Source organism: Tasmannia lanceolata, unplaced genomic scaffold (assembly GCF_043159265.1).
Source record: "Tasmannia lanceolata isolate RefF3 unplaced genomic scaffold, GAP_Taslan_0.1 ptg000002l, whole genome shotgun sequence".
NCBI classification, from domain to species: Eukaryota; Viridiplantae; Streptophyta; class Magnoliopsida; order Canellales; family Winteraceae; genus Tasmannia; species Tasmannia lanceolata.
This window is the reverse complement of record NW_027518679.1, coordinates 21,486,634-21,544,434: the sequence shown is the minus strand read 5'-3', so window position 1 is coordinate 21,544,434 and position 57,801 is coordinate 21,486,634. Positions and strand designations below refer to the sequence as shown.

At 39.6% G+C, this 57,801-nt stretch overlaps 2 protein-coding genes across 3 annotated transcripts; one reads left to right on the top strand and one right to left on the bottom strand.

The window, feature by feature from the left end:
* The first annotated feature begins 429 nt into the window (after positions 1 to 429).
* On the top strand, positions 430 to 2,725 carry LOC143887675 (xylan glycosyltransferase MUCI21-like). 2 transcript variants are annotated; one of them, XM_077391910.1, is made up of 3 exons: positions 430 to 927; positions 1,009 to 1,803; positions 1,930 to 2,725. In XM_077391910.1, the coding sequence occupies exons 1-3, from the start codon at positions 723 to 725 to the stop codon at positions 2,571 to 2,573; spliced, it is 1,644 nt and encodes a 547-aa protein (XP_077248025.1). In that variant the 5' UTR covers positions 430 to 722; the 3' UTR covers positions 2,574 to 2,725. The 2 variants fall into 2 exon arrangements, with proteins under 2 accessions (XP_077248025.1, XP_077247955.1); XM_077391840.1 differs by having other exon boundaries at positions 1,009 to 2,725.
* Positions 2,726 to 9,536: 6,811 nt separating this feature from the next.
* On the bottom strand, positions 9,537 to 56,217 carry LOC143887600 (protein transport protein SEC31 homolog B-like). The gene is made up of 22 exons (XM_077391735.1): positions 55,672 to 56,217; positions 46,796 to 46,850; positions 46,541 to 46,663; positions 40,652 to 40,745; positions 40,474 to 40,510; positions 40,280 to 40,385; positions 40,121 to 40,178; positions 39,663 to 39,760; positions 39,413 to 39,532; positions 31,823 to 31,883; positions 30,771 to 30,877; positions 30,562 to 30,695; positions 29,523 to 30,087; positions 29,072 to 29,164; positions 27,149 to 27,334; positions 26,630 to 26,840; positions 18,482 to 18,600; positions 18,186 to 18,356; positions 17,254 to 17,346; positions 16,858 to 17,143; positions 11,977 to 12,215; positions 9,537 to 10,074 (listed from the first exon to the last, which is right to left on the bottom strand). Exons 1-22 carry the CDS (start codon positions 55,986 to 55,988, stop codon positions 9,979 to 9,981), a joined length of 3,369 nt encoding a protein of 1,122 aa, XP_077247850.1. The 5' UTR covers positions 55,989 to 56,217; the 3' UTR covers positions 9,537 to 9,978.
* Between the last annotated feature and the right edge of the window lie 1,584 nt (positions 56,218 to 57,801).

Sequence of the window (57,801 nt, the reverse complement as noted above, 5' to 3'; positions counted from 1 at the left end):
AGGGATATTTTCATGGAGGTCGCTCTAAATAAAGATTAAATAGGGTTGGTTCAAGTTATTTTTTCGCACATGTAAAAGGGAACGATAAATACGCCCATTTTCATCACATGGCAATTAAATCCGTTGAATCCTTCTGACGTAAAGTACATCAGCCCCCTCTACAGTCTCTTTGATACACTGTTGTTGTGTGTCCCAAGTGATGAAAAGGGGCGCATTTATCATTTCACGTGTAAAAATGTAGATAATTTTATTTTCTCTTTTAGAAATATTTTTCACATCCAAACATTTTCAGAAAATTGATGCATTCTAAGATGAAGGGCCTCTTAAGTGGGACCCAATTTAATGTGGACCCATTGTCAATCTTATTCTGTTCAGATTGGTCTGTGATATTGAATGAGTAAGAAGAGTTATAACTTGTCCAAGACGACTCATAAACAAAAGCCTCCCTTCCTTCAAACCAAACCAAATCCCTCTCTTCCTCAATTCTTTCCTTCCACACGCAAACGCCTTTGACCACTTTCCAGCTACCCCACCCTCTCTCCTTTTTTCTCCCTATCTCTAAAAGAATACACAGAAGCAACAGAAATAACCAGAGAACATACCTTGTCCATTGTATATCCTTCTCCTCTAGGCTTTAACAAAGGCCAAAACCCAATATCAACCCCTTGGATTATCTTCAAGTTATTGGGTATTTTTAGGAACAAATAAGAAAGAAAGAGAAGATGGTAGTTCATCACCACCGTAATCATCAGCTCAAAAAGGAGGAAACAGAAGAAGAAGTAGAAGAATCAAAACCCCTTATTATCGATTTAGGAAATGCATCCTACAAAAAAACAAGGCCTAATCTCATATGTCTTCTCTTCATTTTTGCCTTGATTTCCTTCAGCCTTGTCTTTGCCCCTCGCCTCTATGCTGCTGTCTCTTTCTGTAAGTCTTCTTCTCAAACCCCTCTTCTTTTCTTGCTTTTTCTTTTTCTTATTAATTTGGTCCCTTTCATTTTCACAACAGATTCATTTGGAACAGAGGACTTTAATGTTGTGGGTTCATTTGCGGGCAAAGAACTAAACCCTCCTCCTTGTTCTTCAATCGATGCTGGAAAAATTTGTTGTGATAGAACAGGTTACCGTTCGGATATTTGTTTCATGAAAGGAGACATAAGGACTCGCTCAACTAATTCTTCTATTTTCCTCTATAGAAAATCCAATACAACATTTGAAGAAGAAGAAGAAGAAACCGAGATAGAAAAGATTAAACCCTACACGAGAAAATGGGAAACAAGTATAATGAACACCATTGATGAGCTCCAACTCATTGTCAAAAGACTCAAAACCAAAGACAAAGAACCCCAAAACCCTTGCCAAATCCAACACTCTGTCCCTGCCCTGTTTTTCTCTACAGGGGGTTATACTGGAAACGTTTACCATGAGTTCAATGATGGCATTATCCCTCTCTATATATCATCTAAGCATTTCAACAAACAGGTGGTGTTCGTTATTCTCGAATACCATCAATGGTGGATCACAAAATATGGTGACATCCTTTCCCATCTCTCTGATTACCCTCCGATCGATTTTAACACAGACCCAACAACCCATTGTTTTTCCGAAGCCATTGTCGGTCTCCGAATTCACGACGAACTCACCATAGATTCGTCCCAAATGCCCAAAAACCATTCAATTTTAGATTTCCGCCACCTGCTCGACGAAGCATATGAGCCCCGAATCAGATCATTAATCCAAGAAGAAGAAGCTATTATTGGAAACACCACGTTCTGCAATGTAGAAACAGCGGAACCGATCGAAGGTACCGATAAACGGTCTGCTAATATTACTTTCTTACTTCCAGAAAATGTTAACTCTAGTGATCCTACAACCTTGACTATGGAAGGCACCAATAAAAGGTCTTCTAATATTAACTTCTTACTTTCAGAGAATGTTAACTCTAGTAATCCTACAGCCTCGACTGCAACTGTTGCATCTGTTCCAACCTGTAGGAAGAGCTCCCCTTCAGTCAATAAACAACCGAAGCTTGTTATAATAGCTCGGAATGGGTCAAGAGAGATAACAAACCAAGGAGAAGTGGTGAAACTCGCGGAGTCAATTGGGTTTCAGGTGGAGGTTTTACAACCGACGCCAATGATGGAATTGGCCAAAATATATCGAGCTCTCAACTCGTGTGATGTTATGGTGGGTGTCCATGGTGCAGCCATGACTCATTTCTTGTTCATGAGGCCGGGCTCGGTGTTCATGCAGATAGTTCCTTTGGGCACTGATTGGGCGGCGGAGACATACTATGGGGAACCTGCAATGAAGCTTGGTTTGAATTACATTTCTTATAATATTTTGGACAGGGAGAGTTCTTTGTATGAGGAGTATGATAAGAAAGATGAAGTTCTTCGCGATCCGAAGAGTGTTAATAAAAAGGGATGGCAGATGACGAAGAGAGTTTATCTTGATGGGCAGAATGTGAAGCTGGATATCGGTCGGTTTGGAAAGCGATTGCTTCGTGCTTATCGTTACTCCATGTTTGATTTGAATTCAAGTTTTAGGAGGAGATGGAAGCAGCAGAGCTGAGAGATAGCTTGCGGTTTCAGTTGGGTTCTTCTTTTGGAAGGGATTAGATTGTAGTTTAAAGGGGTGAAAGAGGAGATGGGACTGTAATCTTCTTTGAATTCTACTGTACATGGGCAAAAAAAAAAAAAGGGCTTCTTTTACTTCATTCAATTCATTTATTGACCAAGATAACAGAGGGATTCCCTCTTATTTATAGTCTGTGCTTCATTAATGTCGGAGCCGCACCCTGTAGAAACCTTCTCCATTTGCATGGAAGCATCAAATAACACCAACTCTAATAGCTTAAGCTTTTGATTTTAAAAATCCACATGTATGGTCAACCCAAATGAGGATCCCATGTCTGGGGGAGTGTTGAAGTATAAATGGTTAAATAATACAACTCTAATAACTCGAGCTTTCGGAGTAATTGGTTAAAAACCCATCTCCTCTCCTCCTCAAACCCATTCATTTTCAAATCAAAGGGACACCTGAGAGCAAAGCCACCTCGAAACCGAACCAGGAAATGCAAGAACAATCCAAAACTATGATAGAACCAAAGTTCTATCAATGGAGAAGACAAGAAAATTGAAGAGAAATAGAAAAAAAGAGGAAACAGAATAAAATAACCAACACGAATATTAATCACTGCTTGTTTCAAACCATACAACAATTGCCAAGCAATTTGGCGGAAAGCCATTTCGCGGCTTAATTTTGCAGGAGAGGAAAGCCACATCTGATTAATTAAATGAATAAGACAAAATCTAGTAAAAAGTGATCATGTGAGGCTGTTCTATCCTGCAAAAGTAAGCCATGAAAAATGGCTCTATGTAAAATTGCCTAACAAATCCCATCTAAAATATATAAGAGAGAACTAAATATTAAATATTACAGGAGAAAACTAAAAGGGAAAATAAAAGGAAAGGGAAAACTGTGTTCTTAATTTACCAGATGTTGACGAAAAGTATTTATTTTGGGCTTAGCTTTATCATTCACCTGCCTTTAATCAATGAATTCTAGAAAATTCTCTTGCACAGTTTGATACAAAACATGGAAAATTGAATGCATATAGGACCTGAAAGGGAGTTCAAGTGGATATGAAATGGGTCCCATGTGCTCCACTACCTTGTAAGGGCCATAAAAATAGGGAGTTAACTTCATCAATGAACGGACACTTATTGAAGGTTGCTTGTAGGGTTGGAGACATAAGAAAAATCTAATCACCAGCTTGAAAATTTTCGCTTTGTCCTTTGCTTATATCCCCATTACATAAATTTTATTTTCTTTATGGGAGAGTGATACGTAGTAATGTACCACCACTTTGCACAAAGAACTCAATGAACCTACTCCTTTGCTTAGTTGCTTCTGAAAGAAACACAAATAATTCTTCAATCATAGATTAACCACTTCAGTTTGTCCTTCAATCTAGGTACGGCAGGCAATCTTTTTTTCTTTTTTTTTGAAAATTGACATTTATTATTCCAATAAGTGCCAAATACGAGACAAGTTGTCCCCTAGTAGGCTACAACAGTATTGCCCCTACATACATTAGAAGTAGCTTACATATCCGTTATATGCTACTCATCCCATTCCCCATTACATTACCCAATAGCCTACTTATATCGAATCAAACAAAAAGTACCATATTTGTAGGCCCCAACAAGTCATGATACGTGTTCGCCATGCCACACAGACCACCTCAATGCAGCTGGCGATTTCGATTTTTAAGAATCCCACTCGAAGACCTAGAGCTATTGTGCTCCCTTAACCGTGCACGATAGCCATCTTCACCACCCGATGTCTTGTGACCTCGATCTCGCACCACCGCCAAGCTCCGGCGATCCCCATTAAATCAGGCACCAAATCTGTTTCTTCCACCCTCCTCTCCATTGATATATCCAGCAACACACGTCATCCCACGACCTCCTCATTCGGCATCCCACGGGCCTCTCTCACGGCCTCCGCTGCCTCCCATGGCCTCCCCGGCCTTCCACGGCCTCCACATTCAGCAACCCACAGACCTCCCCCAGCCTCTACGGCCTCAACATCCTTCCAGCTCCAGCCTCTCGACGGCCCCCACGACCTCTAGATTCGTCCTCGGACCCAAAGCCAAAGGTTCTGAGTCATAGCATTGGATCAAACAGGCCCTCCGGCCAGATCCGGCCTCCAGCCAGATCTGGCCTCCTCCCAACGGCATCCATCCAGCCTCCCAAAGGCCTCCTGCTAGGTATGGCAGGCAATAATCATGTTGAATCAGTTTCCTTGCAGCTAGAAAAGCACTTTCCAAATTTGTTATTGAAGAGGGTGTCCCTCTCACTAACAATCGATTTTGGCACACCAGGGAACTTGAAGATGTGGTTAATAAAGAACTGAGCAACAATAGCTACCTTATATGGATAAGATGAGGGATATAACTGTGCATACTTCATAACTCGGTAAACTAAACCTGGGAAAGGAATCGGAGCTTGGCAAGACAATCTATTGCCCCAAAATAGAATTCTTTCCCTTTGAAGGTGGGAGACCATCCACGAAGTCCATTGAGATGTTCTTCCAAATCTGATTTGGGATGGGTAATGCCTGAAGTAGACCTAGGCTAGCTATTGTTTCATCCTTATTCTATTGGCACACTCGACATTCTTCTACAAAATTCTATTCTTTTTTCGTCCCCTACCAATAAAAGGCATGAAAAATTCGTTTATAAGTTCAAAAAAAATCCAGAATGATCAACAAATGGAGACGAATGCAACTCCTGTAGAAGCAATGGCTTTTAGCAGGAATTTGTTGCTAAAACAATTAAGCCTTTGTAGCTTGTTGGGGATAAAATCAGACAGCCAACTGCATGTCAACAAGTGGCAACGCGGGACAAGACAGAGACACTCAACCAGTCACCATGCCGAGTACCACTAGCTACTCCCCCCAACGGGGTAGCGAGCCGGGCGGGTAGCCCTCCATAACATCACTATCTACTGACTCACTCCCATTAACCGGTGAGATCATGTAATGTCCCATCAAGCTGCTCCTGGTGACAAGCATTACAGTATTCAGGTACTCTCCAGCAGATCCAGGTGCTTTCCAGCCCTTGTTGTACGAGATCACAGCATCTCCCTGCCGCCATAGGGAACAACGCCTCTCATCCGTCAGCATCACATCACATTACGGGCTTGTCATTCCACCTTACAGTACCATGCCAGTGCCGACGCCTACACCAGCGATTATCACGGTGGGTTCTGAATAAGACCATATGTATTGGGATACTCTAACCACTCTTTCCAAATAACTTCCACATTGAGGCACAGTTGTTGCGGCCAATTATGCCTATCTTGGAATAGGAGATAAGGAATCGGCTACCATGTTCTCCTCTTTTTTGTAAACAATCACATAATTGAATTCGAGCAACTTGGATAACTACTTCTATTGCTCCATAGAATCGATTACCTAGTCGAAAATGTATTTCAAGCTCTTGTGGATAGACCTGATTTGGAAGTGGCGACCAATGAGGCAGGGATCTTCCATGGCCCTCTTAATCTCAAATGTAGGCAATAGCTAATTAAAATCCAATTAGCAAAGGAAACATTTGCTTCTCAACATATTGTCTTGGATAGACCTTTTTTATCCTTGGATTTTAATTAGCAACATTTGCCTCTCCGCCTATTGCCTTGTGGACTACGAGTGGATTTCTAAAAGATTAGAAAGTGATATTCATCGGTATGTTTCTATTTTTTTTTTTTTTTGAATGGCAGCAGATTTCATTAAGAAAAGAAAAAGGACCGAGATGGTCAATACAAAGAAGAAAAGATACAATGGCGGAGGAAGGACACGAAAGGAAAACACAGATCCCACAGGACAGCAAAGGGGAGAAAGATAAAAGTGTCATGGAGATTTTGACTAATCCACCCTTCCTAATGTAATTTATAATAATATTTACGTATTGACTAAGATGATGATGGAATTAAATTTTTCTCAACTCCACAAAAATTAAGATGGGCCGGTCTCTTGTTTGGACCCATGGTTTAAAATTTCGGTTTCGGTAACCGTTTCGGACCCCACCAAAAACCAAAATTTCGGGCAAAAATTTGGTAATTTCGGACCGAAATTTTGAGACACTTTTTTTTAATTAAAAAAGGCATTTAATCGAAATTTCGGACCGAAATTCAGTAAATGGCGAAAAATGAAATTTCGGTTTCGGTCCCCACCAAAATCCGAAATTTCAGATTTCGGTCGCAATTTAAAACCATGTTTGGACCCCCAAAATCCTTTTTTGATAAATAATATATATCTAATATGAGGAATATGTTCGTGCGCTCAAGCTCTAATAAGGAATGGTGCGCTTGAGTGCACCAATCACATGGGTCCCACAATTTCTGTGAGGATCCAAACCATTCATTTGCAAGGGCCTATCATAGATAGGGTGTGTACCAAAAATCAGCTCCATTGAATCATCCTAACCCCTCCAAAAGTGGAGGGCAAAAATGGGCAGATTTGTGGTCTGTCCATTTTGACCTCCACAAATGGATGGGTTAGGATGATCCTATGGAGCTGATTTTTTGTACACACCCTATCTATGTAAGGCCCTTTCTAGTGAATGCTTTGGATCATCCTAACAATGTGGGCCTCAATGGTTTTTGAGCTCAAGCTCACGAATATGTTCCAATGCTCAAGCTCACAATCCTTTTCCTCATCTAATATACATAATAAGTTGAAAAAATTGATTAAATACATTCATCAAAACCACTACATAGAGATTTATGTAGTCAAATATTTCTTTTATTAAGGTGATGGATTTCATGTCAAGCATCAATATTTCTAATGAACCAAGTGTGCCCATTTTATAGCCCTTCACTGGGCATCACTGATTTGCAATATCAAAGTTACAAAAATGCCCCACGAGATAATATGACTTCTCATGTCAAGGAAATTACTACACAGATGTACTACAATTGAAGTGATCATGTTCAATGTGTAAACTTGCTTTACCACACTCTCCTACTTGGGGTATCCGCTAGGGTGAAGGAGATAGGTCTCCCTACGAGGCTTTCCATATGATAATTGTATCATAATGAAATGACATCTTATTTCTAGTTGTAAATTTTGTAGGTCTACAAAGAACCATATCTTTTGCCTTTGTTTTTGGGAATCCTTCCCATGATATTCCAATAATGTTGATTATGAAACTCGACTGTTCACACTAATGTAACACAAGAAAAAATACCCACAGTAGTTATGTTAGTGCTGTTGGCGATTTGCTAAGGTGGCTTCGAAAGAGCTGGGATGCACCTGGACACGGTAGCAATGGTTAGACGACCTACCCGGAGTTAGTGCTCCGGGAAGGCCTGGCTTCGAAAGAGCTGGGATGCACCTGGACACGGTAGCAATGGTTAGACGACCTACCCGGAGTTAGTGCTCCGGGAAGGCCTTCTGATGCTTAAGTCAGTGACCAGCCAAATGAGGAAAGAGGTCATATGAATATAAATTTTGGGATCTAAATCCTTACGTTGGAGCCTTAGAAGGCTATTTATAGTTAGGAGGCCAAGAGGGCATTAGACATGAGATTACCATAATGCCCTTGGACAGGTGTCAACCTGTGAGTAGGCAAGACATTGTCTAAAACCTTCTTTAGTGGGTTGTGATTACATAATTATCCTTTCCCGCGTGCCTGTGATTATCTTTTGCCTTTGCTTTTGTGAATCCTTTCCCATGATATTCCGACAATGTTGCCTATGAAACTCAACTGTTCACATTCATGTAACACAAGATAAAATACCTACTGAAGTTATGTTAGTTTCATAAGCAAATTCATAGAAATAACTTTGTGTTCATAATATAAGATAAAGTAGATAATTCCAATTGATGATGGCCTTTAAAGGCATGCATGCTAACAAAGGTAACAATGACTAAGAACCAAATATCTTCTCTACTAATAAGAAAGATTAATTTTCCTAATAGAGTTTGATCATGATGAAAAATCTTGGTTGTGGTTAGTAGTTTAAATTTTCTATCATCATATAGCATTGTGAAAGTACTACCTACCATTGGGCAGCTATAAAAATGGGGTAAAGGTTGTATATTTGGAAAGCAACATAAAAATCCTTTTCAGGCTTAAAAATCATAGAGCCTCATTTGGTGGTAAATGTGTGTCGAAGGATATTGTGAATTTGTGAGAAAAATTAAACTAGATGTAGGCACACTAATCTATTAGCTATGCTTATTAGGAAACTAAAGTAGAAAATATAAAGAATAGGATAATTATAGATCTTGAAAGAAGTTTGTTGAAGGCTAAATCTTCCCAAAAGCCTTATGAGTAGTATTTGCCAAAAGAAAAGAAAAGTTCTGTTGAAAAAGAGAGAAGATCATCTTCGTGGGGAAGAACACAAAGTCAAGGAGGTATAAACCCTGAGATTTAATATGATTTGTGCCTGTGGTCCAGCATTTTTTCAGAAAGTACAGTGGGGCCCACTTTTAGGATGACCCAAACCGTTCATCTGATGGGACACAGCCAAAATAGATTGTACCACATAAGCCATTTCCATAGGATCAGATCATCCTCCAATCTGAAGAAGTTTCTATAACGAGCAGTCCCGTCTCTTCGCAGATCGGAGGGCGGAGATGATTTATGTTGTGGCACATCAAATGAACGGTATGGATCATTCTGAGTGGACCCCACTGTACTTTCTCAAATAAATAAAACCTCCATACTCAATCCCATCACCAGGGAGCTAGAATGAATAGAGGGGATTTGATAGGCCATTTAGCGGGCTCACTTTCGCAGGAAAAAAACGGGCAATTTCTGTCAATCCTGCTCCACCACAGAGGAATCAGAAAAGAAATCTGAATAAGACAAAATCTGCTAAAAAGTATGCCTATGTGGCTGTTCACTCCTGAAAAAGTGAGAGGCAAAATGGCTTTCCACAGCAAATCTGTGGGGTATCCGAAGAGGCCCTTAGCTGCTTCTTCTTAAACTGTACAAATTCTTAAAATTGTTCATCAGGAGGCATTAAAAAAATTGATTAAGAAAAAAGAGTCAACAATACAATCAAGCAGGATTTACAAATCAACTGTAAATGTTGAATATATAATTAAAATTACAAACCAAACATGTAACTACCAAGCAGAAAATTTGAACTCTATTTTCTCTCCAACACTACAAATATTAAATCAAAATAATCAGCTGGCGGCCTTCCTCAATGCCCACAAGCCCTGTTCCTGTCTTTGCAGGGAAGTAGAATGTCTTCAATGTTGCTTAAGACTGAAGGTTTTTATTAGGGTCTTAACAAGAAATAAAAGACTGAAAAGGGAAAGATGAAAAACCCAGCAATTGCTTTGTAGAATGGCGGAAAGATGCATACATGAAAACAAACAAAAGCTCGGTGCTCGAAGATGCCATTCGTAGGAAGATAGAATGCAAATCGATCGGCTCAGAAAAACATCTACTTTAATTTAATCTCACACTCTGCCTCGTCTTAATCATTCGTTTGAGCGCTGCAAGCCAGAAGTTACATTCGTCCCAATCACTTGTTGTCAAAAGAACCTGTAGGAAGGAAACGAGAAATCATTTGTTAACAAGATCCATATATCCATCTCATGTAAGCAGCGTTTAAAAATGCGGATGCGGATGCAGATGCGGCGCGGAACACAGCCAAAGAAAAATCCTTATTGACTCGGTGTGGACGCGGCCAAGAATGCGGTTCACACGGCTAAGTACTCGGTTGATGTAGTCATAACTCGAGAGAGTCAAAGGAGTTTGAATTGACTCTGTACGGAAAACACGGAACGCAGCCAAGGGAAAAGGGAGTCGACTCGGGGGAGTCCACGATGACGCGGGGGAGTTTTAAAACTATGCATGTAAGTGGTAAACAGTCATGCATTTGTGTAGATATGGCAATCAGAATCAACATTGTTTGTGAACTGACAAATTCGTTTATCTTTTGTATGTTTCTCCTGTTTTCTCTTTCCCTTTGTTCTCTATTATTCTCACTAAGAAATAGCACGCGCTAAGGATGAACACATGAAAGTTAAGTGGTAAGCCGACATACATTTGTGTAGATATGCCATTTAGAATCAACATTGTTTGTGGACCGAAAGTTGACAAATCCATTCATCTTTTGCATGTTTTTCCTTTTTCTTTTTCCGTTTTTTTCTATTATGCTCACTAAGAAATAGCAGGCGCTACAGATGAAAACTGTTGGTGAGCTTAAGCGCACCAAACTTATGGTGCGCTTAAACTCCCCAATCACATGGGTCCCACATTTTGGCAGGTGATCCAAACCATTCATTTGCAAGGCCTTATCATAGATAGGGGGTGTACCAAAAATCAGCTCCATAGGATCATCCTAACCCCTCCATTTGTGGAGGACAAAAATGGGGCAGATTTGTGTCTGTCCATATTTGTCCTCCACAAATGGAGGGGTTAGGATGATCCTATGGAGCTGATTTTTGGTACACCCCCCCCATCTATGCAAGGGACTTTCAAATGAATGCTTTGGATCATCCTAACAAAGTGGGCCCCCATGTGATTGGGCGCTTAAGCTCACCATAAGTTTGGTGAGCTTAAGCGCACCAACAGTTTCCTCATATATATATATATATATATATATATATATATATATGTGTGTGTGTGTGTGTGTGTGTGTGCGCTTTTGTGACTTGACTTTTATGAACTAAGAATAGAGAGCTTGAATTTCTCACTGCTTGCTGTTAAGATATGATCCTAATTATCAACCATTGACTCTAATATAACACACTTTATGACCAAGAACATTGATTTCAGATATCTCCATGAGATGACCTACATGGTGTTGGTTTCGTGCCAGACCCCATTTGTATGATTAACCCATACAAAATATCGAAATAAATAAATAAATAAATAATCAAAACTTTAGCCTCTTATGGGAAGTCCCCGAAGTTAGTTCTAGTATCATCCAATCATGGTGTGGCCAGCTGCAAAAGGTTAGTGAGGGTTGAAGGGCAAAGACTAGAATTGTTAGGTTGCCAGTTTTCTTTTTATATAGCTAATTATTTTTCCCTGTAACTATTTGTTATTTATGGCATTTAATAGCTATATACAAATTTACATTTATAAGATATTTATAAGGGATTTGCTAGCGTCCATCGCAGAAGGCATTTCGCAGATGGCCTGTTGCATGTGAGAGCAGCCAGCTCGTGAATGAAGACAAAATCTGTTGAAAAGTGAGCCTGTGTAGCTGCTCTCACATGCAACAGGCCATCCGTGAAATGCCTTCTGCGATGGACGCTAGCAAATCCCACATAATATATGTATGTATACATAACATATAATTATAAATACAAACACACACAGCGAACACGCGCACGCACACTTTATAAGGTTTTAAATAACCTAGGGTTGTGGGCATGGCAACATATGTTTTCCCGTTATGCTTTATAGATTAGAAGTAAAAACTGAGTCACATACCTGGATGTGCAAGGCAGCACCAAAGTCCCCAGAGTTGACAGCCTGGCAGAGCTGACCAAGCTTAGAGGCGGCATTGGAAGATATGTCCCCGCTGTTAAGTTTTGCAAATAGAGCACCAATTTTCCTCGAATTGTCCTCCATCTCACGCTTCTTAGCTGAATTTGCACGTGAGCCTCCAAGTGCTTCTGATGTCTCGTTGAAGAGTCTGGTCAACGTTGTTATGACAGGTCTCAACTCAGCTGTAATTATACAAAAGAAGCGAGGAATTAGTGGCTGAATTAGTAGGAGTAAAACAAATGTTAACAGCATAATCGATTTAGTAGTGGGAAAATTGAAGGTTTGCGAAAAATCAGCAGTGGAGGCAAAACCAATTAATAGTAGCAAACCAATTTAGCAGGTTCCAAAAAAAAATTTATTGGAAAAAAGTTGAATGACAATGGAAAGAAACATGCTTAGTATAAATTATTTTTTTGAAAAATGACAGTTTATTTCTTTCAAACATCTTTACAAGGGTTGGGACCAGAAGTCCCAAGAACAGAACAAAAGATACCCCATGCTATGATCTTGCACACCCAAAAAAACTTCCTCTAAACCTTCGCATTTGTGCTTATGTCCCCAAAAAGACCTAAACTTCAAACAATGCCCCGAAAGCTATAGGAACCACCCTCCTTTCAGAAAACTCGAGCAGCAACTCACCTTTAAACGGCTCACCTATGCCGAACACTTCTCCAACTCCTCCATGATGTGCTGGATTTGGAAGTCTGGCATATCAATGAGAAGTTCCTCCGGAACCCGATCCAAGAATCCAGGGTTTTTTCTGCTAGCGATCCTTTCTTCCACCAGCCGGATGTCTACCACCTTGTTAGCTTCCCAGCTATGCCTCCTCGTAGCCCTTTCTTCGCTCAGAATCAATTTCAAGGATGTTTATACAACGACAAGTGGGTATCTTTGACCGTGCCTGTCCCACAGAGGCTATACAAGGTGAAGGGGTAGTCCTGAGTCTCTTGCTTAAATAATTTCCACTGCTTCCGGAGAAGATCTCCCGACATCTCTTTGTGGGTTGGGTCATTGATGGAAGCCCTCTCTTCATCGTAGGTCATCATCCTCATCCTCTTGAGAATATTTTCTAGAACCAGAATTTCCATAAATAACCATCTATTCCGACCTCCAAAGCAAGAAGACAACTCGTGCGTATTACCTTGGTTATCCATTCCTGCTTGGTTGAGGATGAGAACAGATCGCCCAGTATACCAAATAAATCCAAAGAGCTCTCCTTTGTGCTTCTTACTTCTCTTTAAGAAACTATACTAGTGATGCCCTATAATTCCAATCCCAAGACCTTACAACTTCCCGCTATTAGATAAAAGAGATGAGTAAAGAGAGATGCGCTCAAAACGCGGAGACGAGTCGCAAAGGGTAGCGTAATCCTAACAGAACACTTTTCTTAACACAAAAAGATGAATAAATAAGGATTATGACCAACTCCCCAACACCCAAAAAATAATAGAATATTTGGCCTCTATAGCCTCACGCCTACTGAAAGTACTAAAAGGTGGGGCCCCCATTCCCAAATAACCAATACCTTCTAGTGATTAGGGAAAGCTACCAGTGACTAATCCATAAGCAAGACCTACTCTGAGCGAATGGGAAATTAATTTGAGAGGTTTTGGAAACCGGCTACTGCTTTTCTCCCTTACCCCTACTAAAGTAGCTCCCGAAGATTTCTTCAAAATGCTTGTAAGGACCTTGTCTTTTAATCTTGCCATCTTGGCCTTCAGTTTTAAACCAAGATGGCTCTCGCCAGAAAAAGTGTTCCTTACTCTTGAATAATAGCCAGCTTTTTTACCCATCTTGTTGGACTGATCCAGCCACGCAACTTTCCGCCTAGGGGCAGGAGGGTCATTTGCTCAGGCCCCACCAGAGACAGGCGAGTTTGACCAAAGCTCTTGTTTCCAGATCCCATCACACCTTTCTCTAGACCTTTCTTAGGTCCATCCTTGGGCAGCGCGCCAATGAGATTTGATTGGTTAGGTTTGAAATTTGAATTCAGCAAGGGGTCCGAGGGTTCACCGGAAAGCCAACCCTAAGCCTTCGGAGGGCCTTCAACCGGTGGCGTTGTCGAGTTGCCCAAGCCAGCATGACCCAAAGAGGTTTCAATCAAAGAAGGCGGCCGCCCACCCGAGGAGCTAGAGGGCTCAAAAATGGTTGAACCTTCACCTATTTTTTTCGGAACTTCAATCCCGATGGTATAGACAAGATCTAGGATCCTAATTTTAACAAAGGAGCATGAAAAATTCCACCGGGGAGCTAAGATTTTGGCCGAGACAAAGCTCATACAATGCCGGTGACTGCCTTCCATCTTTGTTTCCAGGACCTTACCAAAAAGACTCCTTATAGCCTCCACTGTTGATATGGCCCAAGCATGTAATGGGATACCATAGAAATTGACCCATAAAGCTTTCTCACCTTGAAGAAACTCCCTATTCCACGGTGTGTGAGAGAGAGAGAGAGAGAGAGATACCAATTGATTCCCCAGTGCCTCAGGTCCCTTAGTAAGGATCTGTGAGGCCTACATTTCTGATTCAAACATAAAAAGGAGCTCGTCCTCCGCCAAGATATAGGGGCATTGTAAAGACGGGATATCCCAGAACTTTTGTGCCCAAGGACAAAGGTCCTCTAATGATCCATTGGGGTCTTTCTTTTTCCCTATCAGACAGGCTTTTAGGATATCCATTCGAACTTCCACGTCCCTACCCGAGATGGACAAGATCGAGTTCCCTCCAACCTTATGTGAGAAAATTTTACCAGTGTCAGGCCACCTTTTGCCCTCACCACAAACAACCTCCAGACGAAGTATTGGGCTAGAACGGGTTACTCGAAGGGTTTCTAATCCGTCGACACCAACGGCATTTATCCCGCCACTTGAAGTTGAGGTACTTACAGGCGGGCAAAACCAGTCACCAAAGCTATTACCTGCCCCTAGCTTACCTCTCCCTTTGAGATAACCCCCCCCCCCCCAAAAAAAAAAAAAAAAAAACCCCAACACACACACAAATAGCAAAGCAGAAGGAGAGATCGATTTCACTTTAGCTTGCTTGCAGATTCTGCATCTTTTCCGCCAGCTGAAATTATAATAGTGGCAATAGAGACACTGCCACCTCTGGCCATCTGCTCACCTTATTCTGCATCCTAACAAAACAGAAGATCCAAACGAGTTTTACTTGGTATATATTATAGATGTTATATCTGATCAGAGTCATGTTCACTCATGCATTTGATGAAACTTATATGCAGGTATGAGCTTCCTCTAGTGCTGTGTTTGAACTTGCTACACTTGTTTTAACACATGCATATATGGATGTGGGCCCATGAATGAATGCCAGGGCATACCAATGCATCTATGCATGTAAAAGGCAGGATATACATCCAATCAGATAAGTCGTGTTCACTCATTTGCGGATTTTGTTGGTCAAAGTCATCTAAGGGCACTATTTCTGCTTGAACTTCACAGCCATGTACTAAACATGCACGTCTGTGCATGTGGTGTGGATCAACATGCATATCGATAAGCATGCATATACTAAGCATTGTGGAGATATATGTAAATGGAAAGCTAAAAAGCCTGAATTTAATCAAGTACTATGTTGCATCAGTACGAGTATGAGTGTCAGAATCCAACATGGATATCAAGTATTGGATTCAGCAAACTACAAAAGGAAAGATTCTACAAATTTGCTAAAATATTTTAATCAATTCTCAAGTTTTATTTTTTTGCATAATAACATCGTTATAAAAAGTAATATATTACATATTTTAATAGGTTTCTTAAGTACATTTAATATTTTATTTCCATATGAAAAATTTACTATTAGTACGGATAAAACTCAAAACATGCGGTAATTGAAAAGTTGTGGTAGCAGTATTTAGGGAAAAAAACAGATAAAAAGATCTAGAAGTGTTGCAAAGAATCACTTCCATTCAGAAGAATCTAACATGGATCGAGTACATAAAACACAATTTAAAAAACTGTTGATAAAATATTGTATTGTCATGTAGACACTTCAATATGAAAGTCGTAACTTGCACAAAAATACACGGCTCATGACCATAGTTAATAAAACTTCATTTTAAACGACATTCGTTTTGTAGATTTTCCATTTAATACTTCGTTTAAAACTTTTTTTATGGCAAAAAACTGTCTTTTTAAGAAAAAGTTAAAACGTATTAAACACATGTTGTAACCAACTTTCCGATTTAACCCCTTGCTATATGTTGTAAATGACAAATTTAAACGAATTAAATAAACATCTTTTTTCGTGTTTCAATTCATTTGACCATTTTTTTACTACGTTTTTTCACTGACAATCTAGCCATCAATCACATATTCGATGATGCAAGAACTTTTTCCTCTTTGATTCCCTAAAAGAAACATTTCCAATATTTCCTGTTCTTCATAATGGAAAATCTAACTCCTCTGTTGGCACTGCTCATATTTATTCTACCTAGTACTTTGTCACAAATCTCTTGGGTCTGGCGTGGGATTTGGAATCGAAGAGATGTTGGAAGGTGGCCCAAAACGAGCTAACACGAGTTTTCGAACGACGCTTTTTCCCGTTTTTGAATCCTTATCTCCTCTCCTTTTAGTCGAGTGGCGTTTCGCTCCTTCACCTTACGGTCAAGTGGGAAAAAGCTTCTTTTGTTTCCCAGCATACTAATCAATTTGTTCATTCACTACTTAAACTCCTGTGTCTGGTACTATGTAGTAAATAGTTTTGCAAGATTAATTCTACCAAGGCCAAGCATTTCTGATAAGTAACATTGTGACTTTTAGTTCCTTAAGTAAAATACAGGGAAATAATCATAAAGGAAATTCAAATTTACCAGGTACATTGGAAGTATCAACCGTCTGCACCGTGGGTGGTGGAGCTGGAGGTGTGGTGACCGAAGGTATCTGTGATGGCTGAGTGGGACTTGGTGGTTGCAAAGGAACCATGCTAGGTCTATGAACAAAACCAGGAGTAGTTGTGGGCATAAAACCTATTGGTGTGGGGGTGGGTGCCACAACTGGAGGCAACTTATGGCCAGGAATTAGACCCACTTGCGATGGAGCACCACCAAGTGAACCCGATCCTGATGGTCCACCTTGATATGCTGGGTTAGGAATTCCCTGCATCACAAACAGGAGGAAAATGTTGAGTCCACCAATCGGATAATTATGTAACAGACCAAATATGAAAGAATTGAGAGTTCAATAATAAAGATAGAAGAACTACACACCGGGTACAGCTGAGACCCCAAAGTAGGTGGTGTTGCAGGAATGAAGGACGTCACAGGGGGCTGTGTAGCGATAGGAGGTGAAGCAAAATTTGTCTGGAATTACATTATTACCTAAAAAGTTAATGTTTCATTTCTAGCAAAGAAGAGAACTAACAGTTGTCATGTATTAAAGAAATACTGACTTCCCAAATAGCAGTGCCATTAATTTTTAAATCGAAACCAATCACCATTTAGGTATCTCAGTCACCTGAGATATCTTCGAATAAATATAGTAAACCGTTCCATTAATGAGGGTCATCTGTGATTTCTGTGACACCTATGCCATTAATTCTAAAATCATTGACCAAACATCATTATCTTAGCCCCCCAGAATGGTGTTTGGTCAAAGAATGGTTCTCTTTCACAAATGAGTAAACAGTTCTCTTTAGCAAATCATGTGAATCAAACACATTCTGCAAACACAGTTAGTAAACAGTTTCCTTAAAGTGGGTCAAAACGAGTACAAAACTAAACGGTGTTTGGTCAAAGAATGGTTCTCTTTCACAAATGAGTAAACAGTTCTCTTTCACAAATCCTGTGAATCTAGAAGTACAAACTATAAACTTATTCCTGAACCAATAAAGTTGGAAACATCATGTAACAGTCCTATAATCCTATGTTTCAGTAATTGTAAATGGAGTAGCCTAGTCATTACAAAAACAGTGGTTAGTGCTTTGTTAGTGTCTGAAAAATATGGTCTTAAATTTCGGCCGAAATACCAAAATTTCGATTTTGGCCGGGACCAAAAGCAAAATTTATACTGAAATTTTAAAAAATTAAGATTTGCACCAAAATTACCAAAATTTCCACCTAAACCGAAATTTCAGACCTGGCTGAAAAATCAGGAATGGTTTCTTTACTTATTGAGGGATTAGCCCAACTATGAGAATCACCTGTGGGACCTGAGGTGCCTGTGATGGGATAAACATTTGGCGGGAAGTAGAATGCTGAAAAGGTGCAGGTTGCATGGGTTGGTATCCTCCCCCATATAAAGAGGGCTGTTGGTAACCTCCGCCATAAGGACTGCTAGGAATACTCTGATGCTGCAGTGACTCTGATTTTTCCTACAAAATAAAAAGACAAAAATGTTCGTAATCATGCAATTGAAAAAAAAAAAAAAAACAGATGTATGAATCAAATGGAAAAGAATAAAATTACAAACATATCAAGTTAAGTTTCAAAGAAGTACTTGATAATAATGTGGAGAGGCATCAACTACACCAAATTCAGATGGATCTGCACCATACGCGGGTTCTGCTTGAGGTTGAGTGTTATCAGCGGGCGATGCTTTTTTTGGCACTTCGCTATCTGCAAAAGTCTCAAGATCATTATGTGACTGGAGAGCTACCATGACTGGACTATCTAACAAAAAATGTACCTAGTCAAGTTTTGTAGAATAAAAGGATGACCCACTTAGGAAAACCGAGAGAGAGAGAGAGAGAGAGAGAGAGAGAGAGAGTCTGTGTTTTTTTCTCTTTTCTTTTTCTTTTTCTTTTTCCTTTGTGTGTGTGTGTGGGTGTCTGGTATCTGAAGACTTTCATCAGGTCTTTTAGGTCATTGAGAGTTGTAATAAAAAGTAGGCATTGAAACAGAGAGGAGGTTGCATTTAAATCAGGTTGGGAATTTAAAAATAAAAATAAAAAGAACATCGGTAAGTTACAGAAAATATGCATGAACTTGGATCAAGATAAGAAACAATAATTGGAATGACTGTAAAACCATTTTGGGATGCTAATAGTAAACAACAAAGTTAAAGAAAGGAAATTTGCAAATGTTTCAATAAACTTCTAATGCCACCCATGTGGCAACAGTCCTAGCAATATCCCCTTGAGCAACATGGCTTTGCCACTGTAGTAATATTAGTCCAAATCCTGACTATTATTCAGTGCATAAAAATATAATTTATATATCTATATGCTGTGTGTGTGTGTGTATCATGGGTGATAGACCTGAAGAAGTAAGAATCTTGAGTCTAATTTTTTTTTAATATTCTGGAGTCTGTTTTTTTGGGAAATGATAAATGCGCCCCTTTTCATCACATGGGACACCCAACTGCAGTGTACGTGGCAATGAAATCCGTTGAATCCTTCTGACGTGAAGTAAATCAGCCCCTCTGCAGTCATTGATACGCTGCTGCTTGGCGTCCCAAGTGATGAAAAGGGGCGCATTTATCATTTCCCTTTTTCTTTTAAAAAAATAGGTCTGCTAAATTTTCATCTTCTGTGAGTAACTTCTAACAGATATGGCAAAGATGCTTCCCTCGTTGCATTGGAAATGTAAGAAGAGGTGTCACTCTAACGATTTTAGGTTGCAAAGATGCCATTCAAACACACATGCACTTCCAAACCTTTTTAAAACCATATTGGTGGACACTAGGGCCCACCACTTAAATTCACCTCAACCCAATATAAGAGGCCTACGGAGGGGGAAACTCTGACATGTTTTGGACGTGAGATGTTCCCCGTCTCCCCTAGAAGCAGCAAGGTAGCAGCCCCTCTTCTCTCTTTTCTCTCCTCCCTCCATTTTCTCCTCTTTTATTCTCTCTTTCCTTCTTCCCTCTATCCTTTTCTTTTCTCCTCCTCTCTTTTTCCTTCCATTTCTTTCTCTCTTATTCGCTTTTCTTTCCTCTTTCCCCCTTCTCTCTCTCCATATTCTCCCCTTGCTGTTCCAGCTTCCCACTAGCTGTCAGCCACAGCCCAGGGACTGTTTTGCAGACAACACCATCCCACCACCTGTCTCTTCCTCCCTATTACCCCTGCCTCTTTTCTCTAGCTGTCGGCCACCATCCTGCACCTTTGTGCCACAACCAGCCAGCTTCCTTATTTCTCACCCACGGCCAGAAGGCTGCCGGTTGCCATTCACCTCCCTTTCTCCTCTTTACCTCCTCATCTTTCGACAGCACTTCTGTCACTAGTTGCTATCTTAGGTATTTTCGTTCTGTCCTTTCACTTCTCTTGCAGCCCTATACCATCAGCTGTCTGTCCTCTACTGCTACTACTGTCTACTGCACACACACTCATATCCGAACATATAACCCCATCTTAGTACACGATAGAGGTGAATGACAGTCATCATGCGGTTCGCGCTGCAGGTACTTCTCTACCCCCACTTCGCCTCCTTTTTATCGAGTTTCGACGTAGATACATGCATCACTAGGCAAGATCATTTTTTTTTTGTTTTTCGAACGGTGGTTGATTTCATTAGAAAAAGATCGGGATGGTCAAATACAGAGAAAGAGAGAGAAACGCTAGAATACAACAAAGAAAACAAAAAAGAGATTCAAGGAGGCAAAATATCGATCCAAATCTTCCTTCTCCAACCCTTCTCTAGCAAGGCTATCGGGCACCCCATTAGTGGAACGACGCACATACTGGAAGACAATAGATGTGGCCCCCACCCAATCTTAAATTTTGTCAAAGAACCTAGCAAATCTCCAAGGATGAGGGTGAAGGCCTTTAAGCCAGTGAATAACATTCAGAGAGTCCCCTTCAACAATCATTTTATGAAGGCAATTTTTATCAAGCAACTTAAAGCCTTGATGCACCGCGAATATCCAGATTTGTATTCCTCCGCAGCCCTACTTTAGGATCAGGCTATACCTATCCAGTTTTCACATTGAGACCTATCACAGTTGGCCTTTGGGCCCTAGTAGTATCTTGTTTTCTTTCATTTTCAGACTATAGACAGTTTATTTAAATTGCTTACTGATGGGGTCCAAAATATGCAACTAATCGGCTGTTGACACGTGGCCCTCACAGGGACCACTGCAAAGCCCACACCTGTCCCCTGCTAGGTATGCTGCCTGGACCAATCAGGGACTTCCATCTGCCCTTACTAGGCATGAAACCTGGTCCAGTCAGGTGCTACCACCTGTCCTGGACAGGTGGCTCAGAATCACTATAAATAGCCTTCACTTGTGCTAAGGTGAGGTTTCTGAAATCTAAGACCCTTAGTGTTTTGCTCTGACATTGCTCTGCACTCCTGCTCATATTGACTTGAGTGTCGAAGCGTCCGTCCGGAGCACCACTCCGGGTCGGTCTTCTGACCCTTTGTCTTCTTGTCTGTGCCCTTGTGCAGCGCAGGACTCCATCAGGCCCAGATCAGCCCTTCAGGCATAGATCAGCCCTTCAGGCCCAGATCAGCCCTTCAGGCCCAGATCAGCCCTTCAGGCCCAGATCAGCCCTTCAGGCACAGATCAGCCCTTCCGGCCCTACCATAACCTGTTACCGATTTTAGACCTAACAGATTTGGCGCCATCCGTGGGACCCCGCAACAAAAAGCTGTTCGAAATCTCACTCAGACAAAAATGGTAGGACGGATTGGCGCTGAGAACACACGCCCCCGGACCGGAATCAGACTCGTCATTTCACAAGACGAGACAACAGCCTCCGGGACAGGCATGTGCGTCCTGAGTCTAAGTGTTTGCAGTGCTTGCAGACTTAGACCTCAGCAGCGGTGCAGAGGTTCACTCCGTAGAACCTGTTTGCAGCGCAGCCTCAGCAGCGGTGCAGAGGTTCACTCCGTAGAACCTGTTTGCAGCGCAGACTCAGCAGCGGTGCAGAGGTTCACTCCGTAGAACCTGTTTGCAGCGCAGACTCAGCAGCGGTGCAGAGGTTCACTCCGTAGAACCTGTTTGCAGCGCAGACTCAGCAGCGGTGCAGAGGTTCACTCCGTAGAACCTGTTTGCAGCGCAGACTCAGCAGCGGTGCAGAGGTTCACTCCGTAGAACCTGTTTGCAGCACAGACTCAGGAGCGGTGCAGAGGTTCACTCCGTAGAACCTGTTTGCAGCGCAGACTCAGCAGCGGTGCAGAGGTTCACTCCGTAGAACCTGTTTGCAGCGCAGACTCAGCAGCGGTGCAGAGGTTCACTCCGTAGAACCTGTTTGAAGCGCAGACTCAGCGGTGGTGCACTCCGGCTCATCCTAGTGGCTTGGAGATCAGTTCCAGTCGAGGACGCCAATAGTGTGGCCCACTCCGGCTCATCCTAGTGGCATGGAGATCAGTTCCAGTCGAGGACGCCAATAGTGTGGCCCACTCCGGCTCATCCTAGTGGCTTGGAGATCAGTTCCAGCCGAGGACGCCAGCAGTGGAAACCACCTTCAAAGGCTCTAAGTGTTTGCATACTTAGCTCTCAGCTCGGTGCTTGCAGACTTAGAAGCCCCGCAGTGGTTCACTGCGGCTCATCCTGTTGGCTTGGAGATCAGTTCCAGCCGAGGACGCCAGCAGTGAAGACCACCTTGAAGACTCTAAGTGTTTGCCCGGCTCATCCTGTTGGCTTGGAGATCAGTTCCAGCCGAGGACGCCAGTAGTGGAGACTACCTTGAAGACTCTAAGTGTTTGCATACTTAGCTCACAGCTAGGTGGTTGCAGACTTAGAAGCCCAGCAGTGGCCCACTCCGGCTCATCCTGGTGGCTTGGAGATCAGTTCCAGCCGAGGACGCCAGCAGTAGAGACCACCTTCAAAGATTACAGACTTAGAGAGCAGAAGTGGTTCACTCCGGCACGTCAGCTCGGCACGTCAGCTAAAGGATAAAAGACCAGTTCCGGCCAAGGACACCCAGTGAAAAACCACCTTATAAAGCTCAAGTTCTGAAGACTTGGATCCGACCAGAAAATGAGGTCATCTCAGGCCGACCAGAAAATGAGGTCATCTCAGGCCGACCAGAAAATCCTGGTCATCTCAGGCCGACCAGAAAATGAGGTCATCTCATGCCGACCAGAAAATGAGGTCATCTCAGGCCAACCAGAAAATCTGGTCATCTGAAGACAACAAAAGACCTGCCCGGCTGGCCGTCCACAGCCTTAGCCGGACAGGATATGGCGTAATCGCTAGACGACAAAGACCTGCCCGGCCGCCCACGTGGCTTGGCAAGGCGGTTTCGAGGCGTGTGAGCCGCCCAGAAGGCTTAGCCGGACAGGATATGGCGCAATCGCTAAACGACAAAAGAGCTAAAAGACAAAAGACCTGCCCGGCTGAGCCGCCCAGAAGGGCTCGGCCGGACAGGATATGACGCGTTCGCTAGAAGACAAAGACCTGCCCGGCCGAGCCGCCCAGAAGGGCTCGGCCGGACAGGATATGACGCGTTCGCTAGAAGACAAAGACCTGCCCGGCCGAGCCGCCCAGAAGGCTTAGCCGGACAGGATATGATGCGTTCGCTAGACGACAAAAGACCTGCCCGGCCGAGCCGCCCAGAAGGCTTAGCCGGACAGGATATGGCGCAATCGCTAGACGACAAAGCGCTAGACGACAAAAGACCTGCCCGGCCGAGCCGCCCAGAAGGGCTCGGCCGGACAGGATATGACGCGTTCGCTAGAAGACAAAAGACCTGCCCGGCTGAGCCGCCCAGAAGGGCTCGGCCGGACAGGATATGACCCGTTCGCTAGAAGACAAAGACCTGCCCGGCCGAGCCGCCCAGAAGGGCTCGGCCGGACAGGATATGACGCGTTCGCTAGAAGACAAAGACCTGCCCGGCCGAGCCGCCCAGAAGGCTTAGCCGGACAGGATATGACGCGTTCGCTAGACGACAAAAGACCTGCCCGGCCAAGCCGACCAGAAGGCTTAGCCGGACAGGATATGGTGCAATCGCTAGACGACAAAGCGCTAGACGACAAAAGACCTGCCCGGCCGAGCCGCCCAGAAGGGCTCGGCCGGACAGGATATGACGCGTTCGCTAGAAGACAAAGACCTGCCCGGCCGAGCCGCCCAGAAGGCTTAGCCGGACAGGATATGACGCGTTCGCTAGAAGACAAAAGACCTGCCCGGCTGAGCCGCCCAGAAGGCTTAGCCGGACAGGATATGACGCGTTCGCTAGAAGACAAAGACCTGCCCGGCCGAGCCCTGCCCGGCTGAGCCGCCCAGAAGGCTTAGCCGGACAGGATATGACGCGTTCGCTAGAAGACAAAGACCTGCCCGGCCGAGCCGCCCAGAAGGGCTCGGCCGGACAGGATATGACGCGTTCGCTAGAAGACAAAGACCTGTCCGGCCGAGCCGCCCAGAAGGACTCGGCCGACCAGACCTCCAGTGCAGATTCTGTTCGGCCGAGCCGACCAGAAGGCTTTGACGGACAGACCTCCAGTGCAGATTCTGCCCGACCGAGCCGACCAGAAGGCTTCGACGGACAGACCTCCAGTGCAGATTCTGCCCGGCCGAGCCGCCCAGAAGGCTTCGACGGACAGACGTCCAGTGTAAATTCTGCCCGGCCGAGCCGCCCAGAAGACTTAGACGGACAGACCTCCAGCGCAATTTCTGCCCTTTCAGGCCGCCCAGAAGGGCTTGGCCGGCCAGACTTCTGTTCCAACATTTGGCCGTACTGGATAGCTCAGAGGCTCCTATCCGGCCGTGCTCCTTCAGGCCAAACTTCAAGGCCAGACCAGGGCGCCCGGAGGCCCCTGTCCGGCCGCGGTTTCTTCAGGCCCAGTCTGAGGCCGGCCTGAGCTGCCCAGAGGCCTTAAGGCCGGCCAGATGCTGTTTTAACCCTCTCTTTGCTTCTCCCAGCCACTCTCATGGCTCGAAGAACCAGGGGGCAACTGATGGGGTCCAAAATATGCAACCAATCGGCTGTTGACACGTGGCCCTCACAGGGACCACTGCAAAGCCCACCTCTGTCCCCTGCTAGGTATGCTGCCTGGACCAATCAGGGACTTCCATCTGCCCTTACTAGGCATGAAACCTGGTCCAGTCAGGTGCTACCACCTGTCCTGGACAGGTGGCTCAGAATCACTATAAATAGCCTTCACTTGTGCTAAGGTGAGGTTTCTGAAATCTAAGACCCTTAGTGTTTTGCTCTGACATTGCTCTGCACTCCTGCTCATACTGACTTGAGTGTCGAAGCGTCCGTCCGGAGCACCACTCCGGGTCGGTCTTCTGACCCTTTGTCTTCTTGTCTGTGCCCTTGTGCAGCGCAGGACTCCATCAGGCCCAGATCAGCCCTTCAGGCATAGATCAGCCCTTCAGGCCCAGATCAGCCCTTCAGGCCCAGATCAGCCCTTCAGGCATAGATCAGCCCTTCAGGCACAGATCAGCCCTTCAGGCCCAGATCAGCCCTTCAGGCCCAGATCAGCCCTTCAGGCACAGATCAGCCCTTCCGGCCCTACCATAACCTGTTACCGATTTTAGACCTAACACTTCCCATTGATATCAAACTGTTATTTTCTTGGGAGGTGATTATTTATTTGCATGCCTTTCTTGAGAATGAACTTATGCTCATGGTGAATTAACGTTAAGGCTAACATTGCATGTGAAGATTCTAGCAAGCACAAAATCATCCTGAAAGTTTAATCTGATTTGGAATTGAGAACACTAAAGTTTACTTGGAATTTAGTTGCTTTTGCTCCTAAAAGTTCTCCAAAAAAAAGTACTTCAAAAGGCATTCCTAGGAATAAGATTCAAACTTGAAAAATCATTCTTAAGAACAATAAAATAAAAATTGAGTGCAGTTATAACCTATTCTAACATTCTAATGTATGAAAAAAATATAAAACCTCCAGGCAGTGACTCATATAGAACTGACAACAAAACCAAAATAAAAGGCAGGATAGTGGTTTCATGTGCTTTCACTGGGTATCATTGTTTCAAGAAAAAAACAAAAGCACTTACATGTGGTTGAAGACTGTGGCTTAGGCTAATGCCATGATAGATTTAAACACCAAAAACAAGGTTGAAAATTTCCTTCTTGTTTTCTCTTTTCTTTTTCAAGCAAGTGGGTGAATTGGGTTTACAAGTGCACATGGATTATAAGAAATCACATATAGGAAAAGTATAATAAAGGAAAGAACTTCCATTCAAAAAAAAATAAAAAAAAAAAAAAAAATATATATATATATATATATATATATATATATATATATATATATATATATATATATATATATATAGGAAAGAACTAACTGGATTATCTTAACAAGCAAGATATGAATAAAAAAACTACAACCAGATTGTTCCAAAGATCTCCAAGAGCAAATTGCTGAAACTCACATCACAACAAAGAAACACCATTAACAGCTGAGATCATCAAGAAATTATGTTAACACACTAATGGTATTGCTTCCTCCTCCATAAGTATCAAAATATTTTACGCTTTAAAGAAAATAATTGCAGTAAAACATATTAAGATTTAAAATACAGTAAAAAAAGTAATGAATGCAAAACCAGGAGTATTGTTATAAGCAACCATGAAGTAATGACGTTTTCAGAGAAAATCAGTAAAAATGCCTCAGCCGGCATTCTGTTGTACCCAAAGCTGCTTAATTAAATGGCACTTCCCAGTAGCAAACATGCTAGAAGAAGTATTGCTATAAATATTACGGTGTACAAGATGATATCTGAAGAAAATACCACCTTCAACAGAAAGTGCTATACGATCCCGTAAGATAGCAAGCTCGTGAGAATAGTCTTCCGACCCCAAAAGTTTTAGATACTCCATTGAAGTGGTTAGAAGCCCTTGGCTAGCAAGCAGTTCGGCATAGTTCTCAACAAGCTTTGACAAAGATGCACTGAATTGCTTCTGTCCAGTTGCCAAGGCAAGGACAATAGTCTTTTCCATTAAATCCTACATAAATAAATGAATACTGTCAATTTTTAGTAGAATCAAGTAACACAGGGTATGTTACATGGGTACGGGTACGAGTGTAAGATTAACTCATGTACTGAGTGACGGATGTGGCTAACCTCTAAAAAAGGATTCAAAAGAGAGAGAGAGAGAGAGAGAGAGAGAGAGAGAGAGAGAGAGAGAGAGATCTAAAAGTGTCACAATGAATCCTAAAGTATTGGAATCCAACACAGGTACGTCGCCCATTCAGAAGAATCCATGTAACATAGAACATAGGATACCATAATATTTTAACAATGAAACATCACCTGGAGAAGGTCCACATATGCCCTCCCTTCATGCTCACACATCAGACTTCGTGACCAAATTTCAACTGTTTTGTCAATATTTCCAGCACAGATAAAGCAGAGCGTAGCAGCCAGTGTGTTCCCCACAACCATTAGTCTCGAAGCAAGAGTATCACACAAGACAGCCCATTCCTCCCCCTTTGCAAACTGTTTTTCAATGATAGTTACAACAAAAAAAAAAGTAAGATTTTGTAGCAAGTGGTATAAGATAAAGTTATTTTGCAATTTACCTGTCATTGCCACTTGGGGGAACAAAAAGAAAATCTAAAAACAGTTCATGAAGATGAATAGCAGCAAGAAGAAATTCATCAATGTATATGCATTTCCAGATGCAAAAAACTGCTAATGCTTTCCATATACATCTTCTTGGGACATAGGTATACGTGTACGTGTCCCCACATCTTCAAACTGTCTACCAATGACAGTTACGATTAAATAAAACACTGCAGCAAGTGGTTTGGAAATACTCTGAATTCACGTTGTTTGGAAATTTACTAGAACGATTGGTTTTTTTTTTTTTTTTTGAATGGCACTACAACAATTGGTGTTATTATTACAAGTATTACTACAAACTCTATTATTGTTGTTATTTTTTGTAGTTAAAATCATGTTTGCGAGTAAACAGCCAAAACCTAATTATTAGAGGGTGGATTGTATCGACTTGAATCGAATAATCAGATCGTGAATCATAAGATGCTTCTGAAATTACTTCAACATACTAAGAAACAGAGAAAATAGAAAGAAAAAAAAACAGATGTTGAAAGACGAAAATACAAGAAGTTGGGAAAAAAAGATAAGAAAAAGCAGCGGGAAGTTGAGTGGCCAATTCAAGTATTTTCTAATCACTCTTAAGAACTAACAATTACGAACAAGAAAGCCATGAACGTGCAGAGTATTATAATTAACTTAGAAACTAGAAGAAAATAAAAAGCTAAATAATCAAGTTTCTTAAGAATCTTTCACCCACATAGACCTGTGGCAATTATCGTGCAATTTTACAATGGCAACTTCCTAGTGAGGACCAATTGTATAAAATAGATAGTGTTTAAATTTTAAAATATAAAGAAACATAATTCAGATTTTCGTGTGCAATCAGCCAGAGGCCGCAGAGCTAAACAGAATTCAGTTGAGTTGATAATATTTGCGAGATGAAAAAGTGAAACCAATAAAAAAGTATAAAATGAAAAGGGTAAGTTCTTTTAAGGATTGTTTAAATGCTAAAGAGAGATATGTGAAAAGAAACATTAAAATTAGTAGAACCACCCCAGAATCAAAGAACACAAATAAAATTGAAGGAAAACTGAAAAAATTCCAATTCCACATCACCGAGCTTAATAAGCTTTGCCAGTCATAGGAAAAAAGGCTTGGCGGATTTCTTTCTAAGAATGAAGAAAATAAACTGGGAAAAAATGTAAGTATTCAATGCTTGCTGCACAGTTCTTATCCAGACTGATCAACAAAGCCAAGTTCCAAATTAAAGTCTGGATACTCTACATATTATGATATTCTGTAACTGAAACCAAACAGAAGTAGCAAACCATGACAACAAATAAGAAAAAAAGAAATCAGTTTCAAAATGAATAGGATATATAGAGACAGCTACAAACTTCTGAATTTCTGTAATTTGCTAGAACCATCTTGGTTCGTCTTTTAATATATTCTCTTTTTTACCGTCTCCAAAAAAAAAAGCTACAAACTTCTGAAAACAACATACGAGAAGAGAAAGGCCACCTTTTCCAGTGAAGTGTCTCACAAACTTCAAGGCATTACAGACAATGAATCTCTGGGTTGAGATTTGAACTAGCACAGAGAGTGTATGCCACTCATACTACATTAGCACCTTAGTTACATTTTTCATTTTTTTTATGGAATTGAATAGCTTACCGTGCATAGAAGAGCAAGTGTTTCTTTCCAGGAATGCAGGGGTCTAGTGTTTACAAGGCTCATTAGATCATTGTTCACCATAGCGAATACAACCTGAAAATGGACAGGAGAAACAACATGAGAGAATATATGATATAGTAAGTTACCACGCTATATTATCCAGATACAGAGATAAACTTATCAAAATCTAGGGTTTCTATGATCATCCCGCTTTCTGTGCTACTTAGGCCCTGTTCGTTTAAGATTATTACAACCGATTATGAGTGCCAAACCGATTATCGGGCTCAAAATTACATTTAAATTTGAGTCCAATATTCAGTTTAGCACTCACAATCTGTTGTCATAATCTTTTTTTTCGAATGGCAATCGGTTGTCATAATCTTAAACGCACATGGCCTTAATTTTAAACAGAAATCACACCCATTCAAGTTTACAAGGGAGAGGCACCAACCTTTAAGTAAGATGAATGACTTTTTTTCAGATACTGGTCACGAGTACTCTCCCACAGGGAAGCACCCCCAACATGAGCAATTATCAAAGCATCAGCCATTCTATTTGCAGATATGCACTGTAAAACTGCCTCCTTGTAATCTCCAACAACTAAAGCACGCTGAATACATTCATCAAATGAAGAATCAGAGCTCTCTCCAAGTTCTCCCAATTCATTTTCTACTGGTTCCCCATTGGGTATAGCACCACCTTCAACAACAAAGCTCTTACTAGAGGGTGAAAGAGATGGGTTTGCCATAGGGCTTTGGAGATTGTCAAAAAAGTCTTCCCCATTATCTATAGGGAGTACATTGACTTCTCTGCCTTCTACCAACCCGGTTCTACTGTTGGTCCTTTCATCAAGGCTAAGAATGTTGGTCATTTCCGGGCCAATCTCATCCTGCACTTTCTCATTTTCTTCAGTAGGTGCACTGAAACCCAGATGGGAAAGTAGTTTTGTCCTGGCTGTCCCTTCATCCTCAAACATAACCTTCAAGAAGCCCCATGTTTCCCTCTCATCTATGGATCTGTTCAGTACAAGGCAAATAAATCAACAAAAAAGAAAATGCAAGAAATCACTTTGATACTGTTATAGTATAAAAGATTAAATAATGCCATCACCAACAGCTTAAGCTTTTGGAGTAGTTGGTTGTTTCACATGGTATCAGAGCAATTGCCCTGGGTTCAAACCATACTGACATTAAAAAAAATTCACATGTAATGGCCAACCCAAAATGTGGGGCAACATGTGCCACGTATAGGTTAACCCTAAAAAAGAGGGACCACACGAGAGAGAGAGAGAGAGAGAGAGAGAGAGAGAGAGGGGGGGGGGGGGGGGGGGGGGGGGGGGTGGGGGTGTTGTTGTTGTTGCTGTTAAAGTATAGAAGATTAAATAACGCCTCCTCCAACAGCTTAAGCTTTTGGAGTAATTGGTTGTTTCACAGATACTTTATGTAAACAATGTTGAACTTAAATTACAATCCTTTGAGCAGATGACTTACTCCGACTCTGTTGACTTTCTCTCACATAAAATCCTCAATGAAATATTTTCCCTGTTTTGTATTGCAGCTTCAAATTCAGTGGAGCGGCTCACCAAACTTGATTCGGTAACTAAGTTGTGCACATAGACCTGAGGCTGAAAAAAAAAAGGAACTGAATAACAGCCAAAAAGAGGCACGGCACAGCAGCACAAAAAACATGATGCCTATACCTCAGAATTTCCATGAGTTCCAGCAGACTTAAATGTAACAAGCCTGCCTCCGAAACCAAAAGACACGCCAGTTGGACATTTCAACCACTTCGGAGCTCGCAGAGGCACTGTAGAAATAAAATAATTTGAAAAAAAAAAAGGTCAGATGAAAATTCAATAAAATTGCAGAAGATGATGGTGTACAGATGATAATCCAGTGCCAAATTTGTATTAAGACCCAACCAAAAGATGAGAATATCTAAATAATATTGTTTCCAGGTTTAGATCACTGAGGCGCGGGAAACAATTCCACTTGCCGAGTAAACATGATAATCATAAACCATTTTCAGCAAATGCTTATTTATAGCACAGTATAAACTATAGGGGAAAAAAGGTAAAGTATATAGATCTAACATATCATTGGGGTGTTACTAATGGAATGAAAAAATGCTCATCAGTTCCTGCAAATAGATAACAGTTCTCACTGATTAGAAATCAATAACGTATGATCTGATTGGCATTTTTCAGGTATAATCTCGTTCATGTTGAGAAATAGTAGAGCTTATGATTTGTTTTCATATTCTATTATGTAACTTTAGTCAGGCAATTTTGCCATTTGTGATATATCACTTAATAAAACAGGGCATATTCACGATCCCGCGAAATCCCAACTCTTCCTCTTTTCTTCTACTCTTATTCCCTTTCTCCCTTCTGCTATTTTCTACCTAGTTTGATTGTCTACAGTTCAGTACAATTTAATACCACCACCCAGACATATAGAGAGGTCTTTCAAACAAGTACTAACAGAAAATTCATGTTTTCTCAAGTTGTATAGAATGATTAACTACTTATGAATGAAGCCGAGGCCAAAAAGTAGACTACTACTTTCGAGTTTTGCAATAGTTTAAAAGGTACACATACGAATTAATTCAACAAAAAGAAAATTGTGCCTTGAAATGTGAGTAACCATCGGTTTATTAGAATTGCTACTTTTTTTTAATGGCAGAATAGAATTACTGCTAGAATGATGAAATGATGAAAATTAAAATATTTATTAGCCGAAATATATATACCAGAAGAGGCTGCAGTTGACACGCTGAAGTCTCCCTCCCCAGATGACAATCTAGTGCAAGCCTGCACTAAGAACACAACATTTAGAAAATATGTAGCAACATTTATTATCAACAATTTTTCAAGTTTCAATTTCGGCATGTGTTTCGATCATAAAGGGAATGGAAAAATGTCAGTTTCAAATGGAAATTCCGGTGGACATCATGTAAAATCACGGAAACGTATGGAAACATATGCGAATGATGGATATTTAAGATGAAACTTCAGGGAAGTGCTAGAATAAACACTAATGTACACTCAAAAGCCATAATATAAGCAAGAAAAACACTCATAATGGTATAACGACATCGAACAAGTAGTGACAAATATAATGTATATAGAAAATATTTATACACAATACATACACCACATTTTACTTGCAATTCATATAAGGGCAGTGATAAATCGACCCCCTAATATCTTAAATCGACCTCTCTCTCTCTCTCTCTCTCTCTCTCTCTCTCTCTCTCTCTCTCTCTCTCTCTCTCTCTGTATATATATATCTGTAAGCACTTTATGCCTTATGGGGTTCGATTTATCACTGCCCTTCATATAAATATAATTATATAACACAGAATGGTATAGTATACCACTAATAAATTTATGGTTTTGGGTTTAGGTATGTGCTTCGATTTTAATAGGCATTTTAGTGGGTAAGGAATCAGAAACACTTAGGTCGTTTCGTGTCGGTTTGGATGGAAATTTAAAACCATGATTATCAACTAGAAATGTAAGATAAACTGCAATGCAAGACAGATGATAAAAATATTCCACGCCCAAACAAGACAATAAAAAATAAAATAATCACCATGGAATTAGGCCGGAAAAATAAGTACATGATGACGTATGAATAACAACGAAATCAAGTTAGACAAAGACAATCATGTAGCTCCTATATTAAGGGCATGAATTAAATGATGAAATGAATGGCTTTTAGTATCAATTTTTATGTCCTTGGATTGAATGTGAGTATGAAACCTTTCCCAATTGTGTACTATAACTATTATAAGTAGTGATCCTGAATACTAGAACGGTCTAATGAGGACAAATCTTATGCATATTATATTAAAGAAAAAATGAGATCCTGAGAAAGCACGTCTCTGTGTTATGATTTCCAACCAAAAGAGATGAGATCTAAAGAATAGTGTTTCCAAGTACAGGACATTGAGGTTAGGAAAATAATTCCACAATATCAAATAAATAATGCAACGAAAAAAAGTATATAGATCTAACATGTCACCGAGGCATGGCTAATGAAAAGGAAAAAGGGCCATTTGCTCCTGCCCATGAATAACATTCCTCACTAAATATAAGGCAATTTTGAAGCATCGCCTCCATCAATGCAATTCAATACAACCCCCACAAAAGCAAATGGGTCTTTCAGACAGGTGATAACAGAAAATTCTAGGTTTCCGATGTTCTATAGAATTATCAACTAATTAGGTGTGGCTAAGTTAAAAAATTGGGTAACTACTACCACGTAGTAATTTTGTGAGCTCTTTATAACATAGTTGTCAATTGTGTTTTGTTCGGCGTTTCTTTTTGGTCAAAGGAATGAGATGTTTTGATATTTTGGCCGTTTCGGCGTTTCAATTTGGGAAAAGATGCTATAACCAAAGAAAAAAATTTGATAGTTGAAAATTAAAAAAAAAAATAAAAATGAAAAGTTGTTAGAAGAATATGTGAAACCATTAAATAAACCAAATTTAATAAAAAAATATTATAACATAAATTATTATATTTATTGCAATACATCAATAAAAGTAAGGGTAAATTAGTCAAAAAATAAATGAAAGCTTATGTAGGGTGTAGAATTGAAGAAAATGAGGGATTGAGCATCTAGCGCAATGGGCGTGGCTTTGTTCTTCAACCTAGAGGTCGGAGGTTCAATCTCAACTTACCTACCAAGAAAAGAAGTGAAGAAAGTGAGGGCTTAGATGGATTTATATAGGGCTTTTTTTGTTTAGGGAGGCAACTCAACTCAACAAAGCCTTTGTCCCAAACTAGTTGGGGTCGGCTAAATGAATCCTTTAGAAAAATTTCATGAAGAATGTGAAAGGAATCTATCCTGGCTCTAGTTGGGTTCTTCTACGTGGATCATTTTCTTCCATTCTATCCTATCCAAGGTCATGTTCTCTGTTATGTTCCTAGCTATCAAGTCTTTCATCACTGTTTCTACCCAACTTGTTTTCGGTCTGCCCCTACCTCTGTTTACTCCATCAATTTGGCATGAGTCGCCTCTTCTCATCAGAGCATCCAAAGGCCTACGGGCTATAAAATGTCGGACATTAAAATATGGGTAAAATAGTCAAAAAGAAAAATAATGTCGTCAGAAAGCAATTCTATAATTAAAAAGAAAAATACATGTGCTCCACTTCCAGTCGAAATAGGGCATTTTACCCTGTTTTGGCTAGAACAGATTGGAACAGACCGGAATGACCAGTCGAAATAGGGCATTCATGCTGAAATGGAACATGGGGGTATTTTGTTCCATTTTCCAGATTGTAACAAAATATTTTGTCCGTTCCGGCCAGAACGGAATGAAATTGAAAACTGTGGTTTATAAGGAACACGAAATCAATTAATTCAACAAAAAGAAATTGTGGAAACAAAGGGTGAGTAACCTATTGTTTACTGTAAATAGTGCTAGAATGATGAAAAGGTAAAACCTAAGTTGTCGATCATGTTTCGTTCGGCATTTTTAAGTTGGTGGAACGGAACACTTCGGTGTTTCGGCCGTCTCGGCATTTCGTTTCGAAAAAGATGTTACAACCAAAGTACATTTTTTTAATAGTTAAAATTTTTAATAAATCCAAGAAATGAAAAACTGCTAGAAAAAATATAAGAAGCCATTATATGAATCAAATTTAACAAAAATACACTTTATTACATAAAACATTAAATTTATTTCAATAAATCAGTAAAAGAAAGAAAATTAATATGCTTTATATGGGTTTACAGTGTTTAGATGGGTTTATATAGGTTGTTCTTGTTTGGGGAGGAAAAAAGACAAAACTATAAAACAGTCTAAACAGTTAAAAAATAAGTAAAAAGCGAAAAAAAAGAACTATAGCTGTTAAGGGGCATTTCTATAATTTTTTGAAAAAAAAAATATTGTTCCCACCTAAACAAGGCATTTCACCCTAGTTTGGCTGAAACGAAATGAAATGAAACACACCCAATTGACTGGAAAAAGACGAAATTATGGGCGAAAAAGAACAAGTGTTTCTTTTTCCGTTTTTCGGACTGGAATGAAATGTTTCGGTCACTCTAGCCAAAACGAAAAGGAATTGACACATTAGGGTGAAAGCATGGCTAAAATATATACTAGAAGGGCATCCAATTGACATCGCGGTGATGAATTCTATGGAGGGTCCAAGTTGAAATGGATCGTGACCGAGACACAGCAAGTAGGATCCGAAGAACACTCCGAATCCATTCGGATCTAGATATCTGAATTACTTGAACACTCCTAAAAAAAACTGGTGATAATTGATAAGTACAGTACGTAAAAGGGGTGGCTGGGGAAGAAAAGGAGGTGAATATATCACTTATATTCCTGAAGATCGAAGTAAGAAAGATATTATCAAGAGACTAGAACTTCACTAGTTCAAGAGATTGCTTGGACAGATTCACATTATGGTGGCAATATATTCTCAAATTTGTCTTTCTAGATACATGAATCAATCGCAATGTCATGAATAGTACTTGGAAAAAAAAAAACCATTCATGCTGTTAACAATTTACTCGACCAATTTTAGTAGGTTGCTGACTATGATACCAAATACAGATATGCTTACAGACATGAATACAAGAAGAGATGTGAATCAACATTTTCCAAATTGTAGAACACGGATAAAGGATATGAGTAGAGTACACAGGGAGATAAGATACATGATATGTATAGATAAACCACCATGAAACTTAACTGGATTTAACTAAGAGTAGACTACACAGGAAGATAAGATACATGATATGTATAGATAAACCACGATGAAACTTAACTGGATTTAACTTAGAAGAGGAGGAACATAATAGCATCAATATGAACCACAAAATTGTAATTGCAAATATGCAACATTAACAGGTAAAAAGCACAAAACCTAATTCAGCGAGAAAACAAATGTTGGAAACATGACATTTAATTTGACCAATAGAAGTATCCATGAAATAAATGGTTCAAATATCGGTATTGTATAGTGCCAGATAACGTTATATCGAGCATCATAGGTTGATGCTATCAGATTCACTATCATGTTTCTGATACGTTGTCGCGTTGTATTAACTTGTTTGTCACTGAAGGACATTTCCTTCACCTAAAATCATCATTGGGATAGCAGACACACAGATATGGGACTTGAGTGCGACTCGCACTCAATTATAAATGCAAATATAAAACACTAGCAAGCAAAATGCACAATACCTAATTCGATGAGACATCATATGTCAGAAACATGATAATTAATTTGACTAATTGAAGCATCCATGAAGTAATTGGTATAAGTTTTGATATTGTTACCGCATCCGACTACGATAAATAGGGTATCATAGGTTGATGTCGACGTGATACATTGTAGCTCGACATTGCCGATTACGGGGGGCAAAAATATTAAAGTTGATGCAATCAGCCCAAAAAAGGAATGACCTTTCCTTTACCAATAGGGGTAGGAAAATCACTACTGGGGTGTCAACTAGAAACCAAGGGAACTTGGGTGTGGGTCTTTTATCAAAATGGAATGGCCTTAATTTTTCTTTTTATTTATCATGAACAATTCCACCATTAAATAGAGTTGTGAAAAGCATCCCAAGTGGGACACACCTAGGTACAATATGCAAAAGCAAATCTTATCACCAATAGTTTCCTCAAAGCATTTTCAATTATAGTAGATTGGAACTACCATGACACACTAGAGCTTGACATTGTCATTTACACTGACAAATAAGTTATATCAATGCAATCACTAAGCGCCCAGGATTATTACAACAGACATTGATGTTGTGGAAATCATCCCAAGTGCACACACTATGTAAGCAAGCCATGTTTTGCAAGATGAATCTTTTGTTGATCATACAAGCATGCTCTTGTAGGAATATGCTCAACATTGCATATTGGTGATTAAGCTTCTTCTAGAATTTCAAGCACTTTCGCCCTCGTGATCACAAAAGAGAATACACCCATGATAGGATAGGTGGCTACAATGCTGAATTAACCTATGCCATACTCCTAGGAAAAAGGCCAAACCATAGTTTTAAATCTCCCCAAAATTTCCTCGAAATGACAAACATATTTCCATTTCCATCCCACGAAATGAAATCTACATGATTTCCTTTTAAGTCATCATTTCCCTGAAATTTTGAAAATTCCCGAAATTCGAAGGACAAAAGTGGAAATATGTTATTATTTGCATTTCATTTCATTAATGTAAGAATGATATTTGGTAAGCAATATCATTGAATTGCACGGCAAAGTAACCATATCTTATGCATAGGATGGCAAATCGGAATGGGACTAATAATGCCTTGTAAGTATTGCTTCTGCAATTTGCCTCGGATCATGAAAATCAGAATCGTACTTACTGTTGAAAGTGATAATCCAGGATGGTGGTGTATCTATCCTCAAGTTTTACGATGATAGGGCTGAAAAAAAAGTTGAGATCCTTAGAGGGGAGACGGGTCATTGACTCTCTTAAACTTCATTATATTGTACTTTTTCATTTTATTGTGCTTTTTTGTTGACATTATGGATGGCTTTCTTGCTTATGTGATGGTTTGTCAGTATGCAATTGTGCTCATTCTAGCATTTCTCAAAGTTTCATCTTAAAATTTCAACATTTGCATGTTTTTTAGAAGAATAAAAACTTCCATCATTTGCATGTGCATCCATACGTTTCCGTGATTTTACAAGATTTCCATCGAAATTTCCACCGAAACCGAAATGTTTACGTTTTCGTGCCGACAGAAACCGAAATTTAAAACCTTGGCTCGAACGACCTTCAACCATGGTTTTAAGTTTCGGCCGAAACGAAACGAAACGGCCGAAATATTTTAAAATTGTCCACCGAAATAGCTGAAATTTCTACCGAAATCGCCGAAATTTACACCAAAATTTTAGTACATTTCGGTCTAAATTTAAAAAAAGCGAAATCATTATCATATTTTGTACATGACTACGGCTAAAACCGAAATATTTCGGTTTCGGTGGTGGCCGAAACCAAAATTTAAAACCTTGCCTTCAACAAATGGGTAGTTGTACCCGAAATTGGCATGGAAGGGTTAGTAGAGAATACCTACAGGGACGAGTCTCTCCAAGGAACTCAACAAATGCTTCAAGTCCTGAACACTAGCATGAAATCTAATGTTATCACTCAAAGATACTTCCGATCATGCTTAAGTTTCTCGCAAAAGAAGGCCATGCGCCACTTCTCGACTTAAAAAACCATGATGCCTACTGTGTTTTATTGAAGTCCACAAACTGCGTCATACTTTTTTGAAGATTTTAAGTATAAATATAGCTGCATGGACCATCTTTTGCTTTAATAATTGCAAACTCCCCTTCACCACTCCAGACAATAAAGCAAACTATTCATCCTAAAATCAGCAATCAATTAGATTGATGGGGGACCATCCAAAATGCCATGAAGAATTAAGGAGTTAAAAGATGGGACCCATTGCTGATATTGAAAGAGTTTTATTTAGTTTTTAAGAGTTATTTAATTCTTTTAAGATATAGGAGGGAATTAGTCTTTTCCCATCTAAATCACTTAAGTTCTTTGACTTATGAGCGTTTTAAATAGGCCCAACACATATATTACAGGAATTTTAAGTGGAGAGCAAGTTTTGAAGTCATTAGAGAGTATTTTAGTCAAAAAGTGTTAAGTTTTTGTTTAGGGTTTCAGAAGTTTCTGGTTCCCTTTCATTACTTATATATTTGTAGCCTCAAGGCACTTCACTTTTAGCATGATGATGAATGATGATTGAAAAATGATTTTGAAAGATTCTTCTCTAGTGTGGATTGTCAAGGTGTGATGCCTAGATCTTCCCTCATGTGCGATGCCTAGGAAACCCTTAGTCCAATGCCTTAGGTTTTGGTCGGTATGATTCAAGCCTTGCTATCTATCTCTTTCATGTTTCTTTTTTTATTTGGTTTTTTCCCCCATAAACCACCTTTCCGGGAACCCCAAAATCCAAAGTGATTCTTTACAAATTTTGAAGGGTTCAATCTTAAACTCGTCTTCTCTTTGGATCCGATTTTGCTCATCCAAAAAGTTAGGAAATTTGAAGGTTGATAGGATTACTAATAATAATTTTTGCCAAAAAAACCTACTAAGATAAAACCAACTCAGAATCTATAATTTGTGTTTGTTTTCTACCATGGTATCGTTTACTCCTATCAGACCTTATCAAGTCTTCTTTTGGCACTCTTTCTGATTTAGCAAAATGTGAATTTAACTTGATTATTGAAAAAAGCAAGATAAAATCTAATGAACAGTACCAAAATTTCCATTTGAGTAGTACTGAAGCCCATCGACAAAACAAAGTATACAATGCATTACCTCGATATTATAAATACCGATTTTTCCATCAAAAGATGAAGCTGATATTATTCCAGGTATCCTAGGGTACCAGTGAATATCAAAATTCCAATTAGTGCTGGCCGGCAATTCAGAGACTATCTGCATGAAATTACATAGGGAAAGAAATATTAGAATAACTAACAGCGATTGTGGGTAGACACAAAATGCTTCTAAAAAAGGTTAACAATCTGGACGAAAACAACAGCTACTACCACAAAAACTTCCCTACCTCCCCAGTAACAGTATCCCAACAAATAGTTCGGTTATCTTTGCCACAAGTAAGCAAAAAAGAGCTGTCATTAGGGCACCATGACATTGCTATTACACCTGGTGGAAAGAATACAAATAAGCCAAGTTGAAGAAAGAAAGATCAACTCTAACTAAGCCACCAATATGAGTAAAGATGTCCTTGCTGAAAATGTAAATAGGGAAAGAGTAGAGGACTTTCTGCAATATTTAAAGTAACGGAGCACAAATTTGCACCAGAAACATCAAACAGAAAAAAGAAAGTTGGCAAAAATTCACTTGTCTAAAATCCAAGGCAAGGCAAAAAGATAAAATACTCCCGTATGCAGAACAATACCGAGACAAAAATATTATATTGGTAGATCATAATTGCAGAATCCAGACTGTAAACCACCTCGCAACCAATAACAAATCAAAACTAAAATGGAATTGTGACCAGACCTTTGGTATGCCCCACAAATTCTTTCAATGGTGATATTGAGTTCCTCAAATCCCAAACCTGCGTATAAATATTTAATGTAAATTACCCAACCTAGCACAGATGCCTTCAAATTAATATCAGAAAGAAATTATTGGAGTGCTCATCATCTGGAACAGTACTCTCAGAGAAGGAGAACTGTCATCATCAGATGCAACAATGAGTTGGGTGGCAACATCAGGATTCCACTGCAAGACGGAGCATCGCCTTTTGTTTGAATCGCTGAAACTGTTTAAAACAAATTGAGAAATCAATACTAGATGGCATTATCTTCATAATGCACAGAACACTTAAAACTAAGGAGCAATCAACTTGCCTTATCGCTGGTTTCTGCCTCTTTAAATCCCAAATCACTGAAAAATGTAAGGAAAAGGGCTTAGTAGTTTGAAGTTACATATAAGTAAAGGGCATGTTAAATGAGGGCAGGGGGGAGAGAGAGAGAGAGAGAGAGAGAGAGAGAGAGAGAGAGAGAGAGGTATATAGAAATTATTCACCTGTCGTTCCATTATAGGAAGTGGATGCTAATATATGTTGAACCATGCGATTCCATGATAAGAAAGAAATTTCACCTTGAGAAGATCCAACCCCCTATATGAAATTTTTGACAACCATGTCACATGCATAGACTAATTTCTAGCAAGAGAAACAACCCAAAATAACAAACATCAAGGACCTAAAACAGGCCTAACGAATAACAGAAAAGCTCCATGAACAACCTATTAAGGGCATAAATATCCCAAAATGATGCTCAATGTATGATGTGCGTCTGTTGGTTGACACCATTCAGATACCAGACATTCATCTTACCTGCACAATACTAACTTCGGGTACCATTTTTTCCTGAAGGATGTAAATGTGGGTATAGGCACAGCAAGCCAACCTATTATCACAGTGCCATCTCCAAAGATAGCACATAAGACAGTTGAGATAACAGACTGCAAAGAAACTTTTTTGAGGTGGCTAAATGATAAGCTTACTGACTTGCCAGGCTCTCTGAAGTGGTAAAGCAGTGCTTGTTGAGGTGGTTAAATGATGGGGTAGTAGTACTTGCCTGTGCATCCAATAGGGCAGTGGGGTGATCTCATGCTATCAAGAGGATGGTCTTAATTAAGGTTCTGAAAATCGGAATCGAATCGTAAATTGTAACAGGGTTCGAATCGTAAATCGTAAGATTTTTTTTCAGATTTACATATAAAAATGAGGAAAATATTAAAATATAAAAAATAAAACAAAAAGAATAAAATGAGTAATAATCTATTTTTCATTCAAAACTATTTTTTCTTTTGAATGGTAATATATTATAAATAAAAGCAAAGGAACAATATACAAGGCAAAGCTGACCTAGAACGTGAACCAAGAAGGCAAGATACATAGAAAATCATAAAAGCATCGCTACAAACACAGCCATTAGGGAGGCAAAAAATCAAAGAGCTCAAGCTCTTGCCTTCCCACTCCAGCTCTAGCAAAAGCTTGTCTGCCTCAGCATTTGCGGACCTCTTAACATGATGAAAGCCTACTTCCAAATCTCCCATATGATCCCTAATCTCGTTGATCCACCTGGCAAATCTTCAAGGGGAGGGCTTATTGCCCTTTAACCGCTGAATGACATTGAGCGAATCACCCTCCACAATCACCTTTGCCAAGTCAATAGACTTAGCTAGTTTGATACCCTGTAAGGCCGCTCTGATCTCCGCCTCATTAGAATCCGCCACTCCTATCGGGCCAGAGAAAGCCCAAACCCGTATTCCCCAGCTCATTTCTAAGGAGACCACCAATCCCTGACGGACCAGGGTTGCCTACGCTAGAGCCGTCAAAGTTAAGCTTAAGGCACCCGGAGGAGGAGGACTCCATTGTGGGCCGCCAGATTCTTCACGTTCACTACTATAACACAACTACCTCAAACCAAACCAAAGATCATAAGCCGAGATGAATCTAAATTCAAGGAGAGCTCTAGCCCACGATTAGTAATCCAAACTTGCAGCTGGTACTAGTGGAAGTAGGATGGATAAGGAGGAGAAGAAGAAAAGAAGAGGAGAAAAAGGAGGAGAATGAAGGAGGAAGAGAATAGAGTTAGGGTTTTCTTTACTTGTTTTTAGGTTATAAGCTGGGGTGGGGGTTCATCTACTATTTATTTCTAATCGTAAAGGGCCCACCACAAAAAAGAAGCAAACAAAAAAGAATCGTAAAAAATTGTAAAAATCGCACGACTCAAGGTCAAATCGTATGATTTTTACGAAAAGATCCCCCCTCGATTCGCTTTGAATAGTACGATTTCAACATGGGTCTTAACCCCATGAAACAGCATTAGACTCCTTTTTGCCATACATCACTCAAAGATATCGATAGAGGTCTTGAGCATTTGCATGCAGCCTTGGTATTGAGACAGTTCTCCAACGTCCACAGAGAATGAAAATCTGCCAGCAAACAACCTAGCAGACTATGGTGTGTCCTGTAACAACTTAGTGTCCTTTTTTCCTTCGAAGAATGAACAGGTGTGAAACCATTTTAGTAAGAGTCTTACACCGCCTATTTTGAATTTAACAGTTGTTGATTAACAGGAGAAAACCCTATTTCTGAGTTCAGCAAGCGGTCACTGGACTCAAACAGCCCTATTGTTTTTATTTTTTGTAAGGTTTCTATTTTCAGCTTACATCGCTTTACTTTTATCAAAAGTTCTTTACTTTCATGCACCTAAATACTCTCCAGGGGAAGGAAGGAGAAAGAATTAAGGATGAAGAGAAGAAAACCAAGGAAGAAGACGAGAAAAGAAAGAGAAGGGAAAAGAAGATGAGAATAAAAACTAATAAAAGCCTGTATTTCCTTTTAGGGAAGTTTTGTTCAAAGGTAATAGTCGGAATATTGACCCTGTCTAACCCTGGTTTCAGCTCACCACCAAAAATGAAGGTGAGTGAAATACTTGATCTATGGTTTGAGTTAAGTGGGAAAATGGGAGTCCACAATATCGACATTTGGGTTTTAAATGTGCAACCAATCAATAAGATAAAGGGGATCCAGGAACCTCTGATATTATAGATTTGCTATCTGAAAATCAAACAGCCCCTTAATGACCTTGACTTGTCAGATAGGCTTCACATGGCTCATACAAACCTCGGTTGACATAGGTTTCAAAAGGATTTGTTTTCCATTGCACATAAATTCATAGGTGTTTGCTCTCCCACTATGATACATAGTTACCGGATTCACCATCCGAGATCCGAAACGTGGTTCACTAACGACCCGGATCGCTAAAAATGACGAACCGCGGCGACCCGCCGGAGAGAGGGAGATGCATATAGACTAGTAGAGAGATGGAGAGAGCTACAAATTTTATATATTTTGGGTTGAATTGGAACTAGAGCTTTATTTTGAAAAAAATATGTGGGCATACATGAGGTTTTTTTATTTTTTTATTAAATGGATGTAGTATGGACTATGGAAGGATATTCATATATTCCAAAAACTTTCTTTTTGAAAAAATATGTATGACATAGACGAGGTTTTTATATTTTGTGTATTAAATGTGCGTAGTGTGTACTATGGAATGACATTCTTGTAAAAATATATGAAATTATATATATATATATATATATATATATATAGAGAGAGAGAGAGAGAGAGAAAACTGTTGGTGAGCTTAAGCGCACCATTTTTTTGGTGTGCTTAAGTTGTTATAACGCCTCCCATTGGTGTGCTTAAGCGGGACCCAAACATTTAAAAGAAGGGGAGGCGTTACAACAACTTAAGCGCACCGAAAAAATGGAGAGCTTAAGTGCACCAACAGTTTTCTCATATATATGTATGTATGTATACCCTCATCGTACCGCGTACCGGACTACCATCGTACCCCGTACCGCGTACCGGAACGAACCGCGTTCCAGGTAACCTTGCTATGATATACATATTGATCATACATACAAGGACATCCCTGGAGAATATGTGTGACATTCAAGTATTAATTAAGAAATGTTGAATTACCATGAGGATGGCATTGTCTAATCGCTCAATTAAGAAATGCTGAGTTGCTGGAAGGATTATAAAAATAGCAGTGCAAAGCCAATCCTCCACAACCTCCTCCTTCAATGCTGCTAGTATGCGCCTCATTACATAAGCGAACTAATTATCCGCATCATCCGGTGGTCATCATCTTCATTGGTGAATTCTTCCTCAAAGATTCTGCTACTTCAAGTAGTCATCTGAACCTAGGCTCTGATAGCAAATTGGTGAGGGATGGGTAAGGGAAGACACTGTATATTGTAGCTTTGATACCAATTGATGTAGAACAGCCAACTGAAACCAATCTCTCTAGATTCTAGGTTCAGATCTGGATCAAAAAGGTTACAGAAATGCGTAGGGGTTAAAGGGCTGGACTTGGATAAATTCAGGGACATGAACTGAAGACTGTAAAGACAGGGTTAACTGGGGGTGACAGATTTGTGATAAACTGGTCGGAAGTTGACTCTAGTAAAAAATTGGTGACTGTGAGTGGACTGTTGACTTGAGAATACACTGTTTGCTTGAGAAAGAAGTTATTTACAGGTATCAAGTGTATGCTGACAGGTGTCGAGGTATGTTGACAGGTGTCAAAGCATGTTCATGGGTGTTAAGGAATGCTCGTAGGTATAAAAGCTGCTGAAAGGTGTCAAGAGACAGATGGCAGGTCCGTTATGAGGGAATTGTTGCATTTTTTATACGTGGAGAGTTAAGGCTTAAGGGGTTTTGGGGAATAGAACTTATAACAATCGATAGAAAAGACTTCGAGCGGATTTGGGGTATTAGTAAGGTAACCGATAGGGCTTAGATGGGTAATAAGGGACTGGTAAAGGTACAGGTTGAAAGGTCCAGGGAAATGGACGGTAGGTGCACTCTTTTGTTACAAATTTGGGATTTAGGGAGTGAGTTGATTATATTGAGGGAAAAGGTGGGTTTTAGGGTAACTTCAGATCTGTAACAGGTGTTAGTAAAGGATATTGAGCTGTAATGGTTCAAGATTGCAAAAATGAAAGGATTCTGATCGAAGATCTAAATTGATCGCAGGTCAGATATAGTATTTTAATGTATTCGAGAGGGTAGGGATGGGTTCTTGATGGGCGCAGGGTTTGAAAGATAAACAGAATGGGATCGATAAAGTAAATAGAAAAAAACTGAGTTTCAGTGAGAGTTTAGCTTACAAAAGTAAATTAGATCGGTAAAGTAAAGGTAAGGATTATAAAATGGATTTGATCAGTCGTAGGAAGTAAGTGGAGAAAACTGAAAAGGGATAGATCTGAGATGGAGAAAGGTGTACAGTAAGCAGGATGAGTGATTAAGGGTGGGGTAGAGGACAAAAGGAGTTGGGGGGACGTTAGCCGATGAATTAAAGTGAGGGATGGAGGGATTATTGATGGTGGTGGGGTGCAGGTTGATCGCAGGTTCATGGATGGTTGGTGATTAGAGGCTTGGGAAATAAAGAAAAGAAATCGGAAGATGGTGAAAGAAGAAGAGACCAGAGAGAAAATCAGAAGGTTACCTGGAACTCCAAGGTCTAAGTGTCTCACCTAAGCAAAGGCATCACACCAAAGCAGGCAACAATTGCAGTCAAAGATATTCATTCATGTCTCCTGAAGGACAATGGCCATTACAATTTATAGGCAAGCAATCCCAACAAAAAATAATAAAGCTCTGTAATCCTATTACAATAATGTAATTATGTAAAGTATTTACAGTAGCAACATTCCACATGGCATAAGACTCTTTCAACTCCTAACACAAACTCCTACAACTAGGACACTAATATTTACACAATACCTGCATAGACTTGGTCATAAGACCTTTCTTAATCCCACAAAATTAAAGTGGGCCTCTACTGACTTAAGTGACATGATGTCCCTTACATCATTTAAATACCACATCTATAACATTTAACCCCTACCTGATAATGACACCATCAACTTATATAACCTCCGAAATGATAATGAAACCATCTACTTATGCAACCTCCTAAATACACCTCTTTTTCTAAGATTAGAATCTTTGGGAGAAAGAGAAACCCTATAAGAGCTAAGGAAGTAGAGAGTTCACACGTAGACTGTGGAGATTAGTGAGAGTTATTGATGAATCTTAGATTAACTAGCAATCAAGAAGTGTCCTTTAGATAATGGATACTCAGAATTTATGTATTTGACCATTTTAAGCATTGGTGTCATTATTTACCAATCTCTTTAATAACGAAGTTGTTTAAAAAAATGGAAAGCAGGTTTAACATTGAACTTTAGAATTGTAAGCAATTTGTAAGTTGAAGTGCATAGTCATGAAGTTATGATGTTGATAGGTAAAACATTCAACAAAAGCAATGATGTGGTTTCACTCGCATCAACTATTAAGAAACATGAGTGATCACCGCATACCTTGAGAGATGGGAAGTGAGTCGGTTCACTTGGGTTTGATAGATCCCAGATGTAGAGTTCTCCTTCCTCAGCCGCGGAAGCAAGTAGATTTGGATTATTAATATTGAACTCCAATCCACGAACCTATAGATATCAACAAATTCAATGAAATGAGATGATTGCATAAAAAAAGAAAGGAAAAACATCGCCTTTAAACATACCAAAAGAAGAAAATGTATGTCACATTCCAAGAAAAGTTCAATTATCAAAACTTACAGGGCCTGCATGCTTCTGAAGGCGTCCCACAAGAGCGCCATCAATATTCTCCGAACTACAAAGAAAGTTGCTCTCCACATAAGAATATGTATTGCATGTAATATGTGAATATATATATATATAATATTTTTGAATGGTATGTAATATGTGAATATTAAACAATTTTTGTTTCGTTTTCACAATGTATTTTACCTTTCAAATAGCAATAATAATTATGAAACAACCAATTACTCCAAAAGCTTAAGCTGTTGGAGAAGGAGTTATTTAATCTTAATATCAAGGAGTTTTGAACTCAGGACCTTTGCTCTGATACCATGTGAAACAACCAATTACTCCAAAAGCTTAAGCTGATGGAGATGGCATTATTTAATCTTTTATACTTTGACAATAATATTCAATAACGGGAGTCTAGCCACTTTCACATCCTACAATGTTGAAGAGTCTTTTTGCTCATCACAACGACCACGTCTCTTAAGACAGAAGAAGCTTGTTTGGCATGTATGATATGGTGTTTGTTGTATGCAAAAGCATCGTGCACAAATCAGTGTGCGAAAGGGCTAGACTCCCTCTTTAACTATTCCGAAAGAATAAAAAAAAATAAGAAACAAGATTCAAAAGAAATTTACCTCATCAAATTTTCAAATGAAGAACGAAACCAATGGAAGTAAAAACGCAAAAAAACTTTTTGTGTGCGAAATGGCTAGACTCCCTCTTTAACTATTCCGAAAGAATAAAAAAAAATAACGAACAAGATTCAAAAGAAATTTAACTCATCAAAATTTCAAATGAAGAACGAAACCAATGGAAGTAAAAACGCAAAAAAACTAGATGGACAAACTAAAACAAAAAAAATCTATAGAATGCTTTTGGAATGTACTAGATTAAAGGGTCTAATAATATTAAATGAGATTAAGATCTTCGAACAACGGAAGTCTAATGAGAGGCAAAAGAAAAGATAATACCATTAAAAAAAAGGCAAAAGAAAAGATAATATTTTGAAGAATACTTAGTTCTGAAACACCCTAGTTCAAGAAGCAAGTGGAAAAAATAAACATGCAATGAATTATGCAAACGTAAAAGAAATCAATGACCAACATTTTCATGGCTCCTGGTCTCAGATCTGGTTCATTCACTCCCCCCATCCTCTCAGGTCAATTGGAAGACATAATGAATAGTGGTTAGACATGCTAAAAGGACACTGCATTTTTTGTGTCAAAAATTGAAACAGGTTATCATCATTTCATATATTGTCGGTGGCATAAATAGGTATGTGCTTGTTTTCTTTGTTTTAAATATCTTTATCAATTTAAACTTGCCTACCTTAGTATCTATTCCTTGTAGAGTACGGCTAACTTAAACAAGAGCACAAGATGCATTTGCTCTTCTTTATAGCATGTAGCACTTGGAAAGAAAATTGGGAGTAATCAACTAAGCCCCGAGAAATTGAGTAGTGACCCCAGCAAGCAATTGAATAGACAAAAATGGAGAGAAAAATAGAGTGCATGTCTATTCTCACAAAGAAATCATTGTTCGTATTATATGCACTTCCTCTCCAATAACACCAATACAATCTATCAAACCCGATAGAGAGAAAGTGAGAAACCAAGACAGTATAGGTACTCTCGCCGGCTAGTCTACTCCCCAAACAACCAAACACCTATTCTTTATACTTTCAATTTTTAAATCAATCCCGAAATAAGTTCGTTGCACATACTGTATCGTATGCTTCATTTTAAAATTACAAAGTCTACCTAAAATGGCCACACAAGTTTCCTATTTGGAACTTCTTAATAACCCATCTACAATGCTTGCTACAAATAGCAGCTCTTTCAAACTAAAAATGGGCTGAGAGAATCTTGACCTTTTATTTTCCAAGAGAAAAAAATTACAAACAAAACCCATGTTTACCATCCTTCCCAGGATCCCTTTTTCGGGGTGTAGGACCTTAAGGGAAAATGATAAATGGGACTAGGTTAGGGTTTCAAAGTAATGGGCCTAATGGAACTAGGGTTTCAATGGACTAGACGATGGGAAGTTAAGAGTTTAGGAAAGACGACAAGGGAAAATGGATCAAATGGGGGTCCATGGGATTAGGTGACGGTTGATGTTTTTTACAAGATTTTTGTTGAACTACAATGGACGGTGGCACATAGTAAGAATGAAGAAAAGAGGGTTTAGGTATCAAAATAGCTAGGGTTAGATGGACAAGCAGTGCAAGGTTATCAATTCGCGTCTGAAAATTAATCAATTCCAATGGTAAAAGTAGTGTGAACCTGGGGTTTATGGGTAATTATGGAGAACTTTAGGAGCTAAATGAACAAATATTCAATGGTAAAATAGTACCAACAGTCTCTAAATAGATTAGCGTCTGAAAATTAATCAATTCGCGTTAGAAAATATATTGAGATTTAACCTTTGAGAAAATTCAAAAATCAGCCTAAAATTCTACTCAAACATACATTGTGAACAGTACATCACACCAATCGATAGCAAATATGTAAATATGGTAGTAACAATATAAAGTAATACCATTTCAAAAAAAACAATATAAGGTAATAGCAAATATGTAAATATGAGAGCAACAATATAAGGTATGATCCCAGTAAATAATAAGAAAATAAATGAAAATCTAGGGCCCAAACAACCTCTATCTAGGATAAATAAACTCGTGAATAAATAGGCTCAAGGTTGAGAGCTAAAGGGGTACCAGGGAGTCATATAAATCAGGTCTAATAGGATGAAAATATAATAACATCAGATATTACCAGAAGGTAATCATGTCGTCCTCGGATTTCCCGTAATGAAGGACTAGAATGATGATGGAGAAACCGAATGACCCAAACAATCCAAGAAACAGTAGACAACACCTCAAAATCGGGACCAAGAGAGAAGATATGACGTATATGTGCTTGTGCAAGCCCCCGAACAGCAAGGTGAAAAAGTGTATTAAGAATGAAGGAAATAGGGGAAAAGGTGAGAGGCAGACAAACAGTCCTAGGGAATGTTAGACTAGGATAGGAAGAAAAGGACATCTAAAGGGGGTATAGAGGAGGAGAAAAGTGAGGGAATAAAGGACTCTGGCAGGGCAGCAAAGGCTGCAATAACAGTCAAAAGAGTGGTTTTTGGGAGAGATACTGTGAGATGGGAGAGGAAAAAAAGGAAGAAAGAAGATAAAAAGAGGAGAAGGAAAGAAAGAGAATGAGAGAAGGAGAAAGAAAGAAAGAGGAGGAGAGAAGAGAAGAAGGGAAAGAAATAGAGGAGGAAAAAGGAGAAAAGCGCGGGGGCGACGATGCCTTAGCAAAGGAGAGATTTTTCTTCTTTTTAAGTCAAAGGGGTGGAGAAAACCCTACTTACAGCGGCTATGAAAATCACTTCAGAATTAGGGCTTTTCTCCCCAGTTGTCCTCTTTAAATAGAGCATAAGTGGTTTTACCGATGGGCCCACTCCAACGACCAATAGGATATAAGTAACTTAAGTCACTTTAGGCATTAGATTAACAACTTAAATGCCCCTACCTAATAATAAAATAAGTACCAACCACTTAAGGGTAATATGGGCAACGAAGGCGATTGGATGTGTGTGAGGTATTGTGGGCCCTAGTTGATGTGGACAACCCCCACATCTAGGCTCTAAAATATCAACATGATGAAATATAATCCTGGAAACTAAACAAATAGAAAATCTTTAAGGATGGCATGTAGACAAAGGCCGGATCACATCAGTTCTCCTCAGGTGAGAAGAACTCGACTCCATCGAGTAAAACCTGCTAATGCCAGAATATGGCCTTGCAAAGACATCACATCAGTATGATATTTAGACAAGAACCTAATCTCCCTCGCCAACAAACAAGTATCGCCAAGAAAACACTCGACGGATCTCCAACGACCAGGTGCTGAGGAAGTAACCTCCATAAGATAAAGCGATTAAGGTTTAGATAGAATCTCTGGTCGCAGAATGACGGTGTCGAAGTAGCGTCATCATCAGAGTCCCCAAGTTGGGTATCTGGATTCTGCAGCGCGGGACTATAGCTACCTGACACTGATCGTTACTAGCGTGCAGCCGTTCCAACACCTCTTGGAATACCTCCTCAAAATGATAAATAAGATCCCCGGCCTCAATGTTATACCGACCAGCGTAGGGTAGAGGGACGTAGTCCAAAAGATGATGAATGGAGAAGCTGAAAACGATCTCAAAAAAGGGTATACTAGGATGGAACTATTATGAGCAAGTTCTGATGGACACAAAATCAAGTCCCACTGATGAGGTCTCTCACCGGCTAAACATCTCAGTAAATTCCTAAGTAGCGATTGACCATCTCCATCGATCCATCTGTCTGGAATGGTAAGTACTATTTCCCATTTGGTTCCATAAACTTCTCAAGCAATGGGACACATCTAAGAACCCAGCTATACAAATCGACATGCAACAAGTAACACATCTAACGATGAACAAACATCTCCTAGTATTCATGACGAGGGTAATATATGATGTGTTTGGAGTTTGATTTTTAATGGACCAATTTACACTGGACTGGATGGCACAAACTGTTCTCGCAAGATCCCCATTAGGTATTGATTCATCGTGCTCACTATCACAATGTTGCTCAATCATTCCATCATGTGAAGCATCAATATTCTCCTGGTATTCCTGACAATAGGGTAATATATGACAGTGTTTGGAGTTTGATTTTTAATGGACCGATTTACACTGGACTGGATGACACAAACCGTTCTCACAAGATCCCCATTAGGTACCGATTCATCATGCTCACTCACACAGGGTTGCTCAATCTTTCCATCGTGTGAAGCATCACCATCATAGGGACCATTTCTTCCTTCACGGCCATTCCTATCTTTATCAACGGATTCTGCTAAATTGATATAAGGAATGAATATCATACGCGAACAATCTGATGGCATGTGACCCGATTCACCACAAGTGTAGTATTCTAAGGTGGTAAGTTGGTAACATGTGGCCCGGGTCCTAGCAGCCTACGTCCCGCACTCGTCGCACCTATAAGGGGTCTCATAGTCGCATTTATAGGAGGAAAAGTGGAGTTTGAGTGACTAACCATGAGGCCTCGATTAGTTGAGGTAGAAGGGATTCTGTCAAGGTCATTTCGCCTCGGCATGCCTCGCACAGGAGAGCGAGCATTCCTAAGAATCATGGAATCCCTGGGATCCTTAAGCCAAGATGTTTGTGAATGCGATTCAGGGTAACCTGAGTCCCAGCTAACATGAAAGAGTGATGATCTAATGTAGTCTGAGTGTTTCGTTGTTGTCATGCCCTTCGAGGATGGACTTGATCTTGCTCCTGATGTGGAGCATTGACCTTGTAATCCATGGTTGAAAGTGGATAATTCGACATGGAGAAGAACACCACAGACTCTAGAAAGATACTAAGGAACCTAAGCGGAAATAGAACGAGACAATACTAAGTAACTAACACCTAAGTAACCTAAGGAAGATTTTAAGAGCTCAAGATACCCTAACATACAAGATTGTAAGCCATGGTTGAAAATGGATAATTCAACATGGAGGAGAACATCACAGACTCTAGAAATATAATAAGGCACCTAAGCGGAAATACAATGACACAATACTACGTTACTAACACCTAAATAACCTAAGGAAGATACTAAGACCTAAAGATGCTGTAACATACAAGATTGACTAATCTAAACATTAACAGAAACTTAATCGAACACTTGGATTGCGCTAGACGAGCTACCTAAAGGCAACAACTAAGGGGGACTCTATTGGGAGTTTCATCAAGTACTTGGAGGGTTGAAAGTGATGGAAACCTAGAAGGAATCTAATCTCTAAGCTATGATACCACTTTGGTGCAAACCCATAGGTTCGCGTGTAATAGAGTACTTTAGGAGCTAAATGTACTAATCTTCAATGTTAAAATAGTACCAATAGTCCCCAAACAGATTAGCATAAGAAAATTAATCAATTCGTACTGGAAAATTTATTGAGGTTTAACCTTTGAAAAAATTCAACAATAAGCCCAAAATTCTACTCAAACATATGTTGCGAATAATAAATCGCACTAATCAATAGCAAATATGTAAATATGGTAGCAAGTACCTATGAAGCACGGGTACGGGTACGGGGTGCGGGTACGACACGACACGGGTACGTGGGTACGTGATTTGCCAAAAAAATCGGGTGCGGGTACGCCGAATATAATAATATATTTTAATATTTTATTATATATTTATAAAAATTAAAAAATAATAATTGTAGAGCAATCAAATAACAATAACATCACCAAAATGGAAAATTCTAATATTACTCTTCATTTCTTAAGTGATTAAGTTCCATATTTCATAACATGAGGCATCAATACATCATTCATTAGAAAAAAAAGTCGGTCACCAGTGTGTTGACCAGTGCCTGACAAGATGAATAATTTTTAGAGACCAAATTATGAGATTTTTTTTACCGGACTTTTGGGATTTAATAATGTTTGGACAAAATAGATTTCATGAATTTTTTAAATTTGAAAAATACCCCACCGTTTGGAAGTTAAGAAAGTTAAAATTTTGACCCGACCCTTTTTCTTTGAATTTTGTACTAGAACTGGAGAGTTGACTTTTTTTCCTTTTAGATTTGGGTGTTGAAACTATTTTTAATAAATCCAAAAGGGGGGTATTCCGTTATTTACATGTAAATCTTAAATGGACAATAAAATAGTAAAGACATTTACTTAAATGGTTTACATGTAAATACCGAGTACAGGAGAGGAAAGAGAAGAAGCAGGACGTGTCGGGTACGCGTGGTACGCACCCGACACGCAAAACTAGTTTTTTTTTTTTTAAAAAAAAAGGGGGTACGTACCCCGGACGTACTCGCACCCCATACGTGTCGGGTGCGGGTGCGGGAGCCCCGGGAGAGTACTCGTGCTTCCTAGGTAGCAACAATATAAGGTCTAATCTCGGCCAATAATTAAGAAAAAAAAGAAATGAAAATCTAGGGCCCAAACAACCTCTATCTAGGAAAAATAAACCCATGACTAAATAGGCTCAAGTCGAAGGCTAAAGGGGTACAATGAGTCATAGAAATCAGATCTAATGGGCTAAAAATATAACAAGATCATATATTTGAGGAAGGTAATCACATCATCCTCATATCTCAAGTAGAGGAGGCCAAGAATAATGACGGAGAAGTCAGGAAGACCCAAAAAATCTAAGAAACAGTAGCCAACACCTCTAGATCAAGCCCAGGAGGGAAAAATATTCTTTGTAAAATTTTTTATTTCCATAATGTAGAGGGAAATAAGTATGTAAAATTTCCTACTTTTTTTACATACCTATTTAGAGGAATCTTCAATTTATGATGACATCCCTCTATATATAGCCACAATCATATCATTTTCCTTTTTGGAAACATTTTCCTTGCCAAACTTTTCCCAAAAATTCTTGCAATCCAAACAGGGCCCATTCTTGTTACTAGCCTAGATGGGTCCCACTAGGGGTGTAAACGGATCGAATTCGGAGCGGATATGGCTATATCCGAATTCGATTACAGTATACACTATCCGAATTCGGATTTGGATTCGGATTCGACGGATATTTAATATCTATTACCGAATTCGTATCCGTCGGATATTGTTCGAATTCGGATATTATCCGTATCCGTTTATCCGGTAAATTCGAACATTTTATCGCAGCACTTTATCTTTTTTCTCCTACTTACTCAAATGAATTTTCCAAACCCTAAAACTAGACCTCTACATTCTCTTCACAAAATTAACTCTCAAACCCTAAAATATCTGAGATCCTCCTCTTCCTTTTAAAACAAAGGCAGAGAGAGAGAGAGAGGGAGGAGATGGGGATGGGGATGGATGATAGTGTTGGTAGTGGTCTTTCGGTTTTTCCTTTTTTTTTTGTATATGATGGAATGGGTTTGGGTTATTTTGATGGAATGGGTTTGGGCTATTTTTGTTTTTATTTTATTTTTTCTAAAAAGAATATTCACTTTTCTTATAGAAACAAAAGATAGTGTGTCATTACTAAAAATAAATATTAATGATATTATTAATAATAAATAAAAAGGATTTACTTCTCGGATTCGGATGTTAAACGGATCGGATGTACCATTTACCAGATTCGCATCCGCTAAGAGCCGGATATCTCATAAACGGATTCGGATAATATCCGCTTGAAACGGATTCGGATAATATTCGCTTTAAACGGATTCGGATGCGGACGGTAATCGAATTTCCGAATATCCATTTACACCCCTAGGTCCACTTAAGGTAGAATAAATTAGTTTATGTTTTGTGGAATTATCTCTCTAGTTGTTGGTATGGATAGGAGTAGTAGCAATAAGGGTTATCTAGCTTGGCTTAGGATGGGAGTTTTGGAAGTCCTAATTTCACCACACCACTTAGTTATTTTCTTAAATTAAATAAATTAATATATAATTAAAGATAATTAGGATTTATCCTTAAACTCCAATTTAAACAACCTAGAATTGGGTTGAGATGCTGATCATCCCTCTAAGAAGATCAATCCTGTTGCGAACCGACTTAGATTCATAACAATTGTGGATACAATAAGTCTTTCCTTCCAATCCAAACAGGGCCAAAATGTTCCAAATTTTAGAAATATTTTCCCTTTCCAAACTTTTCCAGCAAATTCCTGCAATCCAAACAGGCCCTAAATGTTCCTAATTTTTTTACATAAAAACAAAGATAACTTGAACCAACCCTAATTCAATATCTACTTAGATAATATTCCTCCAATTTAACTATAATCATATCATTCCATCTAAATTGTAGAAACAAAAACCCTTTCCAAAAAAAAAAAATTCTTTCAAAAAAGATTTACTTGCAATCCAAAAACTGCATTAGGTTAGAGAAAATACCGAATGAGATTGAGCGGATTCCAAATATTGATGCTTCCATCGACAAGTCCTCCAGCAATAAGCCCTAACGAGAATTCTTCTGTATTAGATCCGTTCTTACCCCAAGAAAGGCGATTGAATCGTTCATTACTCGGGCACTCGCCTACTAAAGGGAGTTCTCGATCATCTGATTGAAAATCGAGCTTGAAGATTTCAAGATTCGCCGAAGAACTGAAGGATAGATCTACTGCTCCGGCCATGGTACCGGCGGCGAGGTAGGGAGAATCCGGCGAGAAGGCGACTGAGGCCGATCTCGATGCGCCCTTTATGCAAGCCATGGTGGAATGAGAAATTAATTGTGTGCCCTAATTTGGCTCAGATCTGGTGATTGAAAACCCTAGAGAAATGTAAATCTAGGGTTTTAATATTTTATCTTCTGTTTTTTTTTGTTCAAGGCGTAGGCGGTAGGCGTGGGGGAGAAAAGAGAAGAAGTGACGTAATAGAGGAGGAGATGGGAGGTGGATTGTAGCAGTGTTTGTGATTGTAGCATTTCTCCTAACCGTGTGAGTATGTTGTGTTATATAGGTGTTGCGAGGTGGATTGTAGTGGTGTTATTGGGCCATGCTAGGGGTTAGGTGCAAAGTAATGGGCCCATCCCATCGGGGAAAATGGTGGGCCCCACCAGATATGCATCCCAGTTATATGTGGGACTCACTCAGACGCATCTCAGTTATATCAAAACATGAGATGTAAAATGGTGGGACTTCTATGGCTTGGATGAGATGCATCAGTTGGATGGACTTCTACGGCTTACTACTCATGTTATGAGAGTGTATCATCATCGTATTTCATCAAGGAGGACATGGTCGACTGGAGTTGATGCGAACTCGAGAAATCCTTCTTCTCAAAATATTAGCATGTGCTTTTCACACCTCTAGATTTTAACTTATCCTTCTATGCTTTTGAACATGTGAACTTCAGAACTCTGAAATGGAGAGTACTAATTATGTGAACTTATGTGATCCCGCCAATGGGGGATAATGCTGGCCTTGTTGACAAGAATTATGTGGAGCCACTGACTTCAGGCTACTGATGCAGCATGTCTATGTGAACCTCAGAGTTTTGCAGGACTCTGTGGCTCTATGTGAACTTTGAACTTAGTCTCCATTCTCCTAAGGCTATTGACTTGTGAATTTTGGATATGAACCTTTGAAATCTAAATATTTGTGACCGTTAGATTATTGATTGATTGACTTGTTTACTAGAATCTTGAATTCTGACATTCATCCTCCTTTGAAAAAACTTCTGTTGAATATAGAACCTATCTTCAGAACTTCTGAATGGTACTGAACTTTAACATATCTGTTTTATTGGCATTTGCTTGCTTTCATTTCTTGGCCTGCTTAATCATAGTATTGATGTATTACTTTATGGGCTTTTCGCTCATTTGTTGTTAACAAACTTTCAGTTACTGAGGATTGATTCTCGCGGAGGCTTGTGGAAAGAGTTTTGCAACTTTTGGCTTAGCAGAGTATAGGAGCTTTGATATTATTTTAGTAGAGTAAGTACTTTAAATTTTAAAACGATATTGATGGTAGCATTTTAATTTACTTTCAGAAATAAATGGGGTGAGAGTGAAACTTGTCATTATAGTTATTAATGTTTATTTGAATAAAGTTTAGCACATTGATCTAAATGCCAGGCTTATCTTGTGGATTGTGAAATTGAAATTTGATATTGACAGCCTTGTACACTACGGGGTCCACCTGTCCACTATGGGGTTCGCCTTGGAGTTGTACGGCCTGTCTCGTACTCGGGCGTGTGTACAGTTCGGGGCGTGACAGTTGGTATACAAATAAAGTTCACAAAACACTCTAAAAAAGATTTACACTTCAATCTTAGCTAATACATAAAATATTCTTACAAATAATGGCACAAGGATGATTAATACTTAATTCTCTTCCATACCTTCTAGGGTCCCCAAAGGTCCATTTTATAAAGTTTGGAAGAGAACTAGCAATTATAGCATTTCAAGCAGGCGGATTGGACGAACCACAGTCGACCGTAAAACTAGCCATTAGAGATTGGCCATTTGTAGAAGGCCCCTAGACGGTCGACCTTACGACTCCGCGCTCGACCATGCTCACTCCA

What these genes read in the sequence shown, in the direction of transcription:
- LOC143887675 (XM_077391840.1), top strand. Translation starts at nt 723, where the DNA reads ATGGTAGTTCATCACCACCGTAATCATCAGCTCAAAAAGGAGGAAACA. An exon ending in CTATGCTGCTGTCTCTTTCT is followed by an intron (nt 928 to 1,008) that starts GTAAGTCTTCTT and finishes TTTTCACAACAG; the next exon opens with ATTCATTTGGAACAGAGGAC.
- LOC143887600 (XM_077391735.1), bottom strand. Translation starts at nt 55,988, where the DNA reads ATGGCTTGCATAAAGGGCGCATCGAGATCGGCCTCAGTCGCCTTCTCG. An exon ending in CTCACTTCCCATCTCTCAAG is followed by an intron (nt 40,746 to 46,540) that starts GTATGCGGTGAT and finishes AATTTCATATAG; the next exon opens with GGGGTTGGATCTTCTCAAGG. An exon ending in TGGGGTCTCAGCTGTACCCG is followed by an intron (nt 17,144 to 17,253) that starts GTGTGTAGTTCT and finishes TTTGTGATGCAG; the next exon opens with GGAATTCCTAACCCAGCATA.